The sequence below is a fragment of the Salmo salar genome, chromosome ssa19 (assembly GCF_905237065.1).
Source record: "Salmo salar chromosome ssa19, Ssal_v3.1, whole genome shotgun sequence".
NCBI classification, from domain to species: domain Eukaryota; kingdom Metazoa; phylum Chordata; class Actinopteri; order Salmoniformes; family Salmonidae; genus Salmo; species Salmo salar.
The window spans coordinates 55,641,937-55,714,025 of NC_059460.1; the positions used below are offsets into that span (position 1 = coordinate 55,641,937).

Consider the following 72,089-nt stretch of genomic DNA (forward strand, 5'->3'; position numbering starts at 1 on the left):
CCTGAGGACAGCGTGGATCCACCTGAGAGAATAGGAGTGATCAGTCAGTGCATTCTACAGTCCAGTCCCCATTGTAAAACTGACCACAGTGGACGGGACTGGACAGACCGTGTCTGATGGCTCGACTCCCAGTCACACTTGAGCTGCAGACCGTAGCTGGGTCTCTCGGTCTGCATAGTGGGGGGCTCCAACGGGTGGAGGTAGCATGCCATGTAAATTACTCAGTTGTCATATTTTATATTAATGTATAGCGGAAGTTGGCAATATAGTAGTTTGCATTATTTCTGTTTAACACAGTGCATAATTTTTGGAGCTCAGGTGCCCTTGCAATTGCTAATGACACTCATTACATCACCACTGACAATATTTCTGGTGGAGTGGATCGTTTTTCTCAAAGTTGTTACTAACAACTCTGCCATCACAAGTGTGCAAAACACTATTGGAGAACTGGTCCATCTCTGGAAGCTGAAACGTCTTCGGAGGGGTCAGCGTGTCTGCCTTGCCCTCTGCTCTGTCCAGTTGCATAAATTGGAAACTCCTTTGATGTGATGCCCCACCCAGGGGCTTCTTCTCCCTCTCGGCAGACAATACATTCATTCATTTCTGGACCCTGTCTGTCCCTTCTCTTCCACGCAGTAGCAGGCACTAGAGTCTGCATGGGAAACTCTAATCTCAGGTCCTAGACAGGCCTTTAAACTCCCACTCACCCCCTGGGGTGCTGAGGTGGTGGTTTGGATAGTCCAAATGAGTCACAGTAGCCTGCACATAGCCCTGCCTCCTCAGTGCCTGGAGCACCACGCCTGTCCCCTTCAGGTGAGTGGGTGGTTGGATTGTTGTGCGTTGGCTTGTCTACATTCCACTACCCACCTCCTGCCACGGGAAAGGTGGATTTTGGGGGAATGTTGAGGGCATTAGTGTGACATTTTTCATCCTCTGTGTTGGTATTTGGTGTTGGTATTATCAATTCAGAAAATGTCTGATCATGCCCTTATTCTAATACATCTTAAAAATGTGACTAAATGCAAAAAGTTATATTAAACATATGGAAATATAAAACATCACTGGATGTATTTATCAACTATTCGGAGAAGGTGTAATTCAACTAAAATGACCACTGTCATAGGTCATAAAACCCCAAACTTGCAACCAATTATTGGGATTGTATTCAAAGCAGTTTATCATCAGACACTAGGGCTTTGTTGTTTCTTTATATAATCCCTTGTTTAGGCCTGAAGTGGAAAGAAAGGCTGGTTGGGAGCTAAGGAGCCCGTTGACCCACTTGACTAATGGCAGGGAGACAACAGTGAGGTTAAGGGACTTCTTAGCAGAGGTGTTCATTAAGATATCCTTGTATGCATAGCTTACTCACAACACGTTCCAGACTGTTTTTTTGGATTGTCACTTTGATACCCACTAACTGTGATTATTTTCAAAAGCAAATAATCCGAAAGCGGATTTGCATTCTTTCTCTGTGTTAAATGTATTCACTGTGGTACATGCAGAGGCGTAAAATTCTAATTATTTAAAAGCCTTTGATCTCTTTATCAATTCACTGATGTAGTTCTGTCCTTGAGCTGTTCCTGTCTATTAATGTTCTGTATTATGTAATTTTTTATGTTTTGTGTGGACCCCAAGAAGAGTAGCTGCTGCTTTTGCAACAGCCAATGAGGATCCTAATAAAATACCAAATACCACTTACAATAGAAATTAGAGATATGCTCTTATATCATGTGATATCTTGTAGAATTGCTCAAGCCCTGGGGATAGAAAGACCTAGAAAGACTAAAGTCCCCGACAGACCTTCACATTTCAACTTCTTCTCATCTTTCCAACTCTCTCTCTGCCACCAGCCCTGTTTACCTACCACTTGCCAAGTCTGATGTCAGACCCACTGCACACACAGAGTCCCTGTGCAAGTGTACAGTTTCTGTTTTGACACCCACCCCTAATTACAGATGTAAATGATTGATCACCTGGATTTGGCTGCAGAGGATGGATGGTTGCGGAGCCCTTATACCTGTCACATGACAGTTGTGTCCAAGTTCACAGAACCAAGCAGGGGGGAGAAACAGATACCTACAAGACCCGAGAGCTGTTGGAGATGAAGTTCTCACCACCTGCCAATTGGACCAAAGGCTCTCGCCTATTAGTGGTCTTCCAAACCCTAGCTGCACGGGTGTCGAGGGATATCTGTGGCTCTTTGTTAGGCCTAATCCCGCGCCATTCTTCGACCGAAGCCCACGGCCTCCAGGTCTAAGCCAGGGTCTTTCACACCCGAAGAAGCAGGCTAGTGGAAGGTGAACTCAATGTACTTTTGTGAAATGTGATTTGGCTAATTGAGTTTGGAGTGGCTGTTCTGAGTGCCTGGGGAGAGGCTCAGATGGATTGCGATGGAAGGTGGTGGTGGTGGTGGTGGGGAACCACTGCTTTCTCTCAAAGGGCAATACAGGTGGTAAATCCAGCCCTGGTCTGAATCTCCAGGTGTTTTCCCTTCTCAGCTCCAATTAAGATGTTTACTGAGGGGCCTGGTCACGAATACATCTTGATTAATACAAAACACAGTCGTCTTTGCTTGAATGGTTAAGAAAACAAATACAGCTGTGGTGCCCCTCCCCCCAATCTGAGGGGGAGGGGAGGGTTAACCCCAATCTTCTCCTCTGCTCTGTCTGCATAGGCCTGGCACATATGGGGTTGTGCAGCTGCAGCATGAGCCTCCATTGATCGTGGCTGGCTGGCTGGAGGGAGATAGATTGGAGGGGAAATGGCTTAATTTCCCTCACTTTCACTGCTGGAATGCGAATAGCTCTCCACTACTACTATAGGAGAGCCCCATACCAAAGAACCTGAAATGTCCTATTTGTTGTGCTACAATAGGAAGCTTGGTGTCAATGTTGTGGTGTATGAGGTGGCCTCCTGTCCTATTATCCTATGGTCTGTCTTGTCTCTACATTGAATTGAGTATAGAACCTGCAAATGTGATTTGAATTCTCAACATATAAGGTGGCTGTTTCTACCCCTGTACATCAAACGCTGCGATGGCATTTTAACCTACAGGTGCCTTCTCCTCTGTTCGTCAACCAATGGTCAATCAGATCAACAGCGAAGGGTCGTGACTCAACATAGATGGGCTGAGATGAAAGAGTTAAATGGCGAGGTGTACGTCTCCTGCGGTACTTTGATCTCTCCCTCAGGTAACTCTTTCATACCCATCAATCTAGACTGGGAGTTGATGGCTGGGCTTCTCTGTCAGAAAAGGCTTGTTCAGACCTAGAACCCCCCCCACTTCCCTCTTTGAAGGAACAGTGAGGTGAGGTGATATGTTCTGAATCCTCTGAACTAGCACGTTTTTATTTTATTTGTATTTATTTATTTAACCTTTTATTTAACAGCAAATGGTGTTGATCTCAAGTACATAGAATGATAATCAGATGCAACTTAGCTGTAAGTCATGCTTTTCGTGGGACAGAATGTTTTAGACCGCTCTGGACTCTCCCCAAAAAATGGGTTAGCGAGAGCTTGTTCAAAAGACAATAAAGTACACACTTTGCTTCAAGCCCACTATGTCAATTAAGAACATAGTACGGGCCTACAATAGTGAACATCATGAAAGAAAAACAACAACTGACGTAGGTCAAGAATGCAGGAAGGGAAAATGAGAGGGCGTGTTTTTGAGGTTCAAAGATGGTATAAGCGAATGATTGAGCCTTTGATGTCTTCTGGCAGCTAGACCTCAGACAGACCGACGTAGACAATCTGAGCACCACAGCCCTTTTAAATCTCTCTATCGTCCTGGCCCCAGTAGTCTCTCCCCCTCCAGTGACAAGCACTTTAATATGACAAGGTCAAACACCTGAAGCAGTTCAGCAAAATGGCTTCTGCGGAGCAAAGGTTAGAGGTCAGGAGGCCAGCTTTTAACACTGTGCTCCTTGGTATTTCATTATGGCCGTTATGGACCTTTTATGGTCGTGGGTCTAAGTGGTTTCACTTTTCATCTATGTGGGGAATATTTGATATTATAAAGTACACATAAACACATATGCGCATATAATATAGCTATATAGAGCCATAACAACTATCAGCATTTCAATATTTGCTCTATAGTAGATAAGATGATTAGAACATTTTTTTGTGTATTTCTGGTAGCACAAGACAGCAGATATCATTCCACCTGTTATTATAATGTTATTCACCATGGTTATATAACACAGTAGACAGACTGTATCGTGGTTTATCATTTATGTTGACCAAAGTAACATTTGGTTCTTGAGTTCACAGTAACTTAACTTCCTGTTGCTTATCACACATACCATATAAGTGACAATGACATGACTACCATGCAGAAACCGTTTTGATATTAGTTTGACACGTTTCCTTGTCTCCTCGCCGGGCAACGCAGTATGTTATCCAATAGGCAGTAAGGACAGGCCGTGTGCTGTGGGGACTATTGTGTGGAACTTAACACTTGACGTAGCTGGGGCTTCTTGTTAGCAGCGGAACTTGATCCTGTTGGTTTGTTCCCAGTGAAGAGCTATAATTAAGCAATAAGGCCCGAGGAGGTGTGGTAGATGGCCAATATACCACAGCTATGGGCTGTTCTTGGATACAGCCCTAAGCCGTGGTACACTATATATACAAAACTATGTGGACACCTCTTCAAATTTGTGGATTCAGCTATTTCTGCCACACCCGTTCCTGACAGTTGTATAAAATCGAGCACACCGCCATGCAATCTCCATAGACAAACATTGGCAGTAGAATGGCCTTACTGAAGAGCTCAGTGACTTTCAATGTGGCACCGTCATAGGATGCCACCTTTCCAACAAGTCAGTTCGTCAAATTCTGTCCTGCTTTAGCTGCCCCGGTCAACTGTAAGTGCTGCTATTGTGAAGTGGAAATGTCTAGGAGCAACAACGGCTCAGCTGCGATGTGGTAGGCCACACAAGCTCACAGAACGGGACCGGCGAGTGCTGAAGCGTGTCTGTCCTCAGTTGCAACACTCACTACCGAGTTCCAAACTGCCTCTGGAAGCAACGTCAGCACAAGAACTGTTCGTCGGGAGCTTCATGAAATGGGTTTCCATGGCCGAGCAGCCGCACACAAGCCATGCGCAATGCCAAGTGTCGGCTGGAGTAGTGTAAAGCTATTGGACTCTGGAGCAGTGGAACTGGGTTTGGCAAATGCCAGGAGAACGCTACCTGCCCGAATGCATAGTGCCAACTGTTAAGTTTGGTGGAGGAGGAATAATGGTCTGGGGTTGTTTTTCATGGTTTGGGCTAGGCCCCTTAGTTGTAGTGAAGGGAAATCTTAACGCTACATCATACAATGACATTCTAGACGATTCTGTGCTTCCAACAGTTTCGGGAAGGCCTTTTCCTGTTTCAGCATGAAAATGCCCCTGTGCACCAAGCGAGGTCCATACAGAAATGGTTTGTCGAGATCGGTGTGGAAGAAATTGACTGGTCTCAACTCCATCGAACACCTATGGGATGAATTGGAAAGCCGACTGTGAGCCAGGCCTAATCGCCCAACATCAGTGCCCGACCTCACTACTGCTCTTGTGGCTGGATTTCAAGCAAGTCCCCGCAGCAATGTTCCAACATCTAGTGGAAAGCCTTCCCAGAAGAGTGGAGGCTGTTATAGCAGCAAAGGGGGAACCAACTCCATGTTAATGCCCATGATTTTGGAATGAGATGTTCGACGAGCAGGTGTCCACATACTTTAGGTCATTTTGTGGATATTGGCCATATACCACAAACCCCTGAGGTGTCTTATTGCTATAAACTTGTTACAAACGTAATTAGAACAGTAAGCATACATTTTTTTGTCATACCCGTGGTATACGGTCTGATATACCACAGCTTTCAGCCAGTCAACATTCAGGGCTCGAACCACCCAGTTTATAAAGAGAGGGATTTGACCCTGGGGCAGTTAGTTAGTCTTCATATCACATTGACTCTAAACACACAGATAGTAATACTGCATATAGCTACAGTAAGAAAGATTGTCACATGTAGTTGATCTTAAAGAGTTGTCTTGCTAGGCCACTGCATACATCGGTATTAAACACAGGAAGTTGTAATTTCCAACGTAACTTGATTTAACATAATTCCACATGCTATAGTTCTGGATGGCTTGATAGAACTTCAGGTATTTGAGGAACATATATTTTTTTCCTGGTGCTATCATCCATAGCCAGCAGTCCTTGAGGTGAGACAGGTTGACTTGTCCTGTCCTTGTCATCCAGACAGATGTCTTCCTCCATCTTCAAAGACCCAATCACCACAGACGCTTAAACCAACGCTTATGGAACCCCTACTGTGCCCTGTGGACCACAAGGGGGGCGGTCACATTACCAGTAGCTAGCTAGGTAACCTCAGAAGGATAATCCGTGGACCTGGTAAACCGGTCTTTACAGAGCCTACTGTCTTTACCTGGCAACACAGAGCAACCTCAAACCGTGCGCTATTGTCTGTTGATTTGGTCTGCACGTGTTCCCTCAGTCCAAGTCCCCTGGGCCAATCATCGTTCTCCAGCTGGAGTGTGTTCATCTCCGTCTGTTGTCTCAACTGCTCTGTAACGAGGATACAAACAAGGGAGAATGAAAAATGGGGAAAGTGACGAAATACTGAGTGTTTTAGTGTACAGTGCTCTGCTAGTGCTACCTAACAGTAGCTAAATACTGATATGCTGATATAAACCGCTATAATGATATATAACAATTAGTTAAAAACGGTCTGTTGTCCTCTTTGTTTGTCTTCTCATTGTCCTGGAGGACTGGGATTCTTCAGATGTATCTTGTAGGCTGCGTAGATGCCTCCTTGATGTCTATAAACAAACAGTTAACAGACATGCCACCCTTCCTGCTGGCGTGACCTCAGCTGAACCACTTTGCAACCTCAGAGTCACAGAGCCTGGATTGATTCTCAGTTTCTCAGACCGACTCCCCACTGATCCAAGCCAGACACCCAGGCCACCATCTCTCCTCCTTATATTAAAATATACCAGCCGCCTCTGGCACAGGGCTGGATTTAAGATTTACAGTGGAAAAAGTGTTGAGCTGGTGTGTCTGGAATGTGTGTTGGGTCTGGAGTTTTGCGAGGAGTGTGAGAAAACAACAGAGTGTTGTAAATACTGAGGGTAGTCCCAGCCCCAGATGTGATGCAGGCATTGAGAGAGATGGCTGCTGCAACCCAATCCAGTGCTACTGGTGTCCCAATGGCAGTCCATCACCCCTCCCTCTCTCTTCTCGCTCTCTCTTTCCAGCTCTCCCTCCTCCTCTCTGTTTGGATTTACTGAGATAGACTTCTGACGCTCTGATTTATTACTTCTGATTAATAATTTGTCTTGATTTCACCTTTCTTTGGTATTTGTGGGGTTTATGAAGGCCCTATGATAACATGAAACAAATGACAAATTCGGGAAAATTCTAATTAATTTGCAATTCTCTGTAGCCTTATTTTACATCATTTATGGTATTATCTCCGGAAACCGGATTATCTATAGTGTGGCTATTCTATAATGCAATTACTTATTTCCATATGGCTGTTCAGTAGATTATAAATTCATTAGATTATGTGCATGCGTTTGTATATGCGCTTGTTCATTGTAGATGTTTGGCCTCTGCATGGCATCGTGCCTAACAGAATCCAGAAGGATATTCGGGTAGGCTATAAGCTGCGGGCCTTTACGCAGCCAATCAATTACAAATGTAAGTCCGTCAGTGGTGAGGTGCGTTGCTTAAGCGCTCTCCTCGCTCTGTTTTCTGGCAACAATTACTCAAATGATGAATTCAAAGCTTTGGCCAGAAACCAGACGCACATGGTTTTTCCCAGTCACGTAGAGCGGTATTCAGCCACTCGTCAGTCAGTTAGGTTTGGAGGCTAATTATAGGTCTATTTCCCCCTCATTCTCTCGATGCAGGTGCTTGGTCGGGGGTCCTGCTGTTGGTAGCGAGCTCTGAACCGAATCCGTCATGTTGCTGTGCGTAAAATTATGCCACGCTTGGTCTATTTGGTCCAGGCTGCATGAGTTAGTCGTTCATGAACAATGGAAGGTTGATTTATTCGACTTCAACAGGTTACATTATTACTTTTGGTCATAAATCTAAATAATGTAAAGTTTGAATCATTTAATAAATTCATTCTAATATTCATTCAATCATTTTATTAATCATATCTGGGTACGAATCCCTGATAAAATAAGGCAATCTTTTTTTTTATATATATCTGCAAATAATCAATTTAATATAGCATATTTCTAAAAGTTAAAATTAGCCTTTGCGTGTTCTGTGTATTTGTTTCTGTCTGGTTATGACTCTTTGTTTCTTTTTGAGATTATTTTCTGCATTGATTATTTTATCTAATGTTTCTTGTTGTATAAATGTAGATTTGTATATTATGCCTACAAAATAATTACGTTGTATCAAATTATGGAGGCAATAATTGCACTACTGGAACTACAATAAATCCTGACATTGTGTTTACATGTCTTTTTATTTGCACAGACATTTTACCTTCATTTTGATTGCACAAAAACTATATGAATATGTGCTTGCGTTCATAATACACAAGTTCTACTGGTTATTACAGAAGTTATAGGCTATTATCCCACCGGGCACAGAAGTCAATTCAAAGTCTATTCCAAGTTGGTTCAACATTTAATAGAAATTTCGTGGAAACCACGTTGATTCAACCAGTGTGTACCCAGTGGGATGTATACTTTATAGGAATACTTTTTATTAGTTTACCAATGTTTTCTTAAAACCATATATTTTCTAAAATAAATCAAAAATATTGTTTCCCATAAGCTTGGGACACTTTTTTTTTATTAGCCAAATAATAGTCCTTTCAATGTATGTGTCCAATGAGTCATACTGTAGGTTATAGTAACATGATATGAGTATGTTAAGTGTTACTTATAAATGGCTTAGGACTTTGAATGGCTCTGTAATAGAGAAAGAACAATGCACACCAGAGATATTCATTGTTCACAGAATATCCCCAGCCCTCAAACAGCCTCAGAGGAAGGACCTTAGAGATAGATAGAGGATCCTAAGGCCCAAAAAGCCAGTTTTTGCATGGGCAGCGCCATTGGGGACTTTCACCATTTTGAAGTAGTTAACTGGGTGTGACTTCTTATGGGTTATTAAGGATGGCATAATCATTTTTTTTAAGTATTGTCACATACACTGGAAAGGCGTAGTGAAATGTGTTGTTTTACAGGATCAGCCATAGTAGTACGGCACCCCTGAAGCAAATTAGGGTTAAGTGCCTTGCTCAAGAACACATCAACACATTTTTCACCATGTCGGCTCACGTATTCAAACCAGCGACATTTCACTTACTGGCCCAATGCTCTAAATGCTAGGCTACCTGCCAACCAACCAGGTAATCAGGAGGGATCAGCCAATGAAAACATTCCACAACCGCAGGTGGCAGTAAATCGCCAACCTTGGCTTTATAACTGTTCAGACAACACACTATAGGTAGCAGTATGCACCCTTTCAGTTTGTTTATTAACTCATTGAAGTAGTAGAAGAAAATGGACTACTTAAAAATGGAGATGGTCTCATTGGCGCTGCCCATGCTCTCAGAGACACCATAATGGGACATATACATACCACATGTCTATGGGAAGGACCCAACAGAAACAACATGGCTGCACTGCTGGAATGACAGTGATGGGCTAAGCACACAGACATTAGTGTTCTTCTCAGTCAAGTGGTGCCAGAAGGAGAGATTATGGCGTTCATCCTCTTTGGCATTAGCTCTTTTCTTTCCTAGGGTGAGAACATGAATGGAAAATAGCAAATCCACCTGTCTACAGTGGTATGTGCACTATAATATGTACTGTACAGTATGTCAAATAGTGCAGTTCTGTGATAGACGTTCTGATATCCCTGCCTCAAGTATAACTACAAAAACACAATATTACCTGTTAAAATTAAATCAAATATTTTACATAGATTTTCTATAATTTGCAAATGTATTTTGGGTGCCATTTAACCATAGGAGAATATACAAAAACTCAAAAGCTTTTATTTGCCACAATTAATTAGCATTTCAACTTCATGTGGAAAACAGATACACGTGACGCGGATAATCTCCATTTTCTTTGTTGCTCTGATCGGATCCCATGCGTCCATGATGTTCTGTCAGGGGCAGTGGAGTGTCAGTCACTCTAACACCAACTAGGCCTCAGTCCTCTAACAGAGTCCTGCTTGTAAAACATGACGTGCCCACGGGGGAGATCACAGCATTGCATGAGAACGCGCACTTGATTTTGTAAATGGGCAATGCTGTCACTCCGTATCAGTGCAGCGTGATGGACAAAACGGACTGACACACACACCCATGCCCGTGCGCACCATGTGGGCTAGGAAGACGCCAGTGAGTCTGGGCCTTGCTCAGGAGTATTGTTATTAAAATGTTCCATTGCGTGTATTAAGACAGCCACAGCGAGGACACGTTCCAGTGCTATGACTGCAGGGCTTGCCTTTGTTCTTCTCCCCTAATGCAGACATAATTACAAGCCTTAAAGAGTGTCTACCTTTCCTTTTCTCTCTCTCACACGTCTGCCCCACACCCTGGCCCTCACCCTGCACGATTACGACAGACATTCAGATCAGGGTTTAGCCATTGATTGAGCAACTACGTGCCTTTATAAGCAGCAAGGTACATGTCCATAGGCCTTTATTTTCAGTTTCTGTACATTTGGCCTATTGATCCATTCATGTGTCAAGCTGTCAGTTTCATGTGCAGGAGTTCCATATTGGTTGTTCTCCTGTTTAGAGAATCCCGAGTCTAGGAGTAACACATAGTCTAGGAGTAGCACATAGTCTAGGAGTAGCACATGCTAATTTACCTAATGTGTACTGATCCCACAGTCTATCATTGTCTAGCTGTTGTTTTAGTCGCAGGAAAACTCTTGCACTATTTTAATTAACAGATTGAACAGATACTGTAGATAGTTTGCCATGTTAGTGCTCCATTTTAGTGATGCCACAGGTCATTCATTCTCAGGTCAATTCACCAAGGTTTCCTATTCGGAGGCCTTGTGTGGAGCTATAGAAGTGCTCGGTAACAAAGCCCCATGAATTTCAGCTTTGCTGTCATTTTTTCTGACTTAAATCTTTCTATGATTTAATTTGTGGCTTTGTTCAGGCTGGTTGACTGAAGGCTCTCTTCTGTGTCAGAAGGAAAGGAGGAGACAAAGTCATTCCAGCCCTACCCCAGTGGTGGTTTACTCCATGTAGGCCTAGGGAGGGGTAGCACTGGGTAAGACATGACCTAAATGAATGGGTCGTACACCAGCTTCACACTATATTTTACCAACACCCTCTGTTAACATTTTGACTATAATTAAGTTTAGGTACAGGCCAAATTTCCACTTTTTGTTTTGCTGTAATGAAAAAATATGTACGCCTCTCATCGGCAGGGATTTTTCAAAAAAGATTGATGAAGCATGTGTTGAAATTTGAACATTGTAAATCTCTCTCGGACAAGCTGACTTTCGTCAATATATTCACCTGTATTCACCTCCCAAAAAGTATATGCTAATTAGCCACTAATGTGGCTATCATACAGAACTACAGTACACACGCCTGTCGCAAGCTTCACGTCAATCATCAGGGCCATGATAATCTGGACGAAACTACAGAATAGAGGCAAAGGTAAGAATCTCTGGATTAACTGTCTAATGTTAGCTAAATTTGGTAATGAATAAATTGGCTAATTTTGTTTAATTTGACAATTCTGTGAACTGTCTTGGGCAAGTTTAGAAAGGTACACAATAGCTGTTATCTAGCTCAGTCGTTCCCAAACTGTGGGGCGAGGGGTCGGCAGGGGGGCCTTGGGGAACTCAGTCTGGCTTTAAACTCGCTCTTGAAAGTTCTAATAGTAGAATGCACAAGGTGCAGTTTCAAAATTGGGTCGTGCATCGTCAGTTCATTGCATACCTTAAAGAGCTATTTATATCTTGTCAGAAATGACCAGATCAACTAGCCCATGTCAGCTAACGTTTTTTTATTTTATTTTTGCCCATAGATATTGTTGGAATTTTTTAGTCACTCAAATATCACATGAATACACATTAGACATGGCAATATGTATAGAATTGCAAGAGAATGTGCTTTAAAACTGCAACATTTCCTTTGTACTCCATGACAAAATGTGTTGAACTGCAAGACATAAGCTTTAAACCTGAAAGAAAAACTGATCAATTTGTGTCATGAACAGTGCTTGACCCCATAGAATTAGGGGTTAAATGAATTGATATTCACACATTTGTTTTTGTCATGTTATTGATTCCACATTACAAACCTTATTTGCTCCTTCTCTCTTCCAGAACCAATGGGTGTGCCAAGTCTTATCACCTCTCAACTAGGTAAGCTGTTTCAACCTGGAACACTATTCTCCTGCTTTGTCTGTTTCAGTCATTGCAGGAAGTCCTGAAGATCAGAAGTGTGTGAGGCGTGTTGTCCCAGTCCAGCTCTAACACCTGACTTAAATAATCAACTTAATGAATCACGACGATAGGCTATGATTTGTTATCGGGTATGAGCTGGGCTGGAACAAAAGCTTAAACCCACTCCTGACATTCAGATCTGGATCTGGGGGAGTATTAGATTGTATTGACATATAATGCACGCTCCACTCTCAAGTTGAAATTGAACTTGTTCAAGGTGGCGGCTGCTAAGAAGAAGGGAGCAACAGGCCAGAAGACTGCAGCCAAGGCAGCACTAGTCCACACCTTCCCTGTCTGTTGGGTGAGTGAGTAGTATTGGTTGGTACTGTACGTGCCTTTAGGCTATTGTACTGGCCTGTGTGGTACAGTCTTTCATATGTGTAGTAGTTTGTCGCATTGTATTGCTTAGCGTATCAATTGTGTCAACTTTAAATGTAATCTAAGCCACAGGTTGATCATGTCCTCCATTTTGTACTTGACCTTTATAGATGCAGACCCAGAAGATATTCAAGCAGCACTTTGAGAGCAAGCATCCCAAGTCTCCAACGGTCATTTTACTGGTTGATGTGCAGGCCTACAGCTGCGGTAAGATTCATTCGTACACAGTATAGTGTAAACCACCAAGCTGTCAGCAAAATGCTGTCCTCGCTGTTTAAATTGAAATGTGTATGTCTCAATGCTCTGATCACTCATCGTCTTTGATGTTGTGATTCACAGACACATGATGACCACGATTTGAATGCTGCAACTGAGACGGAATGACGGCGAGGGACACACGCTGAGACCCCGAGTATGGCTGGACATGGGAGAGCCAGATATTTCTGACAACGACCTAAAATGGGTACAGAAGCACACCAGAACCCTATTTTATGTTTATTTTATGGCCAACCACCCCTTTAGCTACCCCTTATTCCACACCAGGGGTGCAACTTTCACTGGAGACGGGGACATGCCCCCCCCCCCCACACATACACATTCTGAAATTGCATTTTGCCCCCCCAGTTTTATAATTGGAATGTGATACAAAATGTATGTGTTACACATCTTATCTCTATAAAGCCACCCTACCCTCATCCATTTTCCCTATGCTGTTTCCTTTAGTTGTTCTTCTCCTGATTTGATAACGTCTAGACTCAGTTACACGCTTCTAAGTGTTGTGGTGTGCTGTTTTTGCTACCTTTTTTTTCCACCTGTGTAGTGCTGTCCTCCTGCTTATTCTGGGGTTCAGACTGTATGCAGCGGTAAATGTACTGCTTATAACTGGCAGCAGCAACATAGACCTAAATTGACAAGAAGGGTGTTGATATAGCTGCGTATTGGCATGGCTTCCTTGTTTAAAATCTGTTAAGTGTGCATTTCTGTTTCTCATTCTTCTGGAGTTGACCTAGTATTTTGTATTAAACCTACCTTACGCATCCAGTTGATTGTCCATTTGTAACTCACACACCAAAAATCACAATATGCTGTTTTACATGTGTTATTTGTGCTGGTCTAATTCCTGTAATGGAAAAGCAGAAGAATCTGTGCGCTCTCAGATAGTAGGCTAATAATAGTTAATGTGATGCTCTTCGATGTCCCAGGTTTGTGGCATTGACGAAGAAATTGTTTCATCTTTACTTCAAGTCAGATGTTTATATGTTATGTATATTAGATTTAAAATATTTATTTAAAACAATGCAATTGTTGGAGTTCATGTGTTTGATGTGATTGATGGATGACTAGGTTCATTCTTGTCAAATAAATATTCTTATTAATTTATGATTAAGGAGACATTCTTCAATTAGTTAATCTCTGCCTTTGAATCTGCAACAGAACAAGTTGCTGATTATTAAATTGGTTTATTATAGCAGTGCGTTCTGACACCATGAATTGAAATAGATTTCACCTCTTTCCTATAGTTGGCAGAAATTGTAAAGGATTAAATATTAGACCTCCACTGGCTGAAGGAGAAGAGAATCTGATAAAATAAGGGTATGTTGCTAATATCATCTATGTAGCTAGCTAGTTAGCTAGCTAGCTTCTTTGCGGAAAACTAGACTATTCGTTGTAAATATCTGACTGATACAGATATTCTGTACAAGATACAAAACCAAATAGATAAATGAGCCAACAAATATTAGTTAAATTAAATAAAATATGGAACAGTACATTAAAATGTTAAATATATATTTCGTTTTTGATCAAGGCAGCTAGTAGCTAGCTAGCGGACAGCAAAGGTGTCATGTGGGAGCTTGCAAGGATTTGTAGTCTTGCATGATGTCTACTTTGATGCTAATTAGCATTTTCGAAGCTGAGAGCAAATAGAGCTGACTAATATTGATAAAGTTCACCTTGCCAGGGAAAGCCTACACAAAACACAGACCTTGTTTGAAGTGGTTCTAAAATCCCCTATAGGAAAAATGAATGGTGACAAAACGATTGGAACCATTTCCATGTTTGACTACTAGATTTTATGGGTATTATGACAACAACACTGCGGTACTCTATTAGTCTATGTCATGTCTGGTAAAATGTTAGATATTTTGTGTATGTTTGTTATAGCAATGTTGAGATCACACAAAAATGTTTACAGACATCATAATTGTATTGTTGGGGCCAAGCAAAGAAAAACAACAACAAATGATGTATGTCTACTTAGATCATTATGTAATTTTTTAATTGCGTGACAATAGGCTACTTCAAAAATCTGGAAATTTCGAGAATAAAGTTATATAGAGAAAGTCAAAATTTCCAAAATAAAGTCAAAATTGTGAGAATAAAGTCGGTTATATTTCAAGATTCCAGCAGGGAATTTTGGTTAATTGCTTGCATCCCTGGCTGCATTATATGACCTGGCTCTAGTAAGAAGGAAATCTTTGCTCTTTTAACAGAAAATAACCATATTATTATAAGTATTAGGATGAAGAGGTTATGCTGCAGATTGTGTCTTTTCAGGAGGGACCACACAGACTTGAATGACGTTTTGGCGTTCGTGCAAATTGAAATCAACTGTTCTGTACGAAATACATATTAGGAACTTAATCATTCCTACTCTTCAGACCTCACCCCTCCCCTAGTCAAGTATCAGCTCAGCACTAGTCAGGTATCACTACTCCTTTTCAACCATCACCCCTCCCTTAGTCAAGTACCAGAATTCTAACATTGTAATAGGGTTAGCCCAGATCCAGGAAGTGAAGTGGTTGTGTTTACATGTGGCGAGTTGAGTGCCAATGACATCCATATTACCTAACAACATTGTCATTGAAATTAATTTAATCATAGCTAATTATGACGATAACCATTCATAATTGCCAGCTACATTTTCCCAGTCTTGTACCTCCACGTGTTGTTGTTATTGTTAATGTTGTTGTTGTCGACTCTTAGCATGCATTTCGGCCAATGGAGAAGCTCATTATTGTGAATAAATTAGTGCAAGGGTGGGCGGTGAGAAGGATAACTGACGCTTGACGAGGGCAAGCATGATAACTGACCAATGCAGGAGTGAGGAGGATGGAAGAGGAGGGGTGCTAACTGACCAATGTAGGGGTGAGGAGGTTTGAAGAGGAGTGGTGACTCTTGACTAGTGCAGGATGATGCCTGAGGGGTGAGGTCTGAAGGGAAGGAATGACCCGAATCCTAACATGTATCCCGTACAACGCTGTACTGTTCTCTGTACTGATTTCAGCTGTCGCATGGGATTATGGATGAGAAAAATATCCTGCTGTACCCTACTAAAAATGAAAAAAGTTTTTTACTTTATTCTCGAAATATTATTTCTACTTCATTCTCGGAATTGAATTTCGATTTTATTCTGGAAATATTGCGACTTTATTCTGGAAATGTAGTAACTTTCGAAATGGTAATTTTGACTTTATTTTAAAAAATGAATATAGGAGACACACTTTATTTTGGAAGTATTTTGAGTTTTTGAAATACTACAGTGCAACCCCCCAAAAACGTCGTAGTACCACCCAGCACGTTTTTTTGTTATTCTCTTCACCTGGCCCTTAAAGGCTACTCTTCCATACTAATAATTTATGAAAGTAATTCCATAATAATGTCAACATTATACAAAATAACCTATAAGCTTCTTTCCAATGGATTTCAGTTTAGGCTCAGTAAAGGGTGGGATAATCTTGGCACTTGATAAAAGGGTGCAAAATGTATCCTTAATGACACGCGTTGCCTCTCATTAGCGGTTAGCAGTGGTTAGCAGCGAGTGAGCCTTTACCTTGTAGGCTACATAGGCCTACTGAGCCAAACGGTGTTATGATGGTTAATATCTAGGCCTAATGATAAAATTTGTGCATGCATCACGGAGCTGTCAAGTTGCGAGCTTTGCTGTGAGAGATGAGAGAGGGACGTTCTGGGCTATTTTATTCTTCCACCACCATGATGCTATCATGCTGACAACATTATGAATAGGAGGACAAAACATAGCCTATAGGTAAATCTAGCCTAGGCGATTTTCAATGTCACCTTGATGTGCATGAAAGGCTTTGCTAATACTTGAGTTGGTTTTCAAACTTTAACTGGCGCCACGGTGAGAATTACAGCGGACTGACATATTCAAAGAGCTGTCAAACTGCTGAGATGGGATTAAGAAGCTGGTTTGCCTAGGGGGCAGGTAAATTCACCAGGATTAGATATTTATATCGTTCTTTCGATTGAGTTTGAATTGGTCGTTCTTATTGGAATTATATCCTTTAAAAAAAACAGGTATAGGCCTAATAGGATAACATTTCCATGACTGAATATTATTTATAACGTTTAATATTAGGGGTTATTTATAGCCAACTGTTGGTTATAATTTCGTAAAATACAGGATAACTAACCATAGCGTGAAATATGGTTGATAACGCATGTGCCATTTTATATTATTGTGTTAGTCCAATTAAGATCAACAATGCACCTGCCATGTTTTCATTAACATGTTATAACTGTCTATAAATGTTTTGTTAAATAGCCCATGGTTTAGGTTTATAATTTGACTGCCAGAAAGTTTTTAATTTAATGTCTATAGCCTACATGGAAAATGCCAATTCCCATTGCAGGCCTGTAATGTCAACATAAAAAAACAAATAGCCTGTATCTGCATCTACTCGAATGAGAGTAAAATATAAATATCCCTAGGCCTATACTACTATTTGTTTTTGGTATCTGATCGGTTGCGGTTAGCGGACTTTACGCCTATTGGCAACAAGTGACCGCTCAAACCCAAAATCCCTGCTTGTCTCAGGGCCCGCATCCATTTTCAATTATACTTCTAAAACTTTGTGCTGTTTATGCATTGAACAGTTTTGGAAGCCTAATCTAAACAAATCGTATACCAAAGAATGTCCAATTACACATACATAGGAGGTCACCTAATTGATTTGCAAAAAAAATATTATTGCAAACCATTTTTTATTAAAAGTATGCGATTAATGAATAACATTTCCACTTTGAGTTTACATGGAACGGACCTTTACCGGTAAAATTGTTCTAAATGCCATTAGGCTATATTTAAATTATTCATTAAATATAATTCTGGACTTTCTGTTTAAAATAAGTTGTTTATTATGTTATGTAAATCAAGCCACGCACAGTGCACAAAATACTGTTTATCAAATCGTGTACATTACATCAGTGGCTGAAGGAGTGCATTCGAAAACATATGTTAATGAACTTAATGAGTTTTTCCCGCAGGCTCGAGTGACATCGTAGTTGCTCCAGACCAATCAGAGCGCGCGCTGATGGAAGGTAGTGGGTTTGAGGCACACCGGGTCTACATGCAGGAGGTGTCTGGAGAATATTGTGAGGTGTAACCTACAAATGATGTGAAGAAGGATTGCCTTTTATTTCGTTTTTATTTCGTTTCACAGAGCCCTGGATATACATTTTATTCGTTTGGAATACATGTTTTAATACAGGCAATGTTATTGAGTTAATGTTGGATCCATTTACACTTTTCTTCGTTATCCGACATTGCTCAATGCATTCCTCTTTAGACCGACGGTTTTATGGACTTCTGTATTAGCTAATGATGTCTATGGGTTTCATGCCTGATCGTTTGAATGCTTCAGACCCCTCCAAATCTGCATTTTTAGAGTTTGGGTACGAGCATCCTGCGCACCAGCAGCATTCCCAAGGAATCTCTCATATCTACCCCGTTAATGGCTTACATTCTGCGGGACATTCTCAACACGGTAGTCCCTTCTCCTCCAGCGCGTCCTCCTATGGCCGCTCCCTGGGCTACGCCTACCCCAGCGCGGTGAACACTCATCCCCCAAGTGCCTACATGCCCTACCAGCACAACAATCACAGTTTGGCGCACTCCAGATTAGAGGAGACAGGTACGTGTAACATCAATATCTGCTTGTTCGTCATAGGCCTATAAAATGTTTTGTCTACAACGCCAGTGTGCAAATGCAGCGCGCTATAGCATGCGTGCAATGTTCCGGTTAACCGTAAAAGGAGTATGGATTGTATGGAAGTGTTCTTTAAAATGTATTGAAATTGTAGGCTGCATATTATCAGACACTTCTTTGTAGGCTACGGTAGGCCTATAGCCTACCCCAGATGTAGGTCCTACGTACATTATAAAGCTGTGAGTCTGTACATATTTGAAGTTTACAAAAAATGGCAAAAGGCTGTCCTAATCAAAGTTGGGTTAAAAGGCAATACATTTAAAAAGCTATTTACAGTCAGCGTTATGGTAATCAAAATGTTTTCGAACTTGAAATGCATTTCAGGCATTTGGGGTTGTCTTTAGGCCTACTACTAATGTTCCATAATAAACACAGATGGTGTCATTAATTTTATTGACCATAATTTTCTGCGGGTTAGCGCGATTATGCATGAGTAGCCTACCTCAGAAACAGACGTTCGTTTTTACTTACATCATTAGTCCAGATTAACAAAACAATTCCCGAAAAAAATAACCTTTTCATCTATGCCCAGCACTATGGGCTTGGTCTTTATTTAACACTTAAAAACATTTTTTTTCTATGTCAGTGGCCTTTCTAGTTAATATTTTTTATTGACTGTATATTGTTAAACGCTGGCGTTTTCATTATATAGCATATCTGACATTTGGGCATGCAGCCTGAATTCCAGGCCGTGAATTTCTATGTTGATACGAACTCTCAAGTAGATAAATAGGCCTATGTGCAGCGAATAGGCTTAGAACAAAATATAACAATATATTACATTTAATCTATTCTGAAACCACATAGGCTTCCTGATGTGCAGGTGGGCCTTTATATCTTACCCAGAAACAGGCCTTCTCATGAAGTTGTTTGTAAGGCTATAGGCAATGGGTTTGGCTAGGTTCTACATTTGAAATTGACAATTTCAAACTAGACTAGCCTATATAAACAAACATCTGAGTCCCTGGATATAAATATCTGTCTTCCTCATTATATGTTTGAAATATATCCTATATCTAATTGTATGATTATACGAGTTGCCTTTCTGTCGCAGTCGAAAGGAAGTTCAAACGCGCGATAACAACTCTCCTGTAAATCGTTTCTTCTGCGCTGATGTAAAGTGGAAAGTTGTAAATCAAAGTGAGTAGGCTACGACAGACTAGGCCTACTAGGCTACGGTTCAGTGCAGCTAGACTGAAATTCTCTTCTCTATCCACAGACCATGAGAAGTCTACAGTGATTGAGAACGGGGAAATTCGCCTGAATGGTAAAGGAAAGAAAATACGCAAACCTCGGACCATCTACTCCAGTCTTCAGCTCCAGGCGCTCCACCAGAGGTTTCAGCAGACACAATACCTGGCCTTACCCGAGCGCGCGGATTTGGCGGCAAAATTAGGTCTGACCCAAACACAGGTGGGCTAAATTAAACGCCGTAGTCTACATCAAGAGTAGGAAGTTTGCTTTTAAAACGATGTCTTATTTCAGTAGGCTAATTACCAAATTATAATAAATGAGTTTTGTAGTGTTTTATTTTCCAGGCCATCCTTATGTTCAGGCCTTGTGTTTTTATTTATTTTTATTTAACCTTTATTTAATTAGGCAAGTCACTTAAGAACAAATTCTTATTTACAATGACGGCCTGCCAAAAGGCAAAAGACCTGCGGAGACGGCGGCTGGGATTAAAAATAAAAATACATAACATAAATATAGGACAAAACACACATCACGACAAGAGAGACAACCCAACACTACATAAAGAGAGACCTAAAGACAACAACATAGCAAGGCAGCAACACATGACAACACAGCATGGTAGCAACACACAACACAACATGGTAGCAGTACAATCATTGTTGGGCACAGACAACAGCACAAAGGGCAAGAAGGTAGAGACAACAATACATCACGCAAAGCAGCCACAAGTGTCAGTAAGAGTGTCCATGATTGAGTCTTTGAATGAAGAGCTTGAGATAAAACTGTCCAGTTTGAGTGTGTGCTGCAGCTCGTCCCAGTCGCTAGCTGCAGCGAACTGAAAAGACTCAGGGATGTGTGTGCTTTGGGGACCTTTAACAGAATGTGACTGGCAGAACAGGTGGTGTATGTGGAGGATGAGGGCTGCAGTAGATATCTCAGATAGTGGGGAGTGAGGCCTAAGAGGGTTTTATAAATAAACATCAACCAGTGGGTCTTGCGACGGGTATACAGAGATGACCAGTTTACAGAGGAGTATAGAGTGCAGTGATGTGTCCTATAAGGAGCATTGGTGGCAAATCTGATGGCCGAATGGTAAAGAACATCTAGCTGCTCGAGAGCACGATTATCTGCTGTTCTATAAATTATGGCTCTACATTTTATTAAGTAGGCCTAAAAAACCAAATGGTTTTTAACAATTAAAGTGGAGTGCCGACAAGCTATAGGTACAAAACACCGAATTATTTGTTTTAAATAAAACATGTATTTATTTAACTTTTTCCTTATTCATTTCAATCTTGGAATATCCATTGTTCAAATTTGCTTCAAATAAAATCTAAGATCTAAAACGCTCACATACTTGAACTATGCTGCGAGGCTAGACTATACGTACATGTGTGCACATATTAAATTAATATCCTTGTTGACAGAAGTGACAGAGAATTAAATACTATGCAACGCTGTCTAACATCACTATGACAAAATGTTTCAGAAATGTTGACATTAAACCTTTGAACGTTACAGACAGGTTAACTTTTGAAAATGTAACACTAATACTTCCACAAGTTCATATTTGTGGTTGATTGAAGAAAAACACAAAACAACATTTCCCCTTGGTTGAATGGGGATGGGGGTTAAGATGGATCACGGATCTGTGGGTATTATTGCGGCTTTCTCCACTGCAAGACCAAATTAAACGGCTAATTTGAGAGCTTTGCTATGTCAATCTCTTAATGCAGCTTTATTCTCTACACATATTCTTAGTCTTATATTACCATTGTGGCTAAAACCTTCCATGAGAGCTGTCTGTGGCTTTAAGCAAACACAACTCAAATTGCAATATTGCGTCTACAAATTGGTTCTGAGTTACAGAACGACAGAAATACATTTTGCCACTCTAAAGTATACGCCTGTGTGTTGCCTTTCTAAACAACAGTGTCTCGCAATGTTTTCCTACAATTACCAACAATCTTTTCGATAAACTAATGTTAAAACACACTTACATACATTACCGCAGAAATGCATATACAGTAAGTAGTACAATGAGGACAGTGGGCACATACGCACACGCACATTTGTTGGCATTATTCATTTATGTCAGGTGAAATTATGACATCTAAGGAGGAAGTCATGGCAACCATTTCCCTTGGATCGGTAAACATAATGGAAGGCACATAAACAGGTGGTGAGCATAATGTTTTCCGTCCAACATCTCACCATGCACATCTGTCTCTTATGGAATCAATCTTCAAGCCTTAAAGTTTTGCTCAATATATTTTATAGGCCAATCTTCTATTCCAGATCTAAATCAATAGCGTTTATATGTAAAAAATAAAAAATAAATAAAAAAAAGATAGGCAATCCCAGGTTGGCTGAATTAAGCTGTCATTCAAAACATTCCCTGGCAAAATCTCTGAAACACACCATCCTATCTGGGTCTGATTTGGATTTGTGTCCTGTTGCCATGTTTGAGAATGGTTTGACCACCTCGGGCTCTGTGGCTTTTTATTAATATTTTATACCGTCGTAAAATCGATCAAAATTGCATGTTGTTCTGACTCAGCACAATAAATAGAAATGCAACTGACGTCCCTCCTTTTTTACAGTGCTGTATTAAAGCTCTTCAGTGGCTTTTTTTAATTTACTATATTTTTAGCATGGCATTGTTGTTGTCAGACTCATGCATCATTGGCCTCATAAAATGTTGAACAATGGGGGTGCTAGCATTTAATGAACTAGTGAAGTGTCGCTCATCCATTTAGCTGAATTGCAAAATGGTTCTGGACGAAGAAATGTGTTCAAATTATAAGACGTTTCAAGAACGAATGCCATCTTGAAACCGGGCCATTTTCCTTTCAAGTTATTATGGCCCAAATGTCAATGTAATTTCGAAATGATAAAATGTGAATATAAATATAACAAGTGCCCTTCAAATGAAAATACTTTCTATTGTGAAGAGAATTGTTTAATGATTGCGGTGGTGGTGGTGGTGGTAGTGGGGTGTGATAGCGTAGGCTGTAAAGTGCGGCTTTCCCCTCATATTTTATTTTTTCTCTTTTTAGGTGAAAATATGGTTTCAAAACAAGCGCTCGAAATATAAGAAGATAATGAAGCACGGCAGCGGACCGGAGGGTGAACATCTCCACAGTACGTCATCTATCTCTCCCTGTTCACCCGGCATGCCCCAACTTTGGGAGGTGTCAATGGCAAACAAAGGGACCCCTATGCACCCCAACAATTACATGAACAATTTTGGTCACTGGTACCCAAACCATCACCAGGATCCTATGTCCAGACCTCAAATGTTATGAGCGAACCATCTCAACACATTGCGCGGTGCTGTAAAACCCCACCCAGCCATTTAGAACATTTTAAAGGCCTAAAGGCCTATAGGGTGCCTATACCCAAACGCAAACGTGTTTCATCTATCAAATTTGAATTGTGTGTATACGTGTGTTAAATGGAAATTGTAGTTTTTTCTTTTATTGCAGTGTATGTTTTTGGATGACGATTTGTTATGTAGGCCTATGGTTATTTCGTATGTGTCCACTTTACGCACTGTTCTTTGGATTGGAACGGATTTGGTGAGAATTGTGCTGGCAGGTGGAAACATGCTTATGATTTGATTCCACCAGGGTACATGCACCTGAATATGTGTGTCGACTGGTTATGACCGTTTTATTGATGTGATTAACAGGAGTGCCCCAGTCCACGTTTGGATTGCTAGTCTCAGCAAATATGAACTCATTTTGCATAATAAATGTCAGAATTGTTTGATATAAACTGTATTGATTAACCGCGTCAATTTTTGTGAAGGTGTCAATTGTTTTTGATCATTTTAAAGTGCTTTGTGTGACTTATATAGCCTGTTGGCGATACACCTGCAAACCTATGAAAATATGTAATTTAATCAAATGCATGAGTATAATCACTACGCTATTACAATTATTATACACCGCAGGCCAAGATGGAGTAATAGCATACTGTACTAATAGTTTGCCCTTTTGCCGTGACATTGTCTTGGCAATGCCGTGACATTGTCTTGGCAATGCCGTGACCCGGAGTTGAACTGAGGTTGCTGCGGTCACAAAGCAAAGTACAAACCACTATACGATCACCGTGAACTACCAGGGCTGGTACGTCTGCGGGAAATAGTGGGCTTTTAACTCCAGCCTGCAGTGACGTGGACAAGCATGTAAATAACAGCAGCTGTTCGAGCCCAAGTTGGAATGATTCTGTCTTGATATTCTATCGAAAAACTACTGTCTGCATAGGAGCATATCTTTCTTAACACTATAGAACCCAATATGTCTCATTTTGTAGAGTATTCGAAATACATTATGATTACACGCGTGGTTAGGCCTATAAGCACTAGCGGTTCTGGGGGCAGGGGGAGCCAGTGCCCCTGTGACAACAATTTTGGACCCCCTTGTGGCCCCCCTAAATGTGGAGTATGAAATAATTTTTACATAACTCATTTTTGCTATCGTTCTTTTTTAACATCGGTTATTAGACAGTGGCAACGCGGGACACTAATTTAACCCACACATTTTCTAGAGGGACGGCTTTAGGCGGAACACAACAGTATCGTACCACATGCATCTGCAAGTTTGCCTGCAATGCAGTGAAGAAAACGATATGGCAACAATAACGTCTAATGTAACTGGCCTCTCTAACAGTACAACTGTCCCCAGCTTGGCCCCCCCAGTTGAAATGGTCTAGAACCGCCACTGCCTATAGGCCTACTCGTCAATAACGATATAGGGCTAGACTTCTTTCAGATTAGTTACGCCTACAATATTGGAAGCCATCATTGTTCAGTATAATGTATTTTGTTAGATTTTTATTTTATTTACATTATGAATATGACAAGAGCCGTGCCATTGGTCTTTAATCTGAATTGCACATTCACTATCAACAATTCGAATCTTTACGGAAAACCAATCAAATATTCCTTTTTAAACATCATAAATTCATAATTGTGTTTCTTATTAATGTACAGATTATGCTTGTTTTGCTTTCACGGAATTTCAAATGCGAGCCCCTCTCGGTACAATTAAGGAGGTCAAAGGTTTACTCTCAGAACATCTGGATGAGTGAGAAATCGTCAGTGCTTCGTTGAATGGACACACCTATTAAGGTCATTTCGACAGTGCTTGTTGAAGAAAGCTTTCATTCGTGCGGGATAATTACCAGCTATTCAAAGTCTACAAAATAGCTCTCCTCATAAGTGGAAGAAAGGACGAAAGTCCACGAGGAGAAATAGGCCTTGTCCTAGTGTGGGGACATGGAACATTTACCACCATTGGTACGAGACAGGTGTTCGGCTATACCAGCAGGACAGTGGTAACATGTCACATTAGATGTTTTCTTAATTTATTAAATAGTAATTAGCCTACATAGTCATGACACCAGTAAATACAACTTTTCCAATCAGGTGTGGACATTTTCACGTAGCCTATGAGAAAATAGACAATTGAAGCATGTTCATTCAATTACAATGGAGGGGGAATCTTTTTCTGCATATTTTTGTTTACACCGTGAAATTATAAGAGAACCCTTCCCGTTTTGCATTTTGCAAGAGACGTATAAGGATATTAGGTTTCCCTCACTTTTTTCCCCTCACTTTTTTTCCCTGTTTGCCTTTTTGTATAACAAAAGAAGACGTATTGAGTAGAAGGGAGCAGGCATTGCCACATTTCTAACTGAAGTTTCCCCCTATGCCTCTCTCTGGTTAAATCCAGGAAGAAAACTGTGTTTGTCATAATAAAATGATAAAATAGTGTATTATCTGATCACGAAGCAGTGTCTGATTAATAGTACTTCGTACTGATTTGCACATTCTGGCGTTTAAACTGTTTAAACATCGGGACCAAGCTATTTATACTGATTCAAACAGTATCCACTGGAGTGAACTGATCTTAATTCAGCATGGTGCAAATTGCGTCGTGGTGAGCTTGATTAATGATATCGAATGCATGCGTTTTGGAAGCAAATAAGTATTTTCTTATTTTTCACTCATCACCTCTTGTTTTCAGGGTCTTGTCAAAAATAACGTCAGTTATCCTCTTATAGTTATGTAAAATCCATCATGAACATTTTAATTTACTTGTAGCCTAAACATGTAAGATTACTTGAATTATTAATGGCATTCAGGGTTATTTTTATTATAAGAATATTATATGGTGGTTGTTTTTCAGCGTTTTTTTGGGGGGGTAGGTATAAGATAAAATAGCATGTCGAGTCTCTTTGAATGTGATGTCATTTTGGGGCCAAGGCAGTGATGACCTTCTGTGACCTTGTTCAGTTCACAGAACACGACATACTTTAATCATCCTTTAAAGGTTATCTGCTAAATTAACAATATTGCTCAATTATTAATACAAAATTTGATTAAATACAACACGATTTGTTTGCAGAGATGTTTATGAATACCTTTTGAATAACTTTTGTTTTTAAATCTTAAACTTAATTTTCCTTAATTGTAAGATTTACATTTTAGCACTATTGGAATCCAATGCTTGATTATAGTTCGTTTTGTATATATCATGAACAAACAATATGGAAATATAGAAATATAATAACACAGGATGAAACACTGACTTGCTGTTAATTCCCCAAACTCATACCACCACTGCCTCAGCGATTATTATAGACATAGACTTACCTTTCACAGGGGTCTCCCGATGCCATATAGTAGAAAAAGGGGAAAAAACAAATAGCCTTATGTTCCCTCTCCTGCAACAAGAGGGAAGAGAACTATTGTGTTTCATTTCAATTTCCTCGCCCTGCATTCTTTCTTTATATACACCCCACTTTCCCTTTATCCGTGTGCCCTGGGTAGAAGAAGAGGAGGCAAGTGTTGCTGAATGAAGTGACGGGGCATCAGACAAAATTATAGGCAATTTCACATCTCGAGATTAGAATAATGGGTGCTCAAATTGGACAGACAGAGTAGGGCCTTTCAAACAGGGCAATTATCAGGCAGATTCAAGGGAGACTCAAAAGACTGTTCATGCGACAGACATTGTAGGTTACAGAAGGGGAAGGGAGAGTGGGAGATGGTGATGATATGGATAAAGTAAGTTATAACGGTTCAAAGGCCTGGCTGGCTTATCAGGATCGGATGTGCACTGTAAACCCCAATGTGCTGTCATTACTCAAAACTTTTTATGAAACCCCTTGCACTTATATCTGAGTACAGTTACATAACCTTTTTTTTTTTACTCAAACCATAGTCACTGTGACCCTGTAGGGGGTCCAGATTTGACTTGTATCAGCTTGAAAATGTTAAGTAACGCCCCCACCAAGCCACGCCCCCAATATAATTTCCCAGTGTGCCTTTCATTTTTAAGTGAATTATGGAGTTATCAGCTATGACCGCGTGTGTTAGTGACAGAGACATATTAACTTTCAGTCCTGTGGCCTTCACCAAGTGAGTTCCTAAGCAAATCTTATCATTATAATTAAACTCTTTATGACAATACATATCTCTTAAGGCCTTATTTTGAGGCCTAGCAAATTTCTGGTAACTTTCCCCAAATTCCCAGATTAAAAAAAAAATTCTGGTTGAAGGAATTCCAGGAATCTTCTGGAGAAACTGGGAAATACACAAGAATTTTGCAACCGTAACTGCAAGTCACATTCTGCTGGTTTGCAAAGTGATGTGTAAATTCCTTTTAGAATCCAGCCAAAGTTAGGATATCCAACAGTTGGAATTTTTATTCACCTGCAACATGCATTCATAATGATTGCCAGGATTAAGAACAGTGTCAAGAAACTACCTAAACCATTTAAACTGGAAAAAAACATTTCAGTAAGGAATACAAAAAATCGAACTAAATGATTGCATTAGTTCGAAATATGTTGTTATTTATCTTTCTGTAGCATAAGATTAATCAATCAATCACTCAATGTACATGAAAAACAAATATATTAAAAACAATTTTAAAAAATCTACCTGCAAAAAGTTAATTTGTTGTCATTCATTTAAAAAAATAGAGTTGATGTGACTTCTCACTTAGTTTTGAAAAGGAATGACTTTTCATTGACTTTGAGTTCAACTTACTACAAGTATTTGAGTTAAAAATGCCTTGGGGTTTGCAGTGTGTCTGGTGGATTTTAATTGCAGGATAGCAATGAGAAGGAAAATGGGGATGTTATTACAGTAAATCCCAGTTGCTTTGGCGGCAGCTGAATAGCAGAGCTGCTTTATGGTGATTATTGTTATTAACTTGAGTGATCTGACATCTAGTGTAATTGTGTGCAGCTTCCCGTTTGGAGAGAATGACCAGGTTTGGTTTCATTTGAGGGAATGGTTGACTCCTGGGCACAATGCTACACTTTGGAGGGATTAGATTTATGACACACACACACACACACACACACACACACACACACACACACACACACACACACACACACACACACACACACACACACACACACACACACACACACACACACACACACACACACACACACACACACACATCCCATTTGGCACAAACTGGTTGAATCAAAATATTTTCACAAACATACACACACACAGAGAGAGAGAGAGAGGGGGGGAGACAAACTTCAACCTTTGCACACAACATAAAGTGAACAATATGATGAAACTCCCATCAATGTTTATGCTGGCAGCCTCCCAGGTAAATGCCACAATCACGCTTTATCAAATCCACCAATAATCACGATCTAACTGGCTTTGGTATCACCACCTTCCATAGCCCTGAGGTCAACTGGGGTTCAGGAGTCCACAGCGGTCAAGAATGCCTTTCTCATTTCATTTACATTTTCAGCAAAATTGTGCTGGTGAGTGATTCCAATGCAAGGGGGAGACATCAGGCTTTGAATAGGTGTGGGCAGCTGCAAACAGTCTTTCCATGGCTACATTTGCCATCCTGACTACATGTTAACCCCTAGTTCAACCCATTCCCTGGAACCCCAGAGACCTCTGTGACACCGTGCTGTTGACTGTTACTGTGCTAGGGGAGGAGAAGAGCTCAGGATCCTTGGCACAATCCCTAATGATGGCTGTTCTGATGTGTTGCCATGCGGTGTCACATTCAAGTTCAACAGTTCATGAGCAGCCAGGGCACTTATACTTGTTAAAGTTTTGAAATGATATAGACACCTTTGTGAAAGCTTCGGCCCACACACACCAACCCAGAGCCAGAAGCCACCCGGTGCATTTGTCTTCAGCAGAAATAGATCCCCTGACGACATATAAGCAAATAGCGTGTCCATGGGCCACACAGGGAGGCACAGAGGGAAGGTCATGTGTGTATATTTGAGATGTCAAAGATAGCATATATATATATATATGCTATCTTATATATATATATATATATATATATATATATATATAGTGTGTGTATCATGTCAGCCATTTTGGATCATGAGACTTACAGTAATAACCCAAAGTAAATTCATGTTACTGTAATTACAGGCAAATATAGTCAGTGATCGTATGTGGCTTGAAATTGGATGGTAATGACTGAAGTGCTGTATGTGGCTTAATGGGTTTTGAAAGTGAATAGTTTTTCAAGTGTGTTATGTTGCATAGTGAACTCAATTGAATTTCAGTATTTAAATTATGTAATTTATTCTTATTACAAATTTCAAACAATTGTATTGTGTAAACAACTGGATTTTTTTTTGTTTTGGGGGGGGACCCAACATGCAACAGTTAAATAAATATATGTTATTTATACTAAGCCTACAGAATTATCAAATCTCTCCCAAGTTAAATTGCTTTGTCTGAACATTCAATATCACATACAAATTCAGTAGATTCCTATACAATGAACATCAAATTGTTATACATCTCAAAACTACAAAACGTTGGGGTCAAGCGCAAGGAAAGTATCCCTAACCTATCACTCAAGCAGATTACTGTAGCCTACCCTTGAGAATGGAGAAACGGAGCTTCCCAATGGGGAAAAAAAATCGGTCCTGATGTGAGCAAAAGCATAGCATGGCAGATAAGTAAAAACACTGTACTTTGTAAAGCAATTGTCTTCTGAATCTGATTGAAGAAAGCAACGTTCAAAAACCTGTTAATCGCTCTATTTTGAATACAGTTCAAGCAAGCCTTGATTTATGCAATATGCTGCCATTGTCAACACCTACTGCTGCAATTATTGCACCGGCGTAGATTTAGGTTACATAAAATTCATAATTCATTTAAATTTCCCCTAATATCCGAATAGTCAACATATTATGTCCTTCAGATTCCACAGAGTGAATTTGCTGTACTTGTAAATTATTTTTGTGCGCAATGGCGCCCATGCAGTGCAGTAGTGTCGTTGCTGGTTCTATCAATCACAGCTCTAGTGGTTTGTATATCGTATGATTTTAGCAAGATACTTGATAATCTTGAGGTTATGTGGTCAGTGTTAAGGGCATGCGAATTAAAAAGAAAATGGAAATAGAGACACCAATTATTGCAGTTTGTGATATCAAGTCAAATTCTTATTATGTAAAATACGATATGTTATCTATTGCACAAATTATGTTATGAAATACCTTTGACATCTTGCCAATATATTACATTGGTGACAGTTTTATTTAAGAAATGTGATGATTGATGTTGAAATTTGCTTATGAGATAATCAAGTCCTCATCTTTTTTTCTCAAAATGTAATAATTCAAGATGTAATTGGTTTAATTTCCTGTAGGTCTGTGTTGATGCACGCACGCACACACGGCCGCAATGCAAACACGCACGCACGCACGCCCCCACGCACGCACGCCCACACACACACGCACACACACACACACACACACACACCCACACACACACGCACACGCACACACATGCCTTAAATGTACAATGAAGTATACAGTCGTCCTCAAAATGTGTTTAACAGCTCTTGACTGAATTTAGAGATAACACAACCAAGGCCTTCCTGAATTAATCCAGCAAAGAATGGGTCAAAAGTATTTGCAACATTTTCTATCCTCTGATGCTCTTGTTTTGGGTCTATGAGTGTGTGGGTGTTTGTGTGTGTGTATCCCTGAGCCCCCCCCCCGTCGGCTGTATTCTTTCCTGTTATCTGGCAACAGAACACTAGTAAAATCAAGCGACTCCATCATGTCTGCTTGCCTTTCGCCTCCTACAGCCTCTTTGCACGCAGACCAAAAACCAAACATGGACCTATACTGACTGCATCAAGCTTCAGGGAGGCAGACAAACTGTCACACCGACAGATTTAACTCTTTCCGGATGTTGGCCATAAAATATTTGGTGCAACACTCAGCAATGAAGAAAACAATTATATAAATTAAACATTTACGATATATATCAACAAATCTCAGATAGGCATAGAATGCAGCTGTCTTGTTTGTTCTATTTTGTGTCTGTTAATTCTTGTCGACTGGACCAGCGAAATACAGAAGAAACATAATGTATTTATTTATAAGTGATTAAAGGGAGTAAAAACATAAGTTAAAAACACAATATTCAATTGATATCTTTATTTGTTTTGACAGAAAGGCAATAATAACATACTAATTACAACATTAATATAAAAAGGTTCGCAGCACCACAGTGCGGTATTTCCAATCTAAACAAATATGAACTTAGTGGTTCTGCTTTCTATTAACACCTATGTACAGCCTTCGACATTTTGTACAAATCGATATAAATTATGACCTGAGTTTCTGACGCATGCTCTGCAAACCCATATCCACGATTTAATATGGATCAACTGAACAGTTTTGTCATTATTCTTCCCGTGTTAGGTAAGCTAGCCTACAGTAAAAATGGTTTACCCAGCTTTTCAGGGAAATACCTACTTTCACTTCTGTCAGGTCTACGTCCAAAAACAAGCCAGCGCCAGCTTCTACTTTTTAGAGCTCTGTAAAGTTCATTTGATGTGGAAGGGCCTCGTATTAAAACTCTATGTTTAGTCTTTGTTAATAAACAGCCCCAACGCTTTGCTGTGGTACTGGGTGATGCACTGCGCCGGGGTGCTGTAGATGCGATCCCTGTTGGTACCAGTGGTTGTTATAATCCTCCAGGTAGGGGGGCGACGAGCTGAGGGGCGGCTGCGGGACCTGGGGCCTGATGGCGGGGGTAGTGAGAGAGTTATTGTCCCAGACCGTCGGCGATGGCGGGGAGTTGCACGCCATGGAATCGCTGGCATTTGGACTGTGGTCAAGGGGAATCTCGCCGTTCTTGTAAAGCTTCTTGAATTTGGACCTCCGGTTTTGGAACCAAATCTTGACCTGTTAGGAAAGAGATTAATGTTATTAGTCTTAAAGTCATGTTCAAACAATGAACATTGTCATTTTGATAAAGGTAGGCCGACCGGTCTACGTTATAAGGACACCTGGCTCAAGAACACACATCCAAAAAGGTTTTGTGTGAACTTTTGTTGTAGTTGTCAATATTCAAATGCAATTTTTTTTATAAACTATGCTTTTTTTTTCTTTTTTACAATACAATGAAACAATAGCGTAGGCTTCCTATGAATAATGTGATATTTACCTGTGTCTGTGTCAGACCGAGTTGAGCCGCAAGTTCGGCTCTCTCCGGGAGGGCGAGGTACTGCGCTTTCTGAAAACGTCTCTGCAACGCTGCTAGTTGGTAGCTGGAGTAAATTGTTCTCGGCTTGCGGATTTTCTTTGGTTTTCCATTCACCATACGAACTTCAGGCTCGGGTTCTTCTTTCACTATAAAGAAAGAAGCAGCAATTGCATCATTAGTTCTCAGTATCAGTTTATAAAAAACATTTAACAATGCCAAAACAATGTAATAATAATAATGATAATAATAATAAGTTATAATCAATAAAAATGGCATGTTATTATTGTGATAATATATTAATACTATTATCATTATTACATTGTTATATGCCAGTTGAAGTAGCAATAGCAATATTTCCATGTTGCAATGCTAAAATATATGGAAAAAGTCTCGATCATGCTCAGCCTGCTATAATAACCTCAATAGTCGGTCAATATTTTATACAATATCCCTAAATATCTGGCAAGTGATTCGCATACAGTTGCTATCACTGCAATTACTAACCATAATGGTTTATGACTAGCTGTTAATAACTGGCTATATTATTAATCAACGGCTATCTATTAGCACCATGGTTTCAACTTCAGTATTGTAGTTTCACTCTATTCACTCTACTTGTAATAAATCCCACCTATACAAAATATGATTTTAACAGTTGAAATGAATGATATGTCTGAAACCCAATTATGACTATGACAGAGCAGGCCCTTTAATTGTTTTTGCTATCTCTGCTATCTCCTTCTATTTCGTTTAACTGGAATAGTCAACCAATATATGTTAGATGGTTCCCAGATAGAGCAGACCTATACAACCTAAAACTACCCAAGAGACTACCTGAATGTTTTTTTCCACACTATGTATGTTGCCTATCCGTCTCTCTCCTCCTCCTCTCTATTTACGCATACACGGAAACGATTCAGTGGGTAAACATCGAAATGAGGCAAAATATAACACATAAATAATTCCAATATTTTTCAGTATTTACCTGAGCTTTGAGGTGAAGCCTGCAGATGATCTCTGTTGTAATGTCCATATTGTCTGTAGGCATTTGTGTAAGGGTATTCAGACTTGGTGGGATAAACTCCCGCACCACCCATTCCATTCAGATTGAATTGGTGATGGTAGGCATTCATTTGTTGCCCGTATGTTTGACTCTGATAATATTCGTGATGGCTGTGAGCCGTTTGTCCACTGTAGTAACCCATGTCCGTGACTGAGGACTCCGGAAGAGTCGGAGAGTCCTTGGAGCTCGGATGGCAACTCATAGATCCGGGGAGATCGGTCAAAATGCTCGCTATCTTCTTTTCATAAATCTGTCCACTCATCATGGGTAGACAAGAAAGTCCACGATAATTCGTAAATACAGAACGTTTGTGCAGTAGTGTTAAAATAAATCGCAGTGAAGAGATATAGTCAGTAGTGCGCCCTAAACGCAAGTCCTTGGAGAGCAAGTCCTCAAACTCTCCTAGCTGTAGTAACTCCGTTGTGGCTGCGCTCTACCACGGTGAAAATGAATTATAGAGCGCTGGGATGGATACTGCGTTTTCATTGGCTCCAGTCAATATTTTTTTCTCTCCCTCTTGTCCTCAAGGCGAAATAGTTGCGCTCAGTATGTAAAACCTACACTTGGCCAAAAGTGCCTAAACACGCATGCCTTTTGGCGAGTCAGGTCTGGCTTTTTGAGGCAAGTTAAGAGTTATTTAGCTGTTGACAACATCACTCCAAAGCACAGCAAAAAAAGCTATAAACAAACTTTACATGGCTTCTTGAGTGATCTTGTGCTTTGTTTGAAATGGAGCTCAAAGAGTACTGGCACTCTTGTGGCCTACTACGTATCCCACCCACTGAAGCCAGAACGTCTGTCTCATTACTTGTCCTTGTTCTTGAGAAGAGCTAAGATACAGAATTAGGACATCGTGTTTACTTATTCAAAGGGGGCCAAACTGTGCCTCTAGCCTATCCATTCTAATTTAAAATGAGAAGAGATCAAAAGGATAAGGAAACCATTCCATTGAATGTCTTTGAGGAAATTATTTGTTGTGTGTGTGTGCATGCGTGCGTGCCCGTGTGTGCGTGTTCCAAAATCTATGCCAATCTCCAAAAACAACAAATTGTTACTGTTATTGTCATTCTGTTAAAGGAGTGCTCATTGATTCGGTCTCAAAAAGTATGTGAAGTAGATGCACGAAGTCACATTACATCCAGGTTATGTAGTTTTTTGGGTGATATGGTCATCATCCAGACTTTAGACTATCCCAAGGTTCTAGTCATTTTGAAAACCTTCCATGATATTCTATGCCATTATTTTTTAAACAAAAAACACTCAAAAAAATGTCTTGTTGAAAGCATGGGCAACACTGCTCCCTAGTGTATGGTTGAATGATTGTGGCGAAAGTTGAGGTGCTGATATATATGGTACCAATCAAAAGTTTGGACACACCTACTCATTCAAGGGGTTTTCTTTATTTTTACTATTTTCTACATTGTAAAATAATAGTGAAGACATCAAAACTATGAAATAACCAAGTAACCAAAAAAGTGTTAAACAAATCAAAATATATTTAATATTTGAGATTCTTCAAAGTAGCCACCCTTTGCCTTGACAACAGCTTTGCACATTCTTGGCATTCTCTCAACCAGCTTCATGAGGAATGCTTTCCAACAGTCTTGAAGGAGTTCCCACATATGCTGAGCACTTGTTGGCTGCTTTTCCTTCACTCTGCGGTCCAACTCATCCCAAACCATCTCAATTGGGTTGAGGTTGGGTGATTGTGGAGGCCAGGTCATCTGATGCAGCACTCCATCACACTCCTTGGTCAAATAGCCCTTCCACAGCCTGGAGGTGTGTTGGGTCATTGTCCTGTTTAAAAACAAATAATAGTCCCACTAAGCGCAAACCAGATGGAATGGCGTATCACTGCAGAATGCTGTGGTAGCCATGTTGGTTATGTGTGCCTTGAATTCTAAATAAATCACTGACAGTGTCAACAGCAGTGCACCCCCACACCATCACACTTCCTCCTCCATGCTTTACGGTGGGAACCACACATGCTGAGGTCATCCGTTCACTTATTATGCGTCTCACAAAGACATGGAGGTTGGAACCAAAAATCTCAAATTTGGACTCCAGACCAAAGGACAGATTTCCACCGGTCTAATGTTCATTACTCGTGTTTCTTGGCACAAGTAAGTGTCTTCTTCTTAGTGGTGTCCTTTAGTAGTGGTTTCTTTGCAGCAATTCAACCATGAAGGCCTGATTCACGCAGTCTCCTCTGAACAATTGATGTTGAGATGTGTCTATTACTTGAACTCTGTGAAGCATTTATTTGGGCTGCAATCTGAGGCTGTTAACTCTAATTAACTTATCCTCTGCAGCAGAGGTAACTCTGGGTCTTCCTTTCCTGTGATAGTCCTCATGAAAGCCAGTTTCATCATAGCGCTTGATAGCTTTTGTGACTGCACTTGAAGAAACATTCAAAGTTCTTGACATTTTCCGGACTGACTGACCTTCATGTCTTAAAGTAATGATGGACTGTTGTTTCTCTTTCCTTATTTCAGCTGTTCTTGCCATAATATGGACTTGGTCTTTTACCAAATTGGGCTATCTTCTGTATTTTTTTTAATTTTTATTTCACCTTTATTTAACCAGGTAGGCCAGTTGAGAACAAGTATCACGTCCTGACCCTAGTAAGATGTCATTTTCTATAGGAGACTAGGGCACGGCGTGACAGGGGGTGTTTTGGTTTGTTCTATGTTTTCTATTTCTATGTTTAAGTTCTAGTTTTCTATTTCTATGTTGGGATTGTTTGGGGTTGATCTCTAATTGGAGGCAGCTGATCCTCATTGCCTCTGATTAGAGATCATATTTAAGTAGGGGTTTTTCTCATTGTTGTTCGTGGGTTATTATCTTTTGAGTAGTGTGTTGTCCTCGCTGCGTCATGGTTTGTTGTTTTTGTGTTTTCAAGTATTTAAGTGTATTGCATTCAGTTTCACATTTAATAAATATGTGGAACTACGAACACGCTGCATTTTGGTCCGCTCCTTCAGACAGCCGTGACAAGTTCTCATTTACAACTGCGACCTGGCCAAGATAAAGCAAAGCAGTGCGACACAAACAACAACACAGAGTTACACATGGAATAAACAAACATACAGTTAATAACACAATAGAAAAGTCTATATACAGTGAGTGCAAATTAGGTAAGATAAGGGAGGTAAGGCAATAAATAGGCCATAGTGGCGAAATAATTACAATTTAGCAATTAAACACTGGAGTGATAGATGTGCAGAAGATGAATGTGCAAGTAGGGATACTGGGGTGCAAAGGAGCAAAATAATAAATAACAGTATGGGGATGAGGTAGTTGGATGGACTATTTACAGATGGGCTATGTACAGGTGCAGTGATCTGTGAGCTGTTCTGACAGCTGGTGCTTAAGTTTAGAGAGGGAGATATTAGTCTCCACCTTCAGGGATTTTGCAATTTGTTCCAGTCATTGGCAGCAGAGAACTGGAAGGAAAGGCGGCCGAAGGAGGAATTGGCTTTGGGGGTGACCAGTGAAATATACCTGCTGGAGCGCGTGCTACGGGTGGGTGTTGCTATGGTGACCAGTGGGCTGAGATAAGGCAGGGCTTTACCTAGCAAAGGCTTATCGATGACCTGGAGCCAGTGGGTTTGGCGACGAATATGAAGCGAGGGCCAGCCAATGAGAGAATGCAGGTCGCAGTGGCGGGTAGTATATGGGGCTTTGGTGAGAAAACAGATGGCAGTGTGATAGACTGCATCCAATTTGCTGAGTAGAGTGTTGGAGGCTATTTTGTAAATGACATCGCTGAAGTCAAGGATTGGTAGGATAGTCAGTTTTACGTGGGTATGTTTGGCAGCATGAGTGAAGGATGCTTTGTTGCAAAATAGGAAGCCGATTCTAGATTTAATTTTGGATTGGAGATGCTTAATGTGAGTCTGGAAGGAGAGTTTACAATCTAACCAGACACCTAGGCATTTGTAGTTGTCCACATATTCTAAGTCAGGACCGTCCAGAGTAGTGATGCTGGACGAGCGGGCAGGTGCGGGCAGCGATCGGTTGAAGAGCATGCATTTAGTTTTACTTGCATTTAAGAGCAGTTGGAGGCCATGGAAGGAAAGTTGTATGGCATTGAAGCTCGTCTGGAGGTTAGTTAACACAGTGTTCAAAGAAGGGCCAGAAGTATACAGAATGGTGTCGTCTGCGTAGAGGTGGATCAGAGAATCACCAGCAGCAAGAGCGACATCATTGATGTATACAGAGAAAAGAGTCGGCCCGAGAATTGAACCCTGTGGCACCCCCATAGAGACTGCCAGAGGTCCGGACAACAGGCCCTCCGATTTGACACACTGAACTCTGTCTGAGAAGTAGTTGGTGAACCAGGCGAGGCAGTCATTTGAGAAGCCAAGGCTGTTGAGTCTGCTGATAAGAATGTGGTGATTGACAGAGTTGAAAGCCTTGGCCAGATCGATGAATACAGCTGCACAGTATTGTCTCTTATTGATGGCGGTTATGATATCGTTTAGGACCTTGAGCGTGGCTGAGGTGCACCCATGACCAGCTCTGAAACCAGATTGCATAGTGGAGAAGGTACGGTGGGATTCAAAATGTTCGGTGATCTGTTTGTTAACTTGGCTTTCGAAGACCATAGAAAGGCAGGGTAGGATAGATATAGGGTCTGTAACAGTTTGGGTCTAGAGTGTCTCCCCCTTTGAAGAGGGGGATGACCGCGGCAGCATTCCAATCTGTGGGGCTCTCAGACGATACGAAAGAGAGGTTGAACAGGCTAGTAATAGGGGTTGCAAAAATTGCGGCGGATAATTTTAGAAAGAGAGGGTCCAGATTGTCTAGCCCGGCTGATTTGTAGTGGTCCAGATTTTGCATCTCTTTCAGAACATTGGCTATCTAGATTTGGGTGAAGGAGAAATGGGGGAGGCTTGGGCAAGTTGCTGTGGGGGGTGCAGGGCTGTTGACCGGGGTAGGGGAAGCCATGTGGAAAGCATGGCCAGCCGTAGAAAAATGCTTATTGAAATTCTCAGTTATCATGGATTTATTGGTGGTGACAGTGTTTCCTAGCCTCAGTGCAGCGGGCAGCTGGGAGGAGGTGCTCTTATACCACCCCTACCTTGTCACAACACAACTGATTGGCTCAAACGCATTAAGAAGGAATGAAATTCCACAAATTAGCTTTTAAGAAGGCACACCTGTTAATTGAAATGCATTCCATTCATGAAGCTGGTTAAGAGAATGCCTAGAGTGTGCAAAGCTGTCATCAAGGAAAAGGGTGGCTACTTTGAAGAGTCTCAAATATAAAATATGTTTTGATTTGTTGAACATTTTGTTGGTTACTCCAGGATTCCATATGTGTTATTTCATAGTGTTGATGTCTTCACTAGTATTCTACAACGTGGAAAATTGTAAAAATAAAGAAAAACCATTGAACGAGTAGGTGTGTCCAAGCTTTTTACTGGTACTGTATATATTTTTATGACTGTAGTGACATTATCCACATCTGTGCATTCATACTCCTGTCGATGTCACATATGTAATGAATTCCTCCAAGTAGAGTATTATATTGTATTCTAAATACAACACATTGAACCATGCCTGTTAATGTATGAGGTTATACTACCCCCTTGTGGTGTGTATGTGGAAGGTTCAACAGTATATGTACACCGTTATAAACAGAAAAATGTATAGCAATTACGACCTGGCTAGAAATACAACTGTAAGAGGGATAATTCATTACTTTATGTAGCTGCTTTAATTCTAGGAAACTCGTCACCAAAGAAGAATGCATTGTGTAACCTTGACTCTCTGGTGTATGACTGCAATTTTGCAATAGAATGCCTCCACATACATTATTGGGGTGAAAAGCAATGAATATATATTTGGCCATAATGACAAGAAGTAGGCCTAGAGGTTACTTACTTACTTAGTCCTCCTCGTCCCGAGTGGGACATAAGGACACAACAATCTTCTGCCACTTGAGTTTGTCTTTGGCCACAGATTGTGCCCTGTCCCATGGAATACAGCCAGCGAGACCTGATCAGAGACAACCTACAGGAAATGTATGTCCGTTTTGAGATGAGAGAACATCACTGTAGTGCTACAGACCATCCAACAGGTGGCGTACATGTCACATCATGAAACTTTACAACTCTCTCGCTCTCTCTCTCTTTCTCTTTCTCTCACGCATGTGCACACAAGCACACACACACAAAGACGTTGTATACTGTATAAACTCTTTCACATGCTACTATGGTTCCTGGTGGAATGCTGTGTTATCTAGATCCGAGGTCATGAAGGCTTCTGCTGGAATGGTTATAGAACAGAAGCAAATGAAAGGCTCATTGTTAGTAAGTATCCCAGGCAGACATTTTTTTCGGAACTTCCATTGTACAGTAGACCAAGCTGCAGAACATATTCTCACAACAACTATATATATTACAGTAAAAAGTAGCTTCAAGGAAGTATTTCTGTACTTCCCTAGGGTAATGTGTTAAACTGGAGCATCTGGATGTATTCCAGAATAGGACAAAGGCTCGGGCATCTCACTGTAAAGCAGTAATTACTGGCTAACCAGGGTTTGGTCCATCGACATACTGGATTGAGCTTACCTTTTGTAGGAGACATTCTAAATGGAGCTGTTATCCTTGAGGAGAGTAATTTTCTGCCAAACCACTCAAATCCTTCTAAGAGCCAGCTGTGTCATTATGGTAGCCCCCTAGGCCCAAAGGGGTGTCTGTATAATAGTACTGAATCGACTGACCAGCATTAGACAGACTGACTTGAGTTTTGGAACTTCTACTACAAGACTTTAGGACTGTAATTCAAACAATGGTCACATTCAAACCAAATGCCGGGAGGTTGATTTTGCTGGAGAAATGACACTTTAAGAAAATACTTTTTGTGCTGAGACAATTGGAGTGGAGCCACTACCTAAAACAAGACTGGGTACTTCACCTGTGAAGTTGAACAGAACGCTTTGTCAGCTCTTTGAATGATCTATCTACCCTCTATGTCAGTCGCTTACTCTCTTGTTCCACACAAAGTGCCTATTTAGTATCCAGCCGTTCTTTTTTTCTTGTTAGTCTGCTTCTCCTCTCAGGAGACTGTTCTGTTCTCATGTTCTCTGCTTGAAGGAAAAACCCTCACACTTGTAGGTCATTTAGTTAATATTCCCCTATGGCGATGCAGGGGGGAAAGTTTCATGTTTAGCTTTAGAATGATAGCAGATTATTATAGAGGCAGGCCTATTTCTCCAGGCATGTGGAAACGTGCCGACATGCCTGCAAGCGCACGCAAACACCCACAAGGAGAGGAAATGTGCATACTTACATGCACAGCACAACACGTGCATGCATGCATGCATGCGCACACGCACGCGCGCACACACACACACACACACACACACACACACACACACACACACACACACACACACACACACACACACACACACACACACACACACACACACACACACACACACACACACACACACACACACACACACACACACACACACACACACACACACACACACACACACACACACACACACACACACAGCAGACTAAAAAATGCAAGCTTCTTTAGATATTGAAGTGTCCTGGCTACAGAGTACTGATCAGATAGAATGGATGGATGGCTGGGTTAGAAAATCAGGGAGTCAAGGCACTCTGGTGATTGGGACACCCAGCAGTACATCTCTCTATGCTCATTGATGAAAGCCACAATGGTGGGGGAGGAAAGAGCCTAGTTAAAGCCTGGATAATGTCCTCCCAGGTAAATCCTAGGTAATGTCCTCCCAGATAAAGCCTGGGTGTAGTACTCATTAGACAGAATGGATGGCTGGGTTAGGGAGTCAGGGGGGTCAAGGCAAGCTGGTGAGTGGGAGAGCCAGCAGTAAGTATCTCTCTGGTCATTAATGAAAGCCACAATGGCTCCAACTCAAGGACACAGGCCTCTGTACAGTGTGTATCTGTATGAATCTGAGAGCCCCGTCTTGCAAGCCTCCCGTGTGTATAACAGTTTTCTACAATCGCTAGGACCCATTTCTCAATACTTAGGTCACTTTTTCAAAACTCTTCACACAGTTCTCCTAATCAACTTTCAGCTTGACACAGCAGTTCATTTCACATCCAAAATGCACTAAAACTACCAAAACTCTTCATACATGTCTCAAATCAACTCATTCTTCCATAACACTAGCAAAGGTTGTCATCCAACAAGGACACGTTGTCACTCATAAAACAATGACCTAAACAACACTAACAACAGGTAGCATTACACAATGTTTTCTTTACAAAACAAGAATGACACCTCTCTACTGTTTAGAATTCACTGCAGTATATGTTACAGGAATGTATCAGACATGATGCAATATGCTTCAATATGTTTTATGTCATTCTTTGGCATTGAGTGATTCCAAAATACAATAATTTGTTTATACACCGTCTGCCGATACAGATACAGTAGCAATGCTAGTCAATCCCGTGTTCTGCATTTGGCCACAGGTTCTCATCCACATCACATCTTATGTCATCTTGGGAAATACACCTAGGAAATAATCTTTTGGCATGCCTGGTCCATCCCTGGCAATGTTCTGCAGATATGTCCAGGCATCCAGCATTCATTGCGTCTAGGAGGGACATTTGATCATGTGGATGGTGGTCATAAACCTTCCACCACCATGAGGAAAATAATTCCTCTATGGGGTTGAGGAATGGAGAGTAAGGTGGGAGGAAAAGTGACACCATCCTGGGATGGGCTGCAAACCACTCTGTGACTGCACGGGAGTGGTGAAATGCCACATTGTCCCATACAATTATAAACGTTGTCCGATTTAGCCTCACTGCAACCCTTTCCTCACCTGGCACAACCCTTTCATAGAGGTCATCCAGGAATGAAATGAGACGCTCGGTGTTGTGTGGCCCAATTAGCGGTTTGTGTAACAGCAATCCATCAGAGGATACTGCTGCACACATTGTGATGTTGGCACCCCTCTGGCCCGGGACATCCACTGTGGCTCTTTTCCCAATCACATTCCTTCCTCGCTGAAACCAGCCTCATCCACAAAGATGAATATGTGGGGTGTTTGCCTGGCTTCAATCTCCATGACTCTCTAAAATAAATCCACAAGGCAACATAAGAGTTAGGCTATTACAGTAGTTTACATTATACCTTAAAACATGCCATTGTGTGTCTCTGCCCTGTTTGGTTCTGTTCAAAACCAGTTCTGTATTTTATAGTCATCTTACCTACACATGTTGGTTCCTGAGTTGCTTGACTCGTTCAGAGTTCCTCTCAAAGGGGACAGTGTACAACTGCTTCATCCTGACTTTATGTTGTTTCAGGACTCTAGAAATAGTTATGTTTACATTGTGAATATTTCCAAATGTAATGTTGTCTGCTAACACTCTGTCCCAAATCTCTGTGAGTTTTATGCCATTGTTTCTGATGGGACCATATCAACGATTGCAGTTTCCTGCACAGCAGTGAGAATCCTACCTCTCCCGCCTGTAGGAGGTAACCGTTGGGCCCTAAGCAGAAATACAAAAACAATCATACAGAAGTGGGTTTGGAGGCTCTGCTCAATTTACTTCTGTAAGGTGCAGTTCAGTCAGATGCCCTTGCAGAATGTACATCTTACCTGTTGTTTTGCCGGAAATGTCTCACAATAGATGCCAGTGTTTAGCATTGCAGATTTGGCTGCACTCTCAGACCAGCCTCTCTCATTGATAGACCATGATTTATTACATGATCAATTATAGTAGCCTGCTGAAGGAGTCAAATACCTAATGGGAGCCAGATGTAGCCAGATGTTGTGACAGAATGCATGAATGTGCACACACACACACACACACACACACACACACACACACACACACACACACACACACACACACACACAGTAGACTAAAGTATGCAAGCATGTACGCACACACAGTGTACAACTAGACTCAGCCGCGGGCCGATTTGTTCTTGAGCGGATGGTCGGGGTACCGGAACACAATTACAAATAATTTGTAGACTGCAAATTGACCGCAAGAAGCCAAAACAAATACAGTATAATGTTTGACTGAAACATAATCATTTAAAACGTTGCTTATATTTGCATATGATCACGTTTCTCTCTTGTGTGAGAATACTTGGGAACATATTTCTTAAATTAAAATCTCTTGGAGATGATTTCCTAGTTTTGTACTGTCTTTTATGTCCTACAATGGAAGAAGAAAAAAGAAGAGTATTACATTTTCGCTGTGAAAACTTGGGTGGGCAAATAAAACCAGGTTCGTGGGCTGCCAGTTGGGGAACCGTGGTGTACAACCTGTAGTGAATACTGTCTAAAAGTCCCCCTGACCCTAGTGGTACCACCCCCACATGTATAAATCCCCAGAGTCAAAGGCCCACTCGTATTGGCCATCTACTGACTGCAATAGGCCTTAAAGGACAGTCCTCTTTCTGTAATTGTTTTCAAGAGTTTTAACACACTTCCGCTCCCAATGTTCCCCCACAGTCCAGCCCATTTAAGATGACCCTTGGAGTGTGTGTGTGTGTGTGTGTGTATGCGCATACATGCGTTCACACACTGTCACGTCGTTCGTCGGAAGGAGCGGACCAAAGTGCAGCGTGTGTATCATTCCACATATTTTATTGAACTGTGAAACTATGCAAGATACACAAATAAACTCAAAAACAATCTCCCACAAACCCAGGTGGGAAAAAAACTACTTAAGTATGATCTCCAATTAGAGACAACATGACCAGCTGCCTCTAATTGGAGATCATCCCAAAAAAGCCCAACATAGAAATACAAAAACTAGAACATAACAACATAGAAAATCTAAACTAGAAAAAACCCCTGTCACACCCTGACCTACTCTACCATAGAAAATAACAGCTTTCTATGGTCAGGACGTGACACACACAGTCTTAGAGGCAGGTGCATGCAACTCTCCATGACATCCCATCCCCACAGCCCTGTGCTTTGAAAAAGGTTGTGACTAGCTTCAGAGGAGATCGAGAGAACATATTGGATTTCAATCAAGGAATATGAATGGGCACTCTCAGCAGATGAATCCAAATATATCTGATCATTACATGAGAGATAAACTGAGTGGGCGTAGTTGATGATAAAGGAAATATTAGCCAGTCTATTCATGACTCACTAGAGGGTACTTAAACAAGTGTCCACTATAAAAGAGTGTTTTTACAAAGACGTGAGATTTAAACTAACAACCCTGGGGGTATAAACTATAAACAGTGCACCTCTCTGACCCCTACAGCATTCCATGCCAATCAACATTGTAACTGTAATTGTAATTAACTTAACCTTTTACTGCAGTGGGCTAATTCAGGGTCACATGAGTGTTTCTTGTTAGTCTTAAATAAATCTACATTGAAACAAAGCCAAAGTATACACCTCACACACATGGTTATGGGCTTAAAAAAAAGAAGACACTGGTGTGCTTAGGGTCGATGTCCTGTTGGAAGGTACACCTTCGCCCCAGTCTGAGGTCCTTGTTTCTCATGGTCAGAGTCTGTAACGTGTCTTCTGGCAAACTCCAAGCGGGCTGTCATGTGCCTTTTACTGAGGTGTGGCTTCCCTCTGACCACTCTACCAAAAAGGCCTGATTGGTGGAGTGCTGCAGAGATGGTTGTCCTTCTGGAAGGTTCTCCCATCTCCACAGAGTTACTCTGGAGCTCTGTCAGAGTGACCATCGGGTTCTTGGTCACCTCCCTGACCAAGGCCCTTCACCCCCGATTGCTAAGTTTGGCCGAGCGGCCAGCTCTAGGAAGAGTCTTGTTGGTTCCAAACTTCTTCCATTTAGGAATGGAAGGGGAAAGGGGGATACCTAGTCTGTTGTACAACTGAATGCATTCAACTGAAATGTGTCTTCCGCATTTAACCCAACCCCTCTGAATCAGAGAGGTGCGGGGGGCTGTCATAATTGACATCCACGTCTTCGGGAATGATGGAGGCCGCTGTGTTCTTGGGGACCTTCAATGCTGCAGAAATGTTTTGGTACCCTTCCCCAGATCTGTGCCTTGACACAATCCTGTCTCGGGGCTCTACGGACAATTGCTTTGACGTCATGGTTTGGATTTTGCTCTGACATGCACTGTCAACTGTAAGACCTTATATAAACAGGTGTGTCTTTCCAAATCATGTCCAATGAATTGAATTTACCACAGGTGGACTCCAATCAAGTTGTAGAAACATCAAGGATGACCAATGGAAACAAGATGCACCTGAGTTACATTTTGAGTCTCATAGCAAAGGGTCTGAATACTTATGTAAATAAGGTATTTCTGTTTTTTATTCATAATACATTTGCACCAAAAAAATAAAACCTGTTTTCGTTTGTCATTATGGGGTATTGTGTGTAGATTGATGAGGGGGAAAAAAATAACAAAATGTGGAAAAATCAAGGAGTCTGAGTACTTTCAGAATGCACTGTATGCCAACTTGCGGTGAGAAGTGCCAACCCAGCATGCTGGACAATGTCACTGTCTCCCAGTGAAGCATTTCTTCTTGAAAGACCAATAATGTCTGGGCTGTCTGTCTGTCTGTGCCCAGGCTATGCCCATGCTGCCAGGCTGCATCTTTTCCCTTTGGTTGTCCAACTTGTCCCTTCAGTAAGAATAGTCCCTGTTGTTCCCCCTTTGGCTGAATGGACCTCTCTCTGTCTTTTCTGTCTATCTAATCCCTTTCTTTCTTTCTTTCTTTCTTTCTTTCTTTCTTTCTTTCTTTCTTTCTTTCTTTCTTTCTTTCTTTCTTTCTTTCTTTCTTTCTTTCTTTCTTTCTTTCTTTCTTTCTTTCTTTCTTTCTTTCTTTCTGTCTCAAACACATACACACTTACTTGTGTGCACACCTAAGCTTGCACAAACACACACACGCACACATATAGAGGCATCAAACCCTCCAACATCCTGGCAACTTCGGCCCAGTCCGCAAGAATGCATAATCTATTCTGACTGGAGCCCTACTGATCCCAGAATGGCTGGAAACAGCTGTTGAGGAAGTGATCAAAAGAAAGAGAGAGAGAGAAAGGGAGTCTCCACTTCTTTACATCCTCTTTGTTCCCTCGGCCCCTCCAACTCCTCTTATTCACAATTGCCTCTTTCTGAGTGGGAGTTTGGCTGCCAAGGGAGGGCCGTGTAAGGCAATAAGAAGGCTCAGCACTGGCTGTCTCTAGGGTGGTGCAATGTTTTCTGAGCGATCGCTGGGCTTCTCCAAACTTAATGGCATTCCAAAATTCTCTAACAGCAGTTAAGGAAGATCTTCAGAGGTTATAAAGATACAACCTCTGACTACAAATCCCCAGACCAGCCCAGCACTCCACGGTTTGAACTTTGAACCCCTACTGGTTTTCTATAGGCTTTGACCTCTCACCCTTAACGGTCATCCACCACTCCTATTGGTTATTGGAGAATTGTGAGCATGTAGCCTCGGTTACTATGTGGTGTGTTCACTCCTTGAGTGTCTGTGCACAGTCGAGATGCCCTCCCAGTGAAGGGCTAGGAAGCCCCACCCTGGCTTATCAGTCTCTGTTTGTTTTGGCTGGGGTTAAGACACGGAGGGGGTCTAGATGAAACAGTACCCTCTGCTTATCTCCATGACATCAACACCCGGTATATCTCCTCACAACACATCTCTGGACGGGAGTTAGGCTACACGCTTTCCCATGACAAGACCACTGTTTACACTAGAGCCCTGCACAGGCATGAAATTTAATTTGGACTGTGTTTAATTCAGTGTTCAGTGAGGCCCACACACTTGACTGCGCCTCAGTGACGGAGGTAGACAGGAAATAATGACAGGAACCATGACAACGTGTTCAATCTGGAGGTGTCTTTGTGTAGGTTTGTGTCAGTCTAAGTTAGTTAGTCACCCAACCACATTTAAAAAGCTCTTTGACTGAGTTCTGTGCAAGGGAGGGAAATTACAGCACAGTCTTGTGAAAGGATTTCTTTGACATGCACCTTGTTATTTTGTAAGCTTTTGTAAGTTAACACTGACTGTGTGGAGACTAGAGGTGTCATTTCTCTGGGAATGTCTCAGCACAGAGGGGTTGGGGGAATTACCATTCCTACACTTTTCCACCTCAACCGCCTACACAAAACTCAGCCAAACTGACTCCATGATAGACCATGATAGGTGAGTGTTTCTCAACGTTTGGTTTGTGGACCGTCCGGCCCCAGTCCTTCAGATGGGTCAGCTGACAGAATTTAGTCAATTTCAAAAGACAGCTACGTTTTAATCTAAATGGTCCTCTCCGTGAGGAATCAACATAGCTTGGGCCCTAGCACAAAAAAAGGTTGAGGAACACTGCAGTAGATGACCATCCAAATTAGGGAACACATCTAGTGAGGTTAATAAGCAGTACTCATCGGTGTCAGCCAACAATACCTCTGAGCTTTGCTGTGATAAAGCTGCATAAATACACCATAGCCCGAGCCTTCCTCTCCTTTCCTGCCCAGTCACATACTGTGTTAAGCATTCCAAAGGGGGTGATTGACATTCTAGAAGCTTCCCCAGAGTCACCACTGAGTAGGGTCAATAGACATGACATAGATACAGTATTTATGAGTATCTCTAGGCAATATCATTTTTATTTATATTGTTATACTTACTGTATACACAGACAGGAAGTACAGTATGAGGGCTGACTTGTGGGTTGACTGAGATCTCTTAATGGGTCATCCTATATTTACAGTAGGCCTTACATACTTAACATAATTCCATTGTGCTTGTGAAATTTGAGAAAGCTAATGCACCTGCTGACTGTAAGGAGCACTGTGTCACCCGGTTGAATAAATATGCAATATGACTCTTAAGCACCTTTAAAGAAACATGTTCTCAGTCACTGAAAGGATTTCAAACTATAATACAGACAACAAATTTGAATGAAATTAGATTTATTTGCCTGTAATACCATAAATATTACATGTGGTCATTGCATAAATAGAATGACCATTGTCTACAGTATAAACTGTAAATAAACCATAAATCTAACCGTAAATAGAGCACTGTCTACGCTGCCTAAACTGAAGTATCTAAACTGCTACCTACCACATACTGCAGTGTATTGTTATCGGGCCAGATAGCTGGTGAGAGACAGTGCCACCCAGTCGGGCCTCCATGTGTTTGTCTTGCGCAGTGTCCCCAAGGCCCCCCAGCACTAATGAATGGATATTTAATGATCTGAGAGAGCCATTCAATTGAGTGGAAAATGTGCAGTTCTGTGGAGCGCGGCTCCCCCTGTCACAGGAAAACAAAGGCCTCACTCTGCATTCACACACACCCATGAGAGAGAGTGTACTCACACGGTGGGGAAAAGAGGCTGAACATACACATAGTCACACACATACAGTGGGTGGAATAGAGAGGATCCAGTTGCTATGATTGCAACACTTCACATTCCAGATCCTGTTAGCCTAATCCTACTCAACCTTCTGGAATAATGAGTGCATTCATAAAACAATGCGGCCATATTGGATTTAGGACTGAATAGGGATTTATAATACACGATTTTCATGATTTTCAGCAGTGCTTATTTTTTAAGATGATACACGGTAATATTGATATAATAAGTAGATTATACTAAACAAGAAACATACATTACATTTACATTTAAGTCATTTAGCAGACGCTCTTATCCAGAGCGACTTACAAATTGGTGGATTCACCTTATGATATCCAGTGGAACAACCACTTTACAATAGTGCATCTAAATCTTTTAAGGGGGGGGGGGGGGGTTAGAAGGATTACTCCATCCTATCCTAGGTATTCCTTAAAGAGGTGGGGTTTCAGGTGTCTCCGGAAGGTGGTGATTGACTCCGCTGTCCTGGCGTCGTGAGGGAGCTTGTTCCACCATTGGGGTGCCAGAGCAGCGAACAGTTTTGACTGGGCTGAGCGGTTACTGTGCTTCCTCAGAGGTAGGGAGGCGAGCAGGCCAGAGGTGGATGAACGCAGTGCCCTTGTTTGGGTGTAGGGCCTGATCAGAGCCTGAAGGTAGGGAGGTGCCGTTCCCCTCACAGCTCCGTAGGCAAGCACCATGGTCTTGTAGCGGATGCGAGCTTCAACAGGAAGCCAGTGGAGAGAGCGGAGGAGCGGGGTGACGTGAGAGAACTTGGAAAGGTTGAACACCAGACGGGCTGCGGCATTCTGGATGAGTTGTAGGGGTTTAATGGCACAGGCAGGGAGCCCAGCCAACAGCGAGTTGCAGTAATCCAGACGGGAGATGACAAGTGCCTGGATTAGGACCTGCGCCGCTTCCTGTGTGAGGCAGGGTCGTACTCTGCGAATGTTGTAGAGCATGAACCTACAGGATCGGGTCACCGCCTTGATGTTAGTAGAGAACGACAGGGTGTTGTCCAGGGTCACGCCAAGGTTCTTAGCACTCTGGGAGGAGGACACAATGGAGTTGTCAACCGTGATGGCGAGATCATGGAACGGGCAGTCCTTCCCCGGGAGGAAGAGCAGCTCCGTCTTGCCGAGGTTCAGCTTGAGGTGGTGATCCGTCATCCACACTGATATGTCTGCCAGACATGCAGAGATGCGATTCGCCACCTGGTTATCAGAAGGGGGAAAGGAGAAGATTAATTGTGTGTCGTCTGCATAGCAATGATAGGAGAGACCATGTGAGGATATGACAGAGCCAAGTGACTTGGTGTATAGCGAGAATAGGAGAGGGCCTAGAACAGAGCCCTGGGGGACACCAGTGGTGAGAGCACGTGGTGCGGAGACAGATTCTCGCCACGCCACCTGGTAGGAGCGACCTGTCAGGTAGAACGCAATCCAAGCGTGGGCCGCGCCGGAGATGCCCAACTCGGAGAGGGTGGAGAGGAGGATCTGATGGTTCACCGTATCAAAGTCAGCAGATAGGTCTAGGAGGATGAGAGCAGAGGAGAGAGAGTTAGCTTTAGCAGTGCGGAGAGCCTCCGTGACACAGAGAAGAGCAGTCTCAGTTGAATGACCAGTCTTGAAACCTGACTGATTTGGATCAAGAAGGTCATTCTGAGAGAGATAGCAGGAGAGCTGGCCAAGGACGGCACGTTCAAGAGTTTTGGAGAGAAAAGAAAGAAGGGATACTGGTCTGTAGTTGTTGACTTCGGAGGGATCGAGTGTAGGTTTTTTCAGAATGGGTGCAACTCTCGCTCTCTTGAAGACGGAAGGGACGTAGCCAGCGGTCAAGGATGAGTTGATGAGCGAGGTGAGGTAAGGGAGAAGGTCTCCGGAAATGGTCTGGAGAAGAGAGGAGGGGATAGGGTCAAGCGGGCAGGTTGTTGGGCGGCCGGCCGTCACAAGACGCGAGATTTCATCTGGAGAGAGAGGGGAGAAAGAGGTCAAAGCACAGGGTAGGGCAGTGTGAGCAGGACCAGCGGTGTCGTTTGACTTAGCAAACGAGGATCGGATGTCGTCAACCTTCTTTTCAAAATGGTTGACGAAGTCATCCGCAGAGAGGGAGGAGGGGGGGAGGGGGAGGAGGATTCAGGAGGGAGGAGAAGGTGGCAAAGAGCTTCCTAGGGTTAGAGGCAGATGCTTGGAATTTAGAGTGGTAGAAAGTGGCTTTAGCAGCAGAGACAGAAGAGGAAAATGTAGAGAGGAGGGAGTGAAAGGACGCCAGGTCCGCAGGGAGGCGAGTTTTACTCCATTTCCGCTCGGCTGCCCGGAGCCCTGTTCTGTGAGCTCGCAGTGAGTCGTCGAGCCACGGAGCAGGAGGGGAGGACCGAGCCGGCCTGGAGGATAGGGGACATAGAGAATCAAAGGATGCAGAAAGGGAGGAGAGGAGGGTTGAAGAGGCAGAATCAGGGGGTAGGTTGGAGAAGGTTTGAGCAGAGGGAAGAGATGATAGGATGGAAGAGGAGAGAGTAGCGGGAGAGAGAGAGCGAAGGTTGGGACGGCGCAATACCATCCGAGTAGGGGCAGAGTGAGAAGTGTTGGATGAGAGCGAGAGGGAAAAGGATACAAGGTAGTGGTCGGAGACTTGGAGGGGAGTTGAAATGAGATTAGTGGACGAACAGCATCTAGTAAAGATGAGGTCAAGCGTATTGCCTGCCTTGTGAGTAGGGGGGGAAGGTGAGAGGGTGAGGTCAAAAGAGGAGAGGAGTGGAAAGAAGGAGGCAGAGAGGAATGAGTCAAAGGTAGACGTGGGGAGGTTAAAGTCACCCAGAACTGTGAGAGGTGAGCCATCCTCAGGAAAGGAACTTATCAAGACGTCAAGCTCATTGATGAACTCTCCAAGGGAACCTGGAGGGCGATAAATGATAAGGATGTTAAGCTTGAAAGGGCTGGTAACTGTGACAGCATGGAATTCAAATGGGGAGATAGACAGATGGGTCAGGGGAGAAAGAGAGAATGTCCACTTGGGAGAGATGAGGATTCCAGTGCCACCACCCCGCTGGCCAGATGCTCTCGGGGTATGCGAGAACACGTGGGCAGACGAGGAGAGAGCAGTAGGAGTAGCAGTGTTATCTGTGGTAATCCATGTTTCCGTCAGTGCCAAGAAGTCGAGGTGCTGGAGGGTAGCATAGGCTGAGATGAACTCTGCCTTGTTGGCCGCAGACCGCCAGTTCCAGAGGCTGCCGGAGACCTGGAACTCCACGTGGGTCGTGCGCGCTGGGACCACCAGGTTAGAGTGGCAGCGGCCACGCGGTGTGAAGCGTTTGTGTGGCCTGTGCAGAGGGGAGAGAACAGGGATAGACAGACACATAGTTGACAGGCTACAGAAGAGGCTACGTTAACCTCTATGGGCTAGGTGGGACGCTTGCGTCCCACCTACGTAACAGCCACTTGCAGCCTGTGGCGCGATTTTCAAAACCTTAAAAATCCTATTACTTCAATTTCTCAAACATATGACTATTTTACAGCTATTTAAAGACAAGACTCTCGTTAATCTAACCACACTGTCCGATTTCAAAAAGGCTTTACAACGAAAGCAAAACATTAGATTATGTCAGCAGAGTACCAAGCCAGAAATAATCAGACACCCATTTTTCAAGCCAGCATATAATGTCACCAAAACCCAGAAGACAGCTAAATGCAGCACTCACCTTTGATGATCTTCATCAGATGACAACCCTAGGACATTATGTTATACAATACATGCATGTTTTGTTCAATCAAGTTCATATTTATATCAAAAACCAGCTTTTTACATTAGCATGTGACGTTCAGAACTAGCATACCCCCCGCAAACTTCCGGGAATTCGCTAACATTTTACTAAATTACTCACGATAAACGTTCACAAAAAGCATAACAATTATTTTAAGAATTATAGATACAGACCTCCTCTATGCACTCGATATGTCCGATTTTAAAATAGCTTTTGGTGAAAGCACATTTTGCAATATTCTAAGTACATAGCCCAGGCATCACGGGCTCGCTATTTAGACACCCGGCAAGTTTAGCACTCACCATAATCATATTTACTATTATAAAAGTTTGATTACCTTTTGTTGTCTTCGTCAGAATGCACACCCAGGACTGCTACTTCAATAACAAATGTTGGTTTGGTCCAAAATAATCCATCGTTATATCCGAATAGCGGCGTTTTGTTCGATGCGTTCCAGACACTATCCGAAATGGTAAAGAAGTGTCGCGCGCATGGCGCAATTCGTGACAATAAAATTCTAAATATTCCATTACCGTACTTCGAAGCATGTCAACCGCTGTTTAAAATCAATTTTTACGCCATTTTTCTCGTAGAAAAGCGATAATATTCCGACAGGGAATCTCCTTTTCGGCAAACAGAGGAAAAAATCACAAAGGCGGGGGCGGTCGGGTCACGCGCATAAGCCCAGAGTCCCTTGATCGGCCACTTGAGAAAGGCGATAATGTGTTTCAGCCTGGGGCTGGAATGACGACATTCTGTTTTTTCCCGGGCTCTGAGCGCCTATGGACGACGTAGGAAGTGTCACGTTAGAGCAGAGATCCTTAGTAAAAGATAGAGATGGAAAAGAAGTTCAAGAAATGGTCAGACAGGCCACTTCCTGTAAAGGAATCTCTCAGGTTTTGACCTGCCATTTGAGTTCTGTTATACTCACAGACACCATTCAAACAGTTTTAGAAACTTTAGGGTGTTTTCTATCCATATGTAATTAGTATATGCATATTCTAGTTACTGGGTAGGAGTGGTAACCAGATTAAATCGGGTATGTTTTTTATCCAGCCGTGTCAATACTGCCCCCTAGCCCTAACAGGCTAATGCAAAGGAGATTGGAATGACAAGTGGACTACACTTCTCGAATGTTCAGAAAGTTAAGCTTATGTTGCAAAAATTTTATTGACTAAAATGACGAAGATGATACAGTACTGCTGGCTGGTGAAGTAGGCTAGCTAGCAGTGGCTGTGTTGTTGACTTTGTTTGAACGTGTAGCTGGCTAGGTAACCTCGATAGTTTCAGTACTACACCTTATCATGATACAAAAAGCAACTATGTAGCTAGCTAACATAGCACTAATCAAGACGTTCCTTTGTAATGTATTTAGTTTCTACAATTCTGCTCGTCGGTAATAGTTGGCTAGGTTTGGAAAAATGGCGTCGCGGGGGACGAAAATAGCTGGCCAGCTAACCTCGATAATTACTTTAAACTACACAATTATCAAACTATGACAAAGACAACTAACACTGCACTAGTCAAATCGTTCCGTTGTAATGTATTAGTTTTTACAGTGCTGCTAGTCAGTAAAGGTTGGCTAGCTAGCAGTGGGTTTGATGATGACTAGGTGTGTTGACTAAGTCTGGAGTCTGGACAACGGCGTCGCGGCGCGGCTGGCTAGCTAACCTCGATAATTACTCTAAACAACACAATTATCTTAGATACAAAGACAGCAAAGACAGCTATGTCGCTAGCTAGCACTACACTAATCAAGTCGTTCCGTTGTAATGTAATAGTTTCTACAGTGCTGCTAGTCAGTAAAGGTTGGCTAGCTAGCAGTGGGTTTGATGATGACTAGGTGTGTTGACTAAGTCTGGAGTCTGGACAACGGCGTTGCGTCGCGGTTGGCTAGCTAACCTCGATAATTACTCTAAACTACACAATTATCTTAGATACAAAGACAGCAAAGACAGCTATGTAGCTAGCTAGCACTACACTAATCAAGTCGTTCCGTTGTAATGTAATAGTTTCTACAGTGCTGCTAGTCGGTAGAAGTTGGCTAGTTGGCTAGCTAGCAGTGTTGACTAAGTTAGGAGGACTAAAACAGCTGGCTGGCTAGGTAACCTCGATAATTACTCTAAACTACACAATTCACTTTGATACAAAGACGGCTATGTAGCTAGCTAAGAACAAATTGCTCAGATCAAACAAATCAAACCGTTGTAATGAAATGTAATATTACCTGTGGAGCGAAGCGAAGTGCGACTACCCGCTCCAAACCCGGAGCGATATTTATCACTATCTTACAAGTTACAACAGAACTTAACGAGTGACTTCCTATTTTTGATTTAGGATCAGATATCTTGTGGTACAGTCAAATCTGCTCACACTAACTCAAATACTTCCCTTTTCTTTATTTGCTTTGAAATATCAGTTTAAAACAATACAACACCCAAACCATGCAGAGAATAATATTTTTGGGATTCACTTAAGTTTATGAATATTAGGAAAATACAGCAGATCCAATCTGAAACATCTGCCCACCCCATCTTGCAATAAACATGGACCCAAACCAAAGGTTCAGCCAACCAGTTAAGGCTAGAAGGTACCCATGTTTTGCCAAATTAGCGTCAAAGGTTGATTTTTGGGGGCATTTTAGCTAACCCTATCCCTAACCGTTTTCCTAACCTTAACCTAACTGTCACGTCCTGACCATAGAAATATGTTATTTTCTATGGTAGAGTAGGTCAGGGCGTGACAGGTTTTTTTTCTATGTTTTCTATTTCTATGTTGTCAGGGTCTAGTTTTGTATTTCTATGTTGGGGTTTTGTTTGGGATGATCTCCAATTAGAGGCAGCTGGTCCTCGTTGTCTCTAATTGGAGATCATACTTAAGTAGGGTTTTTTTCCACCTGGGTTTGTGGGAGATTATTTCTGAGTTTGTGTATGTTTCTACTCTGCGTCACGGTTTGTTGTTTTTGTTCATTCAGTTTATTTATGTATGTATTGCAAAGTTTCACAGTGAAAATAAAATGTGGAATGACACACACGCTGCACTTTGGTCCGCTCATTCCTACGACAGCCGTGACAGAATCTCCCACCACCAAAGGACCAAGCAGCGTGGTATGGACCAGTGGACTATTGAGGAGATAAGGAGGAGTATATCCAAGGCTTTGGAGGATTTACGGGCAGGAGAAAAGCGCCTCCCATGTGAACAGGTGGAGGCAGCGAGAGCACGGCAACAAGGGAAGCACGAGAGGCAGCCCCCAGATTTTGTTGGGGGGGGGGGCACACGGGGAGATTGAGAGTCAGGTTGGAGACCTGAGCCAACTCCTCGTGCTTACCGTGAGGTGCGTGTCTCCAGTCTGGCGCCACCTGTGCCAGCCCCACGCATCAGGTCTCTAGTGCACCTGCCCAGTCCGGTGTGTCCTGTTCCTGCTCCTCGCACTCGCCCTGAGGTGCGTGTTACCAGTCTGGATCCACCTGTGCCAGCCCCACGCATCAGGCCTCCAGTGTGTCTTCCCAGTCCAGAGCTTCCGGCGACAGTTCCCAGTCCAGAGCTTCCGGCGACGTCCCCCAGTCCGGAGCCCCCAGCGACGTTCCCTAGTCCGGTGAGAACTGTTCCGGCTCCACGTAAGAAGCCTCCAGTGATGATCCATGGTCCGACGCCTCCAGTGATGATCCATGGCACGGAGCCTGTAGGGATAATCCATGGCAAGAAGCCTGTAGGGATGATCCATGGCCCGGAGCCTGTAGGGATGATCCATGGCACAAAGCCTCCAGTGGTGATCCATGACGCGGAGCCTGCAGTGATGATCCATGGCATGGAGCCTGCAGCGACGGTCCCCGGCATGGAGCCCGCAGCGACGGTCCCCAGTCCAGAACCTCCTGAGACGGCCTGCAGTCCAGAACCTCCTGAGACATTCTGCAGTCTGGAACCTCCAGCGGCGGCCTGCAGCCCGGAACCTCCAGCGACGGTCTGCAGCACAGAGCCTCCGGCAATGATCTACAGTCCGGTTCCTCCTCCGACGATCCACGGTCCGGTGTCACAGAAGCAGAGGGATCAGCGGGCGGAGCGGGGGTTACGCCCCGAACCGGAGCCGCCTCCTCAGTTGGAGGATCCGCGGGATGAGAAGGTTATGTGTACTGCACCAGAGCCGCCATTCTATGTTGTCAGGGTGTAGTTTAGGTATTTCTATGTTGGGGTTTTGTTTGGGATGATCTCCAATTAGAGGCAGCTGGTCCTCGTTGTCTCTAATTGGAGATCATACTTAAGTAGGGTTTTTTTCCACCTGGGTTTGTGGGAGATTATTTCTGAGTTCATGTATGTTTCTACCCTGCGTCACAGTTTGTTGTTTTTGTTCGTTCAGTTTATTTATGTATGTATTGCAAAGTTTCACAGTGAAAATAAAATGTGTAACGACACACACGCTGCACTTTGGTCCGCTCATTCCTACGACAGCCGTGACACTAACCTTATCCTAACCTGCTACATTAATTATCCTAACCTGCTGCGTAAATTCTCCTAACCTGCTACGAAATGTAAACTATGACGTTAAATTGACAAAAGTTGGATCCCTTCTAGCAATGACCCAGCCAACCAAGTCAGTTATTGAAAGACAACATGAGAGAAGATGTGTTCAATGAAAACCCACCCTTTTATGACTATTTAGTTATGGGTCACAAACACCCTCTATAGGCCCTGTGTGGTCACTGAGGAGCCTTTTGACACACTCTATCAAAGCAAGACAGGAAACAGGAAGTGTGATAGGAAGTGCTATGTGTGTTTATGAGAGGACTAAGGAGCTTGATCATGTAACCATGTTTAACTGTGCAAGGAGCCAGGGTCAGCAGCAGCAGACATCTCATAGACATCTAACGGTGAACAGACAGGAGGGTGGATTTAAAGGAAGGAGATCCTGTAAATCCAGGTGGTGCTCCAGCACTGTCCTAGCTGGCTGGATTCACTTCCACCCCCCCTCTAATTGTGTCATTATTCACTGGCCCATCTGCTAGATTACATTAAGCCTCATCGCAGTGTCTATACATCACCTTTACTGCACTATAACTCTGACCAATAGCCGGGTGGATTAGAAGAATGGACACGGTAAATAGGATAAAATGGGGGTTGATACGAAAATAATTATCTGGCGAAACATTGGTAATATCTCAATGTGACAACTTGAGTTATGGGGACAATTGTGGAGAACCACATAGTAGACCTCCTTTCACAATATCATTAGCTTGGAGAGGAAAATGCCATGTGTGAGCTACTATAAACAACAGACATATCTGTATTTCCTCTACAGTCTTCCTGTGGGCTACCATAAAGAGTTTCCACGAATCAAAATTGGCTGTATCGTAAACATTCATGAAAACAAACATTAGCTTTTTGGTCTTAATTTAAAGTTAGGGTTAGGAGTAAGGTTAGCAATGTGGTTACGAAGGTTAGGGTTAGGTTTAAAATCACATTTTAAGACAATAAATTGTAGAACTATACAGGGTTTATGACTTTGTGGCTGGGATAACTAGTGACGACCACCATAAAGGTAACGCAGAACTTGCCCTGTCCAAAGAGGTCTGAGCCCCTAAAGGAGAATGTTTAGGTTTAGTCTTACAAAGAGCTCTCCTTTGGTAAACATTACAGGCAAGTGGTCAGTGTGTAGAGACAGCAAAGTTGTTAAGTTACGAGTTGGAGTAACGCATCCCATGGGATGAATAAATCCAATGAGTGCCGTTTAAGAAACCTTGACCTGACCATTACTACAGGTTCTAATGTCTTGAGTGGACTTTTTTGTTGGCTGGTTCTATTTTCTTAAGTGGCGTATTTTCTTTTTTTTTTAGCTAGTAGTTATCTGCCCAGTGTATCTATGGGAACAGGCCACCTCAGAACTCTTATTGTGTTTCAGGGCACTGTGAATGGGGGATCGTCTCTCTAACACCTAAACAGAGTGGTGTTGTGACTGGCCTTTGGCTGAAGGTCAAGCAGATGTCAAGCTGGAGTTAGAGAGTGAGATAGCCAGTTACCCTGTTCTCTCTCTCTCTCTCTCTCTCTCTCTCTCTCTAAGTAAATACACAGCACAGTTAGGGCTCTATTCAATCTGTATTGCTGAAGCGTTACAGATTCCGCGATAGAACTGTAAAGATCATTTCTGATTGAGACGACATATGCAGCGTTTACCGTGAATGCTGTCTCCCCGGGAAGATTGCCTTTAAAGGGGCAATCAGCAGTTGCTACATATATTTTTGGACTTATAAATGAATGGTATATACCCAATGATTCTTGAAGAATATAACTAATAAATGCTTTATAAGCTTAGTTCAAATGTCACACACCATCATAAACCCAAAATATAAGCTTGTTTTACTCCAATGTTTGTAAACAAAGTAAATGTAAACAAACACTATATAGCCTCAAAACATGGTTAAAACTATCATTTTGATATCACGGATGGTCAGTCCTTGCACCCATAGCTCTGTTTATGAATTTGAGAGTGGTCACATTGCTCCAGCCCCATCCCTCAGCTTTTTGTCGAAGCAGGGGCAAATGGACTTCAGCGATCCAGATTAAGATGAGCCCTTAACGTGCACATTGCTAAACTTAGCTTGAAGAAATACTCTTCATGGTAATATATGTGTATTTTACCATTTCTTAAACATTTCCTACAGACTTGTAATTATTTCCAGCATTTCTCTATCTCTGAAAGTGCCCCCTTCACACCATGTTATCACACTTCTGGGCAACCAGCCAGTTCAAACTCAGCCTCCCTAGAGACTGTATTTTCATCTTTATCACTCCTCGAAAGGAAGTAATACATTCACTGGACCCGCTGCCTTTCAACAATATTTTTTTGACGGTTAAAGGAATGTTTGCTGGGACACCCTCCCTGATTTGCTGATTCGAGTCAGTGCTGTTGCAAAGTATCTGCAGCACACATTTGAGATTTTTCCCTCCCAGAAACATGTACTGTAACACTCCACAACATTACAACACTCTACAACATAATTTGCAACGTCATCAGAAATATCTTAGTATTGGAAGAAGGGCTTGAAATAGGACTACCATGATGAATTACAGTTCCCCCTGCTGCCAATAGCCTACTCTATGTTGTTAAATTGGCAGAGGATGGAAACTGAATGAATCAGTGCTGTGTGAATTTTTTGAAAATGATAAATTCCAGTCGGAAGTCTGCTTCCTCTTGCATATTGAAAAGGCTGATCATTTGGGCAGTTGTACCGCATTACATTTGTCAATGGCTTAATGGCATGCTGCCCTTTGGCTCCAATTCCATGACATTGGAAAACCAGGAAGTTTCAAATACTGTCAGATTATACATTTGTCTTTCATGGATTATGGCTATATAGATTACATATGGATTGGAGTAACAGATGTTTTGTTTCCAAAGCCCAGTACTGTAGATGTGCCCTCCCGCCGCATGTCTCTCGATCTATCTCTGAAAGCTCCAAAACAGGTGCCCTTGGATAGTGAGAGACTATGTACTACCCCACCCTCCACCTCAGAGCATACATTCCTATAGCTAGTCATTCAGCTCATGTAAAACTTGAGGAATATCCTGTTGTATGGGTCCCAAACCTTTGTCGCACTTCAGTCCCACCACAGACAGACATACGAATGCTCATGCATGTATGTGCAGACACACATGCGTGCACACAAACACACACACGCACGCACACACACACACACACACACACACACACACACACACACACACACACACACACACACACACACACACACACACACACACACACACACACACACACACACACACACACACCACATTCTGAAGATTTAACAAGAGATTAGAGAGGGAGAAGAAAACCTCAGGAACCATGAGAACCTATAAAATGGGATTTCATCATGCAGCCAATGGGAGTAGTATCATATAACAATAGCTTAATATTGAATGCATATAACACATGTGATATGTAGATGGCTATTCAAACATATCAAACCCAACCAATGATCACCAGTTTTTCTCATGGACCAACATTGATTAATATCAATGACAGTCATGATTTGGATAAATTGAAATGATAACATGATGCACTGTCTTTTGTTCCGAAGGTTGGAGGATAGATGGATGAATGAATGTTTGAAATAACAACAAAAGTATATTTTTAAGGACAACTATCCCCTTCATGCCACAAGTAATTGGTAGATAAGGCTGCATAATTTGTCTTTCCCACTGTTGTGAATGTGAACATTTGTTAGGGAGGAATTGAACACATACTAATAGGACTTACTCCAAACAGCAGTGTGTTTGTACAGTATGTGATGCCTATCTGTCAGCAATGGGCAGACGGAGTGAGGATTCTTGCTTCTTATTCAGGCGACTGCTCAGTGCAGTAGGGTACAAGGCATTGCTTGGTCTGACCAATCTGGTTGGTCTGACCAATCTGAATCTATACTTCAAGATTGTTTTGATCTTGTGGACTGGGAAACGTTCTGGGTCGCCTCTGAGAATAGTAACGATATACACGCTGACTCGGTGACTTGGTTCATCAGGAAGTGGTTAGAGGATGTTGTCCCCACTGTGACAATTACAACTTATCCAACCCAAAAACTGTGGATAGATGGCAGCATTCGGGCAAAACTGAAAGAGCGAATAACCACATTTAACTATGGCAAGGTGACTGGGAACATAGACTCTGTACAAACCCCGACGCAGGCACCCTCCGCTCACGTGGACTGTGTGCTCTCGTTCTCCGTTACACATGTTAAGTTTCCTGAAAATAACACAGTTGACAGTGAGAGGACGTTTATTTTTTTGACACACACACACACACACACACACACACACACACACACAGTTGAAGTCGTAAGTTTACATACACTTAGGTTGGAGTCATTAAAACTCGTTTTTCAACCACTCCACAAATTTCTTGTTAACAAACTATAGTTTTGGCAAGTCGGTGAGGACATCTACTTTGTGCATGACACAAGTAATTTTTACAACAATTGTTTACAGACATATTATTTCACTTATAATTCACTGTATCACAATTCCAGTGGGTCAGAAGTTTACATACACTAAGTTGACTGTGCATTTAAACAGCTTGGAAAATTCCAGAAAATTCTGTCATGGCTTTAGAAGTTTCTGATAGGCTAATTGACATAATTTGAGTCAATTGGAGGTGTACCTGTGGATGTATTTCAAGGCCTACCTTCAAACTCAGTGCCTCTTTGATTGACATCATGTGAAAATCAAATAAATCAGCCAAGACCTCAGAAAATAATTGTAGACCTCCACAAGTCTGGTTCATCCTTGGGAGCAATTTCCAAATGCCTGAAGGTACCACGTTCATCTGTACAAACAATAGTAGGCAAGTATAAACACCATGGGACCACACAGCCGTCATACCACTCAGGAAGGAGATGCGTTCTGTCTCCTAGAGATGAACGTACTTTGGTGCGAAAAGTGCAAATCAATCCCAGAACAACAGCAAAGGACATTGTGAAGATGCTGGAGGAAACAGGTACAAAAGTATCTATATCCACAGTAAAACGAGTTCTATATCAACATAACCTGAAAGGCCGCTCAGCAAGGAAGAAGCCACTGCTCCAAACCCGCCATAAAAAAGACAGACTATGGTTTGCAACTGCACATGGGGACAAAGATCGTACTTTTTGGGGAAATGTCCTCTTGTCTGATGAAACAAAAATAGAACTGTTTGGCCATAATGACCATCATTATGTTTGGAGGAAAAAGGGGGAGGCTTGCAAGCCGAAGAACACCATCCCAACCGTGAAGCACAGGGGTGGCAGCATCATGTTGTGGGGGTGCTTGCTGCAAGAAGGACTGGTGCACTTCACAAAATAGATGGGAACATGAGGGAGGAAAATGATGTGGATATATTGAAGCAACATCTCAAGACATCAGTCAGGAAGTTAAAGCTTGGTCGCAAATGGGTCTTCCAAATGGACAATGACCCCAAGCATACTTCCAAAGTTGTGGCAAAATGGCTTAAGGACAACAAAGTCAAGGTATTAGAGTGGCCATCACAAAGCCCTGAACTCAATCCTATAGAAGATTTGTGGGCAGAACTGAAAAAGCGTGTGCGAGCAAGGAGGCCTACAAAACTGACTCAGTTACACCAGCTCTGTCAGGAGGAATAGATCAAACTTCACCCAACTTATTGTGGAAGCTTGTGGAAGGCTACCCAAAATGTTTGACCCAAGTTAAACAATTTAAAGGCAATGCTACCAAATACTAATGGAGTGTATGTCAACTTCTGACCCACTGGGAATGTGACAAAATAAATAAAAGCTGAAATAAATCATCCTTTCTACTATTATTCTGACATTTCACATTCTTAAAATAAAGTGGTGATCCTAACTGACCTAAGACAGGGAATTTTAACTCAGATTAAATTTCAGGAATTGTGAAAACTGAGTTTAAATGTATTTGGCTAAGGTGTATGTAAACGTCCGACTTCAACTGTAAGTAATTTTAAGCGTGTTAACCATTGCAAAGCTGCCAACCCGGATGGCATCCCAAGCCACGTCCTCAGAGCATGTGCAGTCTGCTGTACATGCTCTGCTTCAAGTTTTCCAACAATGTTCCTGTACCCAAGAAAGCGAAGGTAACTGAACTAAATCACAATCGCCCCGTAGCACACTTCTGTCATCATGAAGTGCTTTGAGATACTAGTTAAGGACCATATCACCTCCACCTTACCCGACAACTTAGACCTACTAGAATTTGCATGCCACGGACAACACAATTGCCATTGCACTGCACACTGCCCTATCCCACCTGGACAAGAAAAATACTTATGTAAGAATGCTGTTCATCAACTACAGCTCAGACTTCAACACCATAATGCCTTCCAAGCTCATCACTAAGCTCAGGGCACTGGGTCTGAACCCTTCCCTGTACAACTGGGTCCTGGACTTCCTGACGGGCCGTCCTCAAGCGGTGAAGGTAGGCAACAACACCTCCACCACACTGATCATCAATACTAGGGCCCCACATGGGTGCGTGCTCAGCCCTGTATTATCTGTTCACACATGACTGCGTTGCCACACACGTCTCCAACTCAGTCATCATGTTGGCTGACGATACAACAGGGGTAGGCCTGATTACCAACAATTAGGAGACAGCCTACAGGGAGGAGGTGAGAGCCGTGGCGGAGAGGTGCCAGGAAAAAATATCCTCCCCTTCAATGTCAACAAAAAGGAGATGATCGTGGACTCCAGGAGACTGCAGAGAGAGCACCCCCCATCCACATCGACAGGGCCACAGTGCAGAGGGTCAAAAGCTTGAAGTTTCCCGGCATGCACATCACGGATGACCTTAAAATGTCCTTTCACACAGACAGTGTGGTGAAGAAGGCGCAATATCGCCTCTTCAACCTCCACCCGTTAAACAGTCACCACTAGCCGGCCTCCGCCCAGTACCCTGCCCTGAACCTTAGTCACTGTTACTAGCCGGCTACCACCCAGTACTCTACCCTGCACCTGCCTAGACTTGACAGTTCATGCAGCTTCAGTATTCTGATCATGGAGTTCTGATCATGGAATTTTGAATGCATCATGTGTCTACGCCTACATTTAAATGTGTCTACCGTGTCCACAGTGTGTCCGGATTCCCTTTTCCTGCGCTATATTGAAATGCCAGTATTCATTCTAAAAAGGGTTGAATAGGCTAAATATGATAATAACACAACAACTGATGCAAGTAGCTAACCACTGTAGCTAACTAGCCAGCTAACCTCTATCACTTGGCACAAGCATTTCGCTACACTCGCAATAACATCAGCTAAATATGTGTACGCAACCAATAAAAATGTGATTTGATTTAGCTAGCCACCAAGCTAGCAAGCAATACTAAAGGGATTGCAAACGTGTTAGCATAACTGTAGCCAAACCAACTTTTTTTAATTTTAAATATTAGCTAGCTGGCAAGCAGTTCTGAGACTTGTAAGTGTCAAGTGTAGACACGACCGTAGAGACTGCTTTGCCCTACGTACATAGAGTCATTGAACACTGGTCACAGATTTTTTTTTACTGTATTCTAGTCATGGCTCATCCTATATAACTACTGCTGTACACACGTTTTCTATTCATATACTGTCTATACATACCATTTTATATATACAGTATATATATATATACAGTACCGATCAAAAGTTTGGACACACCTACTCATTCAAGTTGCCAAGAGCGTGCAAAGCTGTCATCAAGGCAAAGGGTGGATACTTTGAAGAATCTCAAATATAAAACATCTAAATATTTGTTTAACACTTTTTAGGTTACTACATTAAAATTTTTTTATTTCACATTATTTAACCAGGTAGGCTAGTTGAGAACAAGTTCTCATTTACAACTGCAACCTGGCCAAGATAAAGCACAGCAGTTCGACACAAACAACAACACAGAGTTACACATGGAATAAACAAACATACAGTCAATAATACAGTAGAAAAAAAGAAAAGTCTATATACAGCGAGTGCAAATGAGGTAAGATAAGGGAGGTAAGGTAATAAATAGGCCATGGTGGCGAAGTAATTATAATTTAGCAATTAAACACTGGAATGGTAGATGTGCAGAAGATGAATGTGCAAGTAGAGATACTGGGGTGCAAAGGAGCAAGATAAATAAACAAATACAGTATGGGGATGAGGTAGTTGGATGGGCTGTTTACAGATGGGCTATGTACAGGTGCAGTGATCTGTGAGCTGCTCTAACAGCTGGTGCTTAAAGCTAGTGAGGGAGATATGAGTCTCCAGCTTCAGTGATTTTGCAGTTCGTTCCAGTCATTGGCAGCAGAGAACTGGAAGGAAAGGCGGCCAAAGGAGGAATTGGGTTTGTGGGTGACCAGTGAAATATACCTTCTGGAGCGCATGCTATGGGTGGGTGCTGCTATGGTGACCAGTGAGCTGAGACAAGGCGGGGCTTTACCTAGCAGAGACTTGTAGATGACCTTGAGCCAGTGGGTTTGGCGACGAGCATGAAGCGATGGCCAGCCAACGAGAGCGTGCAGGTCGCAGTGGTGGGTAATGTATGGGGCGTTGGTGACAAAACGGATGGCACTGTGATAGACTGCATCCAATTTGTTGAGTAGAGTGTTGGAGGCTATTTTATAAATGACATCGCCGAAGTCGAGGATCAGTAGGATGGTTAGTTTTACGAGGGTATGTTTGGCAGCATGAGTGAAGGATGCTTTGTTGCGAAATTCTAGATTTAATTTTGGATTGGAGATGCTTAATGTGAGTCTGAAAGGAGAGTTTACAGTCTAGCCAGACACCTAGGTATTTGTAGTTGTCCACATATTCTAAGTCAGAACCGTCCAGTGTAGTGATGCTGGATGGGCGGGCAGGTGCGGGCAGTGATCGGTTGAAGAGCATGCATTTAGTTTTACCTGCATTTAAGAGCATTTGGAGGCCACGGAAGGAGCGTTGTATGGCATTGAAGCTCGTCTGGAGGTTAGTTAACACAATGTCCGAAGAAGGGCCAGAAGTATACAGAATGGTGTTGTCTGCGTAGAGGTCAATCAGAGAATCACCAGCAGCAAAAGCGACATCATTGAACCCTGAATTGAATTGAACCCTGTGGCACCCCCATAGAGACTGCCAGAGGTCCGGACAACAGGCCCTCCGATTTCACACACTGAACTCTATCAGAGAAGTAGTTGGTCAACCAGGTGAGTCAATCATTTGAGAAACCAAGGCTGTTGAGTCTGCCAATAAGAATGTGGTGATTGACAGAGTCGAAAGCCTTGGCCAGATCGATGAATACGGCTGCACAGTAATGTCTCTTATCGATGGTGGTTATGATATCGTTTAGGACCTTGAGCGTGGCTGAGGTGTACCCATGACCAGCTCTGAAACCAGATTGCATAGCGGAGAAGGTACGGTGGGATTCGAAATGGTCGGTTATCTGTTTGTTAACTTGGCTTTCAAAGACCTTAGAAAGGCAGGGTAGGATAGATATAGGTCTGTAGCAGTGTGGGTCTAGAGTGTCTCCCCCTTTGAAGAGGGGGATGACCACGGCAGCTTTCCAATCTTTGGGAATCTCAAACGATACGAAAGAGAGGTTAAACAGGCTAGTAATAGGGGTTGCAACAATTTTAGCAGATCATTTTAAAAAGAGAGGGTCCAGATTGTCTAGCCCGGTTGATTTGTAGGGGTCCATATTTTGCAGCTCTTTAAGCACATCAGCTATCTGGATTTGGGTGAAGGAGAAATGGGGGATGCTTGGGCGAGTTGCTGTGGGGAGTGCAGGGCTGTTGACCGGGGTAGGGGTAGCCAGGAGGAAAGCATGGCCAGCCGTAGAAAAATGCTTATTAAAATTCTCAATTATAGTGGATTTATCGGTGGTGACAGTGTTTCCTAGCCTCAGTGCAGTGGGCAGCTGGGAGGAGGTGCTCTTTTTCTCCATGGATTTTACAGTGTCCCAGAACATTTTTGAGTTTGTGCTACAGGATGCAAATTTCTGCTTGAAAAAGCTACCCTTAGCTTTCCTAACTACCTGTGTATATTGGTTCCTAACTTCCCTGAAAAGTTGCATATCACGGGGGCTATTCGATGCTAATGCAGAACGCCACAGGATGTTTTTGTGCTGGTCAAGGGCAGTCAGGTCTGGAGAGAACCAAGGGCTATATCTGTTCCTGGTTCTACATTTTTTGAAAGGGGCATGCTTATTTAAGATGGTGATGAAGGCACTTTTAAAGAATGTCCAGGCATCCTCTACTGACGGGATGAGGTCAATATCCTTCCAGGATACCCGGGCCAGGTCGATTAGAAAGGCCTGCTCACAGCCTTCCCTGTAGCTCAGTTGGTAGAGCATGGTGTTTGCAACACCAGGATTGTGGGTTTGATTCCCACGGGGGGCCAGCACAGAAAAAAATGTATGAAATTGTATGAAATGTATGCATTCACTACTGTAAGTCGCTCTGGATAAGAGCGTCTGCTAAATGACTAAAATGTAAAAAATGAAGTGTTTTAGGGAGCGTTTGACAGTGATGAGGGGTGGTCGTTTGACCGCAGACCCGTTACAGATGCAGGCAATGACGTAGTGATCGCTGAGATCTTGGTTGAAAACAGCAGAGGTATATTTCGAGGGCAAGTTGGATAGGATGATATCTATGAGGGTGCCCGTGTTTACGGATTTGGGGTTGTACCTGATGGGTTCATTGATAATTTGTGAGAGATTGAGGGCATCAAGCATAGATTGTAGGATGGCCGGGGTGTTAACATGATTCCATATGTGTTATTTCATAGTTTTGATGTCTTACAATTTTCTACATTGTAGAATAATAGCTTAAACTTGAATTAGTAGGTGTGTCCAAACTTTTGACTGGTACTATATATATATTCCGGACTCTGACATTGCTCGTTCTGATATTTCTTAATTTCTTTATTTTTATTTTGGGATTATGTGCACATCGTTTTTTTATTGGTAGGTATTATTACTGAACTGTTAGAGCTAGGAACACAGTCATTTTGCTGCACCTGCGATAACATCTGCAAATCTGTACACACGATTAATAAACTTTGATTTCTTTGGATTTTAAGAGTAATAAGCTCTCCAGATGAACTGTACTGTACATTACCACCTTTGAATTTCTCTAAGTTTTTTCTAAGGAAATAGTTTTGCTGTTCTAAAAATAAAATTAGTTTGGGCCAATTGTGTCAGATTTCTGCTGAAAAGATTGTCGCTGAAAAAAGCGTCTCCTCGGTGTAGAAAGAGTTATTATTTAATACTTAATATTATGAACTCTAGCCAAGTGCTTAAGTGCCTGATGCCAAATCTCATAAACTAATTGCACAGACTGAATAGCATGCAAACACATCTAGGCCTATCCGTAAATCTTAGTTATAATAAATAATCAATGCTTTCTGTTAGATGATATGGATTCCTATGGCGATTCGTGCACATTTGCGTGCATATCGAGGCCTGCTGCAGGGCCGGTGTCTGGACAACTCTCAGAATATGAGATACTGCAGTTCATATTAGCACAGTGAGAGACTTGGCTGGAGTTTAAATAGACGGCAGTGTCTTCCTCCCCATGCAGCCGCTGCAAGCAACATACTGGCCACATAGCAACTGAGAGCTCCATGGCAACGGCTGGCTCTCTCGCTGAGGTGCTGAGAGAACTTGGCTGGCGAGCGTGCTGTGTTTCCTATTCCACTAATGACCATCGACCACTGCGTTTGTGCCTCAAGTTGGTCTGAATTCATACTTACAGTATAACGTACAATGTAGCCAAAGGCTTTATTATTGTTCTCAAGCTCATTACTGTTATTGTCTGAGGTAGCCATTTTGTAGGCTACTGTCTATTTTAAACTTTTATTCTGGGTGGATGTTTATTTATTTTTTCTCTTAATGAGGTGTCCTCTCATTTTCGAGGCCATTTGGTTGATCTGTTCGCTCCATTTACATGGTCTCCAGTCTATTTACAATTGACCCAGGCATGAGGTAACTGAAAGGAAGGGCAGGAGACAAGGGAGGGAGGAGGAGTATATGGAACAGGCCTTCCCTCTTTCCTTAGTGCACTTCTCTGCACTAGACCCAGCCCAACCATTACCAGATCATGCAGGTCACCCCTGATACAAGTCATTATTCAACGTCCATCCATGTCTGAAGACGTCAGGAGATGATGTAGACACTGGCCACTAGGGGCAACAGTGACCGCTGTTAGCTTCAAGTAGGCTTTGGTTTTGCTGGGGCATTGTGGATGGGGATGGCATAAGCATCTGGTTCCAAAGTAGCATGTTTGAATCCAGTGATAGAAAGTTATTTTTGATATTTTTGTTTTAAGCCTATCCCAAACCTTAATCCTTACCTTAACCATTCAGTGTTAATGCCTAACCTTAAGGATTCTGAGTTAATGCCTAACCTTAAGAATTCAGAGTTAATGCCTAAACTTAACCTTAGAACGATACAGAGAAGTAACCAAACACTTCGAAATTTGACATTTGGAACAACGTCCAAATTTGACGTTTGAGAAACATGGATGAACTTTTAATTCTGGCGTGAGACTGTGAGATCTTGTTGCACACATACACTTACTATATTCATTCCAGCTATCACATGTTTACAATCAGGAAGTCCTGATACCATACCCCCCTCCACCCATGTCCACCCCCCGTCCACCCCCTGTCCACCCTCTACTCCCTTTGAAAGTGTCTCCTAGAGATGACTTTATGTAGTCATTTGGGACTGAGTCAACCACAGAGCAAATTCCAAATGAAAGCGGGAAAACATATAGAAGTAACCTCTTCAATTAGACTGATATTACAACCAAGAGGTAAAATAGAGAAATAATGAGATGGAGGAGTAATTATTGTTTTTCCGAAATATGAGAATGGAGGGGAAACTTGGAGATAAATGTGTTGTTTGTGATCTGGGATCGGGGGTCTCTAGGTGTAGTGGCAGTTGCATTAGGCCCTTTGTCCTGAAGTTCACAGAAAGTGGTGTTGGCTTTCATTTGGGTCTGGAGAGCACACATTTAAATCAAATCAAATACATTTTTATTTGTCACACACAGCTCCCTCAACAATGCAGTACATTAGTCAATAATAACAATAAAAAGAGTCAAGTCAAAAATAACAAGTAATAAAAGTAATAAGAGCAGTAGTATGCATAGTGATAATGGACTGTATCACACTGTATTTACAGTTATGCAGTGGAATAAATAGTATATAAAAGAACAGCAGTGTTGACTGTGTGTGCGTATGTGTGTGTCAGTTCTGAGTGTGTGTGGGTGCTTGTGTGTGTGTTTGTTTATGGGGACGTGTTTCGACCAACTGGGGACATTTTGTTAGTCCCCACAAGGTCAAATGCTATTTCTAGGGGGTTTAGGGTGAAGGTTAGAATTAGCGTTAGAATTAAGTTTAGGGTAAAGGTTAGGAGCTAGGGTTAGTTTTAGGGTTAGCAGCTAGGGTTAGGTTTAGGGTTAAGGTTAGGTTTTCAGGTTAGGGTTAAAGTTAGGGTTAGGGTAAGGGTTAAGGAAAATAGGATTTTGAATGGGACTGAATTGTGTGTCCCCACAAGGTTAGTTATACAAGACTGTGTGTGTTTGTGAGTGTGTGTTTGTGATATTCACAGCACGGCAACTCCAGGAGAAGCGCCGTAAACAACATCAGGACCTTTTCCTGGCCTTCGACACTGAGCAGGGAACTACTATGGGGCATTCTTCTTAAATTTGGCTGTCCAGACAAATTTGTCAACATCCTTTGCCAGTTCCATGATGGGATGATGCCTCGGGTGGCCATAGCAGGGCAGGAGTCAGTGCCCTTTGAAATACGTGTTGGTGTGAGGCAGGGGTGCGAGGCAGGGGTGCGTGCTGGCACCTGTACTCTTTAACATCTTCCTCCTATGTGTTACCCAGCTTCTCCACAAGGAGCTTGAGGCCAGCAGTGGGGTTGCGGTGGACTTGGAAACCTATTCAACATCAGGAGGCTCCAAGCAAGCCCCAAGATTTCGACAGAGCGGGTTCTTGAGCTGAAGTATGCTGATGACTGTGCTCTCGTGGCCCACACTCAGGAAGATCTTCAGTCTATCGTTGTAATGGCTATGAGCATCTATAGCAGGATGGGACTGTCTATCAACACCACCAAGACAGAGGTGGTCTGCCAATGGAGATCCGTCCCTCCAACCACCATGCCTGTTTTCACCATTGACACAAATCACTGACAATAGTCCCATCATTCAAATACCTGGGTAGAATCGACTTCAAAATCCAAAACAGGATCAAGCAAGCGTCAGCTGCCTTTGGAAAACTCAGATGCAAGGTCTTCCAAAACAGGGATTGCCACCTCCACAGTCACCATATATCAATGTCACACCCTGATCTGTTTCACCTGTCTTTGTGATTGTCTCCACCCACCTCTAGGTGTCACCCGTTTTCCCCATTAGTCCCTGGGTATTTATTCTGGTGTTCCCTGTTTGCCTGTTGACAGTTTGTCTTGTCTTGTCAACCAGCGTGTTTTTCCATGCTCCTGCTTTTCCTTATCTCTCTTTTGCTAGTCCTCCCGGTTTTGACCCTTGCCTGCCTTGACTCTGAACCTGCCTGCCTAACAATACTGCCTGCTCTGACCTCAAGCCTGCCTGCCACTCTGTACCTCCTGGAATCTGACCTTGTTCATGATCTTTTGCCTGTCCACAACCATTCTCTTGCCTGCCCCTTGGATTATAATAAATATCAGAGACTCGAACCATCTGCCTCGCGTGTCTGCATCTGGGTCAAGCCCTGTGCCCTTATAATCAAGCCGTCTGCATCAGCACACTTCTTTACAGCTGTGAAGCCTGGGTCACCTACAGGCCTGACACTGCAGTCGCCACAACAAGCAGCTTGAGCAATTCCACATAGTATGCCTGCAGCGCATCCTGGGAA

The 72,089-nt window shown here is 42.4% G+C and overlaps 2 protein-coding genes and 1 long non-coding RNA gene across 4 annotated transcripts; 1 reads left to right on the forward strand and 2 right to left on the reverse strand.

Annotated features, from left to right (window-relative positions):
• Positions 1 to 5,365: 5,365 nt before the first annotated feature.
• On the reverse strand, positions 5,366 to 26,914 carry LOC106579264 (uncharacterized). The gene is made up of 3 exons (XR_001322617.2): positions 26,713 to 26,914; positions 6,432 to 6,571; positions 5,366 to 6,322 (listed from the first exon to the last, which is right to left on the reverse strand). It is a non-coding gene; the product is annotated as an uncharacterized lncRNA (long non-coding RNA).
• dlx4b (distal-less homeobox gene 4b) lies at positions 18,218 to 23,832 on the forward strand. The gene is given in 3 exon segments (NM_001140834.1): positions 18,218 to 18,779; positions 20,074 to 20,267; positions 23,108 to 23,832. Coding segments are annotated over 3 exon segments (756 nt in total). The 5' UTR covers positions 18,218 to 18,466; the 3' UTR covers positions 23,357 to 23,832.
• Positions 26,915 to 31,514: 4,600 nt separating the features above from the next.
• Positions 31,515 to 34,093, reverse strand: dlx3b (distal-less homeobox gene 3b). 2 transcript variants are annotated; one of them, NM_001140828.1, is given in 4 exon segments: positions 31,517 to 31,998; positions 32,231 to 32,282; positions 32,545 to 32,729; positions 33,569 to 34,070. In NM_001140828.1, coding segments are annotated over 4 exon segments (618 nt in total). In that variant the 5' UTR covers positions 33,912 to 34,070; the 3' UTR covers positions 31,517 to 31,960.
• Between the last annotated feature and the right edge of the window lie 37,996 nt (positions 34,094 to 72,089).

Coding starts and splice junctions, on each gene's coding strand:
- dlx3b (XM_014158501.2), bottom strand. CDS start 33,911: ATGATGAGTGGACAGATTTATGAAAAGAAGATAGCGAGCATTTTGACC. Junction 32,730..33,568: donor GGCTTCACCTCAAAGCTCAG/GTAAATACTGAA, acceptor CTTTCTTTATAG/TGAAAGAAGAACCCGAGCCT. Junction 32,283..32,544: donor TCGGTCTGACACAGACACAG/GTAAATATCACA, acceptor CTTTCCTAACAG/GTCAAGATTTGGTTCCAAAA.